Raw genomic sequence first — 72,089 nt, forward strand, 5'->3', positions numbered from 1 at the left:
CTTTCTCACACCATTCACAAAAATAAACTCAAAATGGATAAAGGACCTAAATGTGAGACAGGAAACCATCAAAACCTTAGAGGAGAAAGCAGGAAAAGACCTCTCTGACCTCAGCTGTAGCAATCTCTTACTCGACACATCCCCAAAGGCAAGGGAATTAAAAGCAAAAGTGAATTACTGGGACCTTATGAAGATAAAAAGCTTCTACACAGCAAAGGAAACAACCAACAAAACTAAAAGGCAACCAACGGAATGGGAAAAAATATTTGCAAATGACATATCGGACAAAGGGCTAGTATCCAAAATCTATAAAGAGCTCACCAAACTCCACACCCGAAAAACAAATAACCCAGTGAAGAAATGGGCAGAAAACATGAATAGACACTTCTCTAAAGAAGACATCCGGATGGCCAACAGGCACATGAAAAGATGTTCAGCGTCGTTCCTTATCAGGGAAATACAAATCAAAACCACACTCAGGTATCACCTCACGCCAGTCAGAGTGGCCAAAATGAACAAATCAGGAGACTATAGATGCTGGAGAGGATGTGGAGAAACGGGAACCCTCTTGCACTGTTGGTGGGAATGCAAATTGGTGCAGCCGCTCTGGAAAGCAGTATGGAGGTTCCTCAGAAAATTAAAAATAGACCTACCCTATGACCCAGCAATAGCACTGCTAGGAATTTATCCAAGGGATACAGGAGTACTGATGCATAGGGCCACTTGTACCCCAATGTTCATAGCAGCACTCTCAACAATAGCCAAATTATGGAAAGAGCCTAAATGTCCATCAACTGATGAATGGATAAAGAAATTGTGGTTTATATACACAATGGAATATTACGTGGCAATGAGAAAAAATGAAATATGGCCTTTTGTAGCAACGTGGATGGAACTGGAGAGTGTGATGCTAAGTGAAATAAGCCATACAGAGAAAGACAGATACCATATGGTTTCACTCTTATGTGGATCCTGAGAAACTTAACAGGAACCCATGGGGGAGGGGAAGGAAAAAAAAAAAAAAAGAGGTTAGAATGGGAGAGAGCCAAAGCATAGAGGTTGTTAAAAACTGAGAACAAACTGAGGGTTGATGGGGGGTGGGAGGGAGGAGAGGGTGGGTGATGGGTATTGAGGAGGGCACCTTTTGGGATGAGCACTGGGTGTTGTATGGAAACCAATTTGTGAATAAATTTCATAAAAAAAAAAATAAAAAAAAATAAACTCACTAGATTAAAAACCAAAAAAAAAATACAGATTATCAGTAGCAGTCAAGATTAAAACAATGCTGATTAATTATTAATCAATTATCTATTCTATTAATTTATTAAAAAAGGTAACAATGCTGTTTAGCATAACTTAATTTTTTAAAAAGTTATTTATTGTTTAATTTACACCCAAGTTAGCATATGGTGCAACAGTGATTTCAGGAGTAGACTCCTTAATGCCCCTTACCCTTTTAGCCCATCCCCCCTCCCACAACCCCTCCAGCAACCCTTTGTTTGCTCTTTATATCTTTTATGTTTTGTCCCTATCCATGTTCTTATATATATTTTTGCTTCCCTTACCTTATGTTCATCTGTTTTGTATCTTAAATTCCTCATATGAGTGAAGTCATTCGATATTTATCTTTCTCTGACCGACTAATTTCGCTTAGCATAATACCCTCCAGTTCCATCCATGTAGTTGCAAATGGCAAGATTTCATTCTTTTTCCTTGCTAAGTAATACTCTAGTGTGTGTGTGTGTGTGTGTGTGTGTGTACATATATACCACATTGTCTTTATCCATTCATTCATTCATTCATTCATTCATCAATGGACATTTGGGCTCTTTCCATACTTTGGCTATTGTCGATAGTGTTGCTATAAACATTGGGGTGCATGTGCCCCTTCAAAACAGCACACCTGTATCCCTTGGATAGATACCTAGTAGTGCAATTGCTGGGTCATAGGGTAGTTCCGGTTTTACTTTTCTGAGGAAACTCCATACTGTTTTCCAGAATGGCTGTACCAGTTTGCATTCCCAAGCATCTCTTAATTTGTAATAATGAAATGTTATATGTAGCCATAAGTGTGTAGGCAAGCATGCATTGAACTCTAGTGTTTGGCTTAAATAAAAATTAAACAAGTTTTTTTTATTATTAAACAAAAATTACTTTTAAAACATCAGAAAATTAACTCATTAATTTTTTTAGGCTACATGACAAGCTTTGCCTTGATCTTAGCCCTAGTGTATAATTTTTGTTTTTTTGTTACTAAAAGACAGAACATATTGAACATTCTATCTAATCATATAAAAGTCAGACTTTATGATTGGAATAAATATTTCATGATCTTGTTTGACCACATAGGTTTGATTTCCTTCTTGAATGATACATTGAATCTGAAATAAAGCACATAAAATATTTATTTGCCTGTCTTTCATATCTTGAAAAAATTGCTAGTCTTGGAAATACATTCTATTTACAGCAAAACAACATTAACATGCATTGCTTCTAGCGTTTGGAGAGACTTTCATTTCTTGACAGTGGTATCTCTATTAATGCACTTGGAGGAAAGAACAAAAGATATTTTTAAGAATCTGACAATCTCTTTGCTCTCACAGGACCCTTGTTCAGGAACTATACATCCTTTGACAATAATGGGGTGGGAGATGAATTAGCCAAAAGGGGTGACGTCACTCCCTCTTCTGCACTATAGAAACACTGATTTCAGAACATCCCAACAAAGACCACAGTCTCAGCTTATAGGGACAGCGTCACCAGTGACAGCCCTGTGCATAAGAGCAGGAAAACAGAGCCTTACGCAAACTTAAGATTTTATCAGCTAATGAAGGATGATATTTAGAAGGGTGTCTTGGTGTGGTAGTCTTTAATACTCTTATCCAGCTGGTCATGGGTGAGGAACAGACCCTGCTTTTGTTATTTGGGGGAGGCATTATAGAAAGAGATCCTATGTAAACCAGCTGCAGAGGCTCAGGCACTGGGACTTGAGGAAGAATTTACTGAATTTATATAACTTGCAGAATTGTACCTAATAACTTTATACCAATATTCTCCCTGGAAAAGCAATACTTACCCTCAGGATTAGTTTAAAGGCTTCTGAGAAGAGGGAGAAAAGAGCTGATGCAGTTGAAGCAGGTGCTTATAACCCACATAGCCTCACCCCTGAGACCAGGCCCTTGTTTGAAATTCTTGGCACCCACCCTAAACCTACTGCTTCAGTTCCATGAGAAGTCAGGTCCTTTGCTGGCTGCTGAGCAGATTTCTTATTGGTGGAGTATTTTAGGGGTCATGGGGGTGAGTGGTAAGTTTCATCCAAGAAAGTCTAACAAAAAACAAGGGAAATCTTGTATATACTTACTTAATATTTATGAATAGAAATTGAGCAAAGAACATAAGAGATGAAATACAGTCTCTTAATAAATATGAAGAAACTTGTACCTCTCAAATATAAAAATGCAAAGAATAAAAATAGTATTTTTGCCTATTGTCAAAGATTGAAGGAAAACAGTGAGATAATTGCTATTATTAGCAAGGGTTGCAGGAAAGATTAAATAGTAGCTTTATATTCTACTGGTGTGACTATATGTCATTAAAGGATTGTATTTGTGGAGAGCAATTTTGCAAAATGGATCCAGAATGATTCAAATACTTACTCTTTCAAGTCATATTTTACTTCTAAGCATTTTGTCTACAAAAATATGCACAACTCAGTTTTCTCTATAAGGATGTTAATTTTAGGAGTATTTATTTATGATAAAATTTGCTCATAGCAGACCTATTAATTAAAGGGAAATACTTTGATTTATTAAGAAATTCACCAGATGAATATTATGCCTCAATTTCCAATCTAGTCTCAAAGAAAATTCTTCTTTAAAAATGTTTATTTATTTATTTTGAGACGGAGAGAAAGTGAGTGCACCAGCAAGCAAGAGAGGGGCAGAGAGAGAGAGAGAGGGAGAGAGAGAATCCTAAGCAAGCTCTGTGCTGTCAATGCAGAGCCTCATGAGGGGCTCGATCACATGAACCGTGAGATCATGACCTGAGCTGAAATCAAGAGTCAGATGCTTAACCAACTGAGTCACCCAGGCTCCCCAATGAAAATTCTTTTAAATTTAAGTATAGTTGACATATGTTATATTAATTTCAGGTGTGCAACATAGTAATTCGACAATTCTATACATTATGCAATAATCACTGTGATAAGTGGAGTTACCATCTGTCACCATACAAAGTTATTACAATATCTTTGTTGACTATACTCTCTATGCTGTACTTTATATTCCTGTAAGCTATTTATTTTGTAATTGGAAATGTGTACTTCTTGATCCCCTCTATCTATTTTGCCCATGCCCTCCCTCCCCTTCCTTCTGGTAACCACCAATTTGTTCTCTGTATTTATGAGTGTTTCTGTTTTTTGTGTCTTTAACTTTTTAGATTCCGCATATCACTGAAATCTTATTGTATTTGTCCTTTTTTGCCTGACTTATTTTATTAGCATAATATCCTGTAAGTCCATCCATGTTGTTGTAAGATCTCATTCTTTTTTATGGTTGAGTAATATTCGAGTGTGTGTGTGTGTGTGTGTGTGTGTGTGTATGGATGTGTGTGTGGGTACCACATCTTCTTTATCCATTCATCTATCAAAAGACATAAGTTCTTTCCATGTTTTGGCTATTGTAAATAATGCTGCAATAAACAGAGTGGTGCATATATTTTTTTGAATTAGTGTTTTTGTCTTCTTTAAGTAAATGCCCGGGATTGAAATTACTGGAGTGCATGGTATTTCTATTTTTAATTTCCTGGGGGAAACTTTATACTGTTTTCCATGGTGGCTGTACCAATTTACGTTCCCACCGATGCATGAAGGTTCCCTTTGAGAGAAAATTAAATAAGTTTTTAATGTTTATTTATTTTTGAGAGAGGGAGAGACAAGAGTGTGAGGGGGGAGGGGCAGAGAGAGAGGGAGACAGAGAATCTGAAGCAGGCTCCAGGCTCTGAGCTGTCAGCACAAAGCCCAATGTGGGATTCAAACCCAGGAACCACAAGATCATGGCCTGAGCTAAAGTCAGATGCTTACCTGACCGAGCCACCCAGGCACCCTATCCCTTTGAGAGAAAATTTAGTAACATGGCAGAAAGGCTGACAATATATTACATGCAAAGAGCAGATACAAAACCTTACATACAACATATACTTCATGGAGAGAAGAATCAAGACCTTGAGTTTCTTTTGACTTTTACCTTTCCCCAATCCTCCTACTACATGATGACTGAGCACTTTACACATTAACTGAACAGCATTTTGAGCATTTTGAGCATTTTGAGCACCCTACTAGCATGCCAAAAAGTTAGCTTTGGCAACGTTTAGGCAATTATTTGAATGTATCTTATTACATTTTGTTCTTATTATTTTATAAAATAGAGAGGAAAATGGAGCCATGAAAGGGCTGTGGCAAGAGACGCTCTTACAAGCATAATGAAATCAACGTGAATCTGGAAATCCGAAGGGATCATCACCCACAATCATACCTGCTTTGACTTAGAGTTTATACTCAATTGATTAGGAAAATTTCAAAATTAATGATGGTGCTCATAATGCCAAAAATAAACATTGAAGATTGTGTCTGGATGGAAATATTTGATTAAGAATTTGTAATTTCTTTGAATTATGTTTTAAAGTAGGAATCTGTATGCAAAAAAAATCTTAGAAGGCAATATAGCAGAATAGTAAAATATTAAAAATGGTTATTACTGGATGGTGGGTTTACTCTTAGCTGTATTTTATAAATGTCCTCAAAAGAGTATGAGTACTGTTAGAATATGATAAAACAGTAAATGTTATTCTTAAGGGTGAAAGAAGAAAACTTACCCCATTAACTTGGCAAATATGACTGAATATATTAATGCTGCTTACAACAAGATGGTGCTCTTCTTTGAGACTATCCCAGCTTGACAAAATTCCTTTTGAAATGTGGCCTTCAGAACCTATCACAACTCCTGGTGCAAATGATCACCTGGGAGGACATGAGGAGATTGGACAGAATCAGAAAATCTCAGAATCATTTAGATTGATGGCTCTCCTGACACTTGAACCTCCGGTACCATTTACCCATTAGTACTCATTTGCTTCTCTAAGAGAAGAACTTCAGTTGTATGAAGGCAGCTTTCCTGCCTCTCACCTTTATTTTTTCCTAAAATTTACTGATATTTATGATGCACCAGCCACTCTGATATGCCAGAGGCTCTTTCACATTATTTAGTGCTATTTTTTTTTCTTTTTCGTAATTCCAACTGGTTCTTTTAGTCATTCCCCTATGATGTAGTGCTGGGTGCCATCATGATCTTGGACACTCTTTTGTCTCTAAGTTATGATTTGTTGATGCCCTTTGACATGTGACGACCAAAATGAACACAAAAGTGGCCTTACCATGCAGAGTACAAAGGGAGAGAGGACTCTGTTTCATCACTGTAGTTGACATGACTGCCATGACTTTGTTGTGAGATTACACATGTGCAGGCTGCTACACGGAGAGGGTTTGCTAAGGTATGTGCTCAGCCCACAGATATAATCTGAGCCTGTCATCTGCAGACAGATGTCCCTCTGTCTCCAGTCTTTCCCCTCCTTCCCATCCTGAGATGGCGATCAGAACTCTCTTTCTTAAACACCTCCAAAGATTTCCCCCTCTGTTCCCCTGAAGGGTCTTCTCACTTTTACTGTTGTGTCCTTTGGGGACTTTGCCATTGGGGACATTCGTCCTAGTTAATGGCTTAGCCCCAACCAACCTCCCTGCCTTACTTTCCTGCCAGTCATTCCTGCTTCATGGCACAGTCATGGGGCAGCAGTTCTCAATGCAGGTGGGTGGGTGGTGGTTTTACCCTGACAGAACATTTGATAAAGTGTGGAGGAAGCCCTGGTTGTCATGACTTGGGGAGGAGACCCTACTGGCAACTAGTGAGTAGGGCCAGGCATGCAGATAAACATCCTACAACAAAGAATTATCCAGCCTAAAGTGTTGATTCTGTTGGAATTGAGAAACTTTGCCCTAAAGGAACAAAGAGTGAAAAATTAATAGATGTAAAGTGCTCAAGAGACCTCTGGGTTACCAGTGAACCCTCAGTAAATTCTAGCTATTATGAGGATGGTTTCACATCTAAGGCACTGCACAGAGGCATGCAAACCTCATGTGGACATCGATCTCTCACACCAGTAGAGTCCCTGGTGCTCAGGCAGCACTCACATATGAGGATGGCACAGTGGGAAGAACATGGTGACGACCCATTGCTGGGGGACTAACACCCCCAAGTTCTTGAATTCTAAGGCTAAGTAGGAAGAAAAGAGGCTGTTAGAGTGCATTTATTTATTTATTTATTTGATACAGAGAGAGAGAGGGAGGGAGGGAGAGAGACAGTTCCAAGCAGGCTCCACACCTTGTGCAGAGCCTGACATGGGACTTGATCACAGTACTGTGAAATCATGACCTGCACTGAAATAAAGTATCCAAGGCTCAAATGACTAAGCCATGCAGGCTCCCCTAGAGTGCATTTATGATTAATTTTACAAACTTAAAATTCCTGCATATATGAATTTGAATTAGGCAATAGAAAAAGTAGGCAATGACCTTATTCTATAACAGAAGTACACATTCTCTTGTCTTTTGCTTGTATAAAGTTGGCTATAATCTACAGAGGTGTGAAGATACCATTTCCACACAAATAGCTCAGACCTTCTCAGTGAGCTTGAAACCACTTAAAATCTTGGGCGCCTGGGTGGCTCAGTTGACTACACACCCAACTCTTGATTTTGGCTCAGGTCATGATCTCATGGTTTGTGGAATTGAACCCCCTGTTGGGCTCTTTGCTGACAGCATGGAGCCTGCTTGGGATTCTCTCTCTCTGCTTCTCCCCGGCTCTCTCTCTCTCTTTCTCTCAAAACCAGCTATTTCTCTATAATGCTCCCCTAGCCCCTTCCTGCAGGCAGGCTGGCTGTCTTTTGAAGGTCTTTGCCTGTTGTAAACTGTTGTCTTAAAAAGTAATAAAGCTATTGTTCCTCTTTATCCCAAATTCTGTCTTCAAATTCTATTTTGGCTCTGAAGCTCAGAGGTCAGTTTTTGACAAGAAGCTCAGAATGTGGGAGCAGAGAGAAAAGCCTAATGAAATGAGTTCTTATCCCACACCTGTGCCTTCTCAGGGCTTCTGTGGAAGTGTATGATCCCTAACAGTTTCTCAGGGGTTCCCCCTGCCCCTCAAGGGCACAGTCAGCACATGTCTTTTGCATCATGAATGTAGCTTTCTCTTGGGAACCTGGGAAGTACTAACCTAAGCAAGAATGGACGATTCATGGAGAAGGTTAAATATTGGCCAAAACTTTAAATGACCAAAATAGCTTTCTTTGAAAGTTCTCAGAGTATTTGGGGCTTTGGGAAATTTTAGTTCTTAAAATAATACTACAGTTGCTCATTTGGTCTTCAAAGTAGCTGCATGTTGTAGAGATGAAGGGTGGAGAATGAATGCCTAAAATCTCTGTTCCAACGCTAAAATCCACTGAAGGCTAGGGTTGTGCTTTGTGGTTTATGGGTTGCCAAAACGGAAACGTGCTCCACTCCAGAGGAATGTGTTGAAAGTCCTTCATAGAACCCTCTTGTTTCCCTGTCTGAAAGGTGGATTGTCCTGGTGTATGGTGAGTTGTCACATACGTGAGGTACTAGCTGTCCTGTTCTCAAGCTGTAGCAAAGCACAGAGCTATAAAGTCTGTGCATGGTACACAGCAATGTGCTGGACAGGTTTCTGGGCGCCTCTGGTGGGCTGTTTCTCAGGCTAATACATCCCAGAACTGACCTGGAGGAAGTGCTCTCATGGAACTTATTGTTACCTTCCCCTTCTGATTCAGCTCTCTCCTTTGGGCACACCTTTCAAGAATAACTAAATCCCACCTGATTTCAGAGACAGGACAGTAGTTCATATGTTTGAGCAACTTCTCAGGTGGTATTAAAACCTACTGATGTTAACATTCCCTGAAAAATGATTCATATTTGATAGCAATATACCCATTCAAGAAAGCAGTTGAGGTGATGGCCCATTCTGTCTATGTGCCTCATCCGTTTGGCTCTAGTGGGCTGGGTGGTATCTGTCCCCTCACTCTCTCCCCACTGACAGCTCCTCAGGGCCCATAATCCCTTTTACTCTGGGTTTCCACAAATGCCACAAAGGGTGAACACAGTGTTCATAGCGAGCGTCATAATTAGGTAGAGAATCTGGCCTCAACTCTGTATTTCATATATTGTATTTTACCTGTGGCTACACGAGAACATAATAACATAACTGCTCCATGTGCTCACTGCCCATGCAGCCTGCTAGCATCTGTGGACACTGCTGCCTCTGGTCACCCTGTCTCAGGCCCTAGCCTCTGAGGCTGCCCTGCCCTAGACCTTCTCTCCTTCAGCTAAATGCATTCCTCACAAGCCATCTACCACTCATAAAACTCAGCATTGCCACCTGCCCTGCTTCTCTCTGGAACAACCTTCAATGCTCTTTTTGGAATTTGATATTCTCTTTGATATTCCAGTTGATCCAGCTTGCACACACACTCGATGGCTTTTGTACATTATGCTTATTAGCCTGAGCTGGTTGGTGTCTGCTGTCTACCCATCTTCTAGGCCCTGGGTAGTCCTACAGACTACTGAGATTTGTGGAAGGCTTCCGACAGGTGGGGCATGATTTGAAGGCTAAGAGGCATTGCGCTATCTTCAGTGTTGAGCACATGGTAGCGTGTGTGAGTAAACTGGGATTTTTCTTTGCCCCCCTCCCCTCCCACCTCGCCACCTCAGGAAGGCAAAACATGCAGAGGTAGGGAGTGTGCCATAGACAACAGTGCCATCTAGTGGTGCACTCGCAGCCGGCAGCGAAGATTATGCGACAGGGAGGTTTGTTGGAAACGTCAAATTGAGGCTGCAGTAACATCTTGGCTTCAGCGTATGTGCAACTCTTCTGGGGCAAACGCGGGATAAAAATGGCTTAACCCCAAAACACTCCTTTGCTTTTCATTCGTATTCCTTTCCTCGACTTTAAATAAACATGTAATTTTTATTGTATATCTGTCCCTAATTTAGGCATTTTCCAAAGCAGCTAACATTGCTAAAATAAAATCGCCCTCCAATCTATTTTCTGCCTAGATGGTAGCCTTTGTCAAATCCTTTTTTTCTATTTTTATTGGGAAATCTCATAATGAAAAATCTCTTCTTCCAGATTTGTATTTGATAGAAAGGTGGTCTAAGAAGTGAGCATGCTGTGTCCAAACCTAATAGTCAATCAAACACTTGAGACATTTAAGAAGAGCAAGGCTGAAGTATAGGCTTATTGGCTATCACAGAATCAGAAGGTTCCCCAGAAATGAAGGAGCACTGTGTGCATGGAAAGTCCTGAGGATGAGGATGTCCCTGAAAGTCCATGTATCACAAAGGGAGGGAAAGACAGAGCCAGCAGCAAGACAGAGAACAAAGCCTGGAGTTTTATTATTTTTTAAATATTTATTTATTTATTTATTTATTTAATTTATTTAAAAAGTTTATTTATTTTGAGAGAGAGTGTGAGCAGGGGAGGGACAGAAAGAGGGAGAGAGAATCCCAAGCAGACTCTGCGCTGTCAGCAAAGAGCCTGACACTGGGCTCCAGCTCAGAAACCATGAGATCATGACCTGAGCCAGAACCAAGAGTCAGGCACAACTGACTAAGCCGCCTAGGTGCCCCCAAAGCCTAAACTTTTAAAACATGGGCCTACTTCTTTTAATTTTATTGAAGAGACAAAATGTACAGCCAGCCCACTGTGAGTTCATCTTCACCCCTGCATTTTTTAGCCACTTAATTTGTAAAGAAAATTCTAACATTGATGTGGAAAATGAATTAAATTTTACACAGTGTATTTGGTAGGTTAAGCACAAAGATGTTCTAATTAAGTTTATTTCTATTACACCCTCAGTTAAAGAATTATTCTTATTCAGGGGGGCCTGGGTGGCTCAGTTGGACTGAGCATCTGACTTCGGATCAGGTCATGATCTCGCAGTTCGTGAGTTCGAGCCCCTCATCTGGCTCTGTGCTGATAACTCAGAGGCTGGAGCCTGCTTCAGATTCTGGGTCTCCCTCTCTCTGCCCCTCCCTCAACTGCACTCTGTCTCTCTCTCTGTCTCAAAAATAAAAATAAAAACATTTAAAAAATTAAAAAAAATTATTCTTATCCAAAGCCAACATTGATAGTGGGAGGAAGCATTTACAAAGTGAGGATAAGTCTGTCCTGGCTCTGGGAATTTTTTAAGAGTCCAGGAAAACAGCTGGCGGGTTTGCTAGCCTGATGATTCGACCTAAGATCTTAAAGAATGTTCACTGGCAATCTAAATATACAACTCATGTGCGTCATAATTCCATTTCCCTGAAAACCTGTGACTTTCCTATGAACAATTTTTCTTCATAAAAATTAATTTAACTTGACATCCTCCAAATAAGAGCAACACAATGTTCTGTGCCAGTATGAGGAGCGTTCATGAAGTTTATGGTCTAATAGAGGTATGACAAGGAAGAGTTGTCATTTGGACACTCATAAATCAAGCAAATATAGTGCTACAGAAGGCTGAGCTTTGATCATTCATGCAAAAAGAAAAAAAAACCACATCTCCTAATTTCCCCTATTTTGTTTATATTTGATGTATTATGGCCTCATGGTACCAAGGTATATGTATTTTAGTCCAGCGAATTTATTGGGAAATGTATTTTAGTGATAAATGCAGAGTTTTATAGAGATTGAGAATAATATGTCAAATTGGCCTGGAAATTAATATAGTTTAGCAATTCAACAATATAAACGTCCAGAGTTTGTCTTTTACAGAGCTTTAATCCCCTAAGGAGTTTCAGTATCTCATCTTTCATTTTTATTTGAGAAAATAAAATCCTTGTTATTTGAAGTGGCTTGGATCCAGAAAGGTCAGACAGATCCATCCCAATGCTTCTATCAGTCAGCCCTTCCTCACCCAGGACCCACGCATGAGCCAGCCTCACCTTTCCTAGTCCTGGGCAGAGGTCTTGGGCTGCCTCCGCATACACTCAGCAGTGTTCGTAGACTAAGTCAGCATCTGTCTTCCATTTACATCCACTATTTCCTAAGTGTCTACAGATCTCATCAAGACTCATAAAATATGAAATAATCTAAAAATATCACTGAGTTATGGTTTTTTTTATGTGCGATCTTTCAAATTAATGCTACTAAAAATGCAACCTTGATGCTTGCTCTACTTTCTGAACAATTTCACTGGAAATGTCCTGGCATCTGAGCTTAAACACAAACCCTATCTATAACATGACTTTTTGAATAATTCTTACAGGTTTTTTTTTTCCTGTACATCATGATCATGTGCTACTTTTGCTAGTGATTTTATGACAAGTGAATTATGATAACTCATGGAATTCAGTTCCTGGTTATAAAGAACTTAGAGCTTAGTGGGCATCGTGGCAGTACTGCATGGCTTGAACGTGGCCCCAGTCCTTAGAAGACATCAGAGGCTGTAGCCTGCAGCATCTTTAGAATCCAGCTGTATTGTTTCATGTATATCTATGGTTCATATGAGGTTTTTCCCTATGCTGTTGGTATCTCTGAGTTCCTTGAGGAGAGTTATCAGAGGATTCTTAACTGTTTGCATGGGGACGTGGGGGCAAATCTGGACCTGGATGGAGTATTGTCTTCACCTGACATAGATGTTGGAGCCAGGCAAAGCTCCAACACCTCCTAACTTTATGTGGAGAGGATAACCTATTTGGTTTTGTTGGAATTTTAGAATTTTATAATCCTTGGGTGACATTAGTGGTTACAACATCAAGCCTGACCAGTTTTGATAGAAGAACCTCCTCAGAATGGGAGTTTTTTCTGAGATGTGACTTGGCTGGTATGATGGTTAATTTTAATTTTATGCAAGTTGACTGGGCTAAGGTGTGTCCAGATAGCTGGCAAAACATTATTTCTGGCTGTGTCTGGGAGGGTATCTCTTGAAGAGATTAACATTTGAATTGGCACACTGAGTAAAGGAAATTGCCCTCAGGAATGCAGGTGGGTATATATAATCCAATCCTTTGTGGGCCCAGATAGAACAAAAAGGCAGAGGAAGGAGAAATGTGTTCTCTGCCTAACCTGGGACATGGGTCTTCTCTTGCTCTCAGAAATTAGTGCTCCTGGTTTTTGGGCTTCAGTCTTGCCTGGAACCGCATCACCAGCTTTCCTGGGCCTCCAGCTTGTGGAGAGCAGACTGTGGGACTTCTTTGCCTCCATATTCACATGAGCCAATCCCTCATACTAAATCTCTTTCTCTGTGTCTATATATATCTTATTGGCTCTGTTTCTCCAGAGAACCCTGACTAATATAGATGAAGTCTCCGTAAAACACCAGGAGGGTGTTGGAAACAGAGAAGACTGTGTCTGAAGAAACTTGAATCCGAGCTGAAACCAATGTATGAAAGAAAGAAGGAAAGAAAGGAAAGTCAGTAATGAGGCTTCCTGTGGGTGCCTCAGCCGGGTGGGAGGGGTTTGGGGGAGGCTGTGGGGCCCTTTCCTCCACCTCCTGCCTGGCTGTCCCCAACCTTCCTCCAAAGAAGCAGTTTTCCGCAGACACCCTGACCCACTTTCTGTCCACTTTCATTTGGGTTTCAAGTTATTTCTGTAGTGCTAATATTTTTGGAGGGGGTAGGCAGGCCGGTATTCTAATATACTGAGCTACTTTAAAATATTGAGGCATTGCTATTTTTGTTGGTGTAAAACTGCCTTTTTCAGTGTTTACTCTGAAACATTTCGTATTTAGGGTTATAAACCCCATTAGAATTTTATATCTAAAAGATGCCAACCCATTTAGAAATTGTTCTGATCACTTCTTTCTCTGTTTATAACACTTCTGAGTTCTCTTACTGGGTTTTTAATTGCCAGCTCTCAGCTTATGAGTAGGTCCAGCAGCTTTATCTCTTTTTGATTTTCCCTAGGAGAGGTTCCTAAAGGCTGCTTCTTACAGATGTGGTGGTGGTAGTGGTGGGTGAGGGGTTGGAGGGCAGAACAGAAGGTGCCACAGTATGCAAAAGGCTGGGGCCTTTGGGAAAAGGATCCCAGTGATAAGGTGGGAAGATGGGCAAGAACTGTTTCTCTGGTCAGTTTAGAGATAAGGAACACAGATAAGCAATAACCATCTAAAGCCATATGGTATGTGTTAGACAGAGAACAGGAACCCACGTCTTGTTTTGACATCTTTTCTGCATTTCAGAGTGAGAGCATCGTAATGTGGCATGGAAGAATGGTGTCACTGGAGAGTTTTACACTCCCTGAAGCATGTCCCACTGAGTTCTGGGGTGGAGCAAGGTCAATACAGGAGCTGGGAAGGAAAACATTTTGGTTAGTGAGGATGATAGAAATAGAGGTGAGTTGTTGTGAAGCTTTCTGAAATTCCAGTTGCTTTTTGGAAAAGACATGGACAGAGGGTCCAGGTGCAGGACCCATGGGACATCCCAAGTAGGGCCCTCCAGGGTCCACCAGTGGAGCAGAAACCATTTAATTAACTTTGGAAGGACATCTGAGCTTCACCAGCTGGTCAGAAGCTGTTATTGGGCCACTGTGTGGGCTGGCAGGCCCCGGTGTTTACAGGTTTGATGATTCCCCTTTAATTACAGTATTGAGTAGTTACTTTAAACTACAGATGCTGCACATTGCATTTCTATTCCAGCCGCCTGCTGTGACCTTGTCCTTAGTTTATACTTCCTGTTACTGACTATAGCATCATAGCATAAGTTTTATATATGCACATACACATACATACTTATATATGTATATTTATATTAACAATTATATATTAGTTATTTATTTAAAAATAATTATATATTAATTATATTTATTATACATACATACATACACAGATGTTTAAAAGTGATTAAACCTCTTCTTGTCTGTGATAAGCTATTTCTTTTGCATGTTTTTGATCCTGGCCACACAAAATGGGGCCAGCAACCAGCATCATCACTATAACCTGAGAGCTTTAAAAAAAGTAGAACCTGGGATGCCTGGGTAGCTCAGTTGGTTGAGCATCTGACTCTTGATTTTGGCTCAGATCATGATCCCAGGGTCATGGGATTGAGCTCTACATCGGGCTCTGCACTGAGCATGGAGCCTGCCAAACATTCTCTCTCCCTCCCTCCCTCTCTCTCTCTCTCTCTCTCTGCATCTGGGTGGATCAGTTGGTTAAATGTGACTTCAGCTCAAGTTGTGATCTTGCGGTTCACCAGTTGGAGCCCCACATAGAGATCTCTGCTGTCAGTGCAGAGCCTGCTTCAGATCTTCTGCCCCCCTTCTGTTTCCCCTCCCCCACTCACTTTCTCTGTCTTTCTCAAAATAAATAAATAAAGTTAAAAGAAAGATTATCTCTCTCAAAAAATATATAAATGTATAAAAAATAAATATGTAAAAATATACATACATATATATGGTAGAGCCTCAGGCCCTGTCCACAGGCCGTTTTATTTTTTTTTAATGTTTATTTATTTAAAAAGTTTAAAAAAATATTCGTTTATTTTTGAGAGAAAGAGAGAGAGAGAGAGGGAGTGCAAGCAAGCACGAGTGGGGGAGGGGCAGAGAGAGAAGGAGACACAGAATCTGAAGCAGACTCCAGGCTCTGAGCTGTCAGCATAGCACCAGAGTTGGGGCTCAAACCCATGAACTGCAAGATCATGACCTGAGCCAGAGTCAGGCACTCATCCAGCTGAGTCACCCAGGTGCCCCCAGAACCTGCATTTTCACAAATCCCCCAGGTGTTTTGTGTTCAAATAAGGACCAACACTCCTGGAGAAGAGTCAGTACTGCAGGCACTATTCTAAGGGCTTTATGGGAACAACATGCTTACTCCTCACTGCATCCTGATGAGGACTAAATGGAATCCTGAGAAGCAGTGACTCATGGGGCACATTGTATGGCCCTGTCCCCACTCTCATCTGGCTTCAGAGCATGGGGCCTTCATCCCATACTTCAGGCCTGGCCCCTTTGTGCACCAACACCTGATTCATGAAAGATCCAATAGGCCTTGAGATGCTATTTGTGGGAACTGTTCAGTTTAGTAGACTGTGAAATTACTTATACATGGACTTGTTATATTATAATTCCTACAGTATATGATGATGATGATAATGATGATGGTGATGATGATGATGATGATGACATTTACTCCAAATTTAGTTTTCTAGCTCTTTGAAGAGCAGGGCTTTGTGATTTGGGCAGTGCCCTACTTTTAGAAATACTAGAAACTCTGACTAAGTCTTATTATTCCTTGTCTATTTGGTAGAGAAACTATTTCTTCAAGCCCTAGATGTAGTACTCTTTCCCGCAGTTTTCAGGATGGATGGCATCAAAACCAAAGGCACATTCTTTGTTTTCCTCTTTGCATTATTACATGGAAATAACCAAGGCCCATTCTGAGAGTGGGACCATAGCTTCAGAAAGAACTAAAAAAAATTGCTTTCCTCTCCTTAGACTCAAGTTCATGTATTTTCCCTTCTTCAAGGAAAATAGGAGTATCATTATTTAAAATTTTTTAATGTTTATTTTTGAGAGAGAGAGAGAGACATAGTGCGAGCAGGGGAGGGGCCAATAGAGAGGGAGATACAGACAGATTCCCAAGCAGGCACTAGGCTCTGAGCTGTCAGCACAGAGCCCAACGTGGGGCTCGAACCCACAGACCATGAGATCATGACCTGAGGTGAAGTCGGACGCTTAACCGACTGAGCCACCCAGGTGCCCCATGGGAGTATCATTTATTTATATTTGTGTCAGGGATGATTAGAGAAGTTCATTTCCCCCATTAAAGGCGCTAGATTTACATCCTATCGCTCAAGGCAATTCTCTGTATCAGATATATAAAACTTCCATTCCTGATGCTATTGGTAACACATGTCTTATTACTGGTGTAGAAAAAGGAAGGGTTGTATAAGTTTCTCAGTTCTTCAGGTTGTGGGTGTGGTTAATTTATCATTGTGAAATCAATTGTGTCCTAAACAGCATTAAAAAAAAGGAAGACATGGAACAGATAGAAAAAATCGAAGTATATCATGTATTCGTTTGCTAGGGTTGCCATAACAAAGTACCACAGAATGGGTGGCTTAACAACAGTAATTTATGATCTTATAGTTTTGGTAACTACAAGTCTGGGATCAAGGTGTTGGTAAGGTTTTCTGTAAAACTTTGCCTTTAAATATTCGTGGGTATGTGTGTTTCAGTGTTTCATATGGGTTTTGTGTTAAATATATTTCCTATTGTGTAGGTCTAGGTAAAACATATCGGAAAAACATGGGCTTGCTGATTTGCTGGTAGATGCTGCCTTACATTTTCCTTCTTGGGACGGAACAGAGATTGCAGGATCTGGAAGACAGTGAAGAAATGCATGAATGAATCATGAGATAGATTGTTCTTGCACTTTTTGTCCTCTTTCATACGACAGTTTGTTTGATTTTGGTTTTTAGTAGCATCCAGATTTTTGCTACCTTCCTGAGCTTCTAGGACTGAGGTTCCATTTCCTTGCTGGTCATCAGCATGGGACACATTTAACTCCTACAAGCTGCTTTTGGGTCCTTGCCATAGGGCCCCTACATCTCAGCAACCCAGAACCTTTTCTCATAAATCCCCTACTCTTATTTCCCTTCTGCCACTAGCTAGAGAAAAATCTCTGCCTTTAAGATAGCACATGATTAGTTGAGGCCCACCTGGGCAGTCTTCCTTTTGATGAACTCAGAGTCAACTAATTATTAACCTCAATTACATGTGCACAATCCCTTTTGCCATGTGAGGTAACATAACCACATGCTATTTCATCATATTTGTTGTACTGGGGATTACAGTGAGAAGTTCTGGGGCCATTTTAGTTTCCCCCACATAGGCCCAGGTCCTGCAAGGTTACCAGTAAACTTATATTTGGCCAGTATAGATGCAAACCTTTGTGTCCGTTGGAGAAGATCATACAAAAGTCTTTAGTGTTTTTCTTTTTTTTAACTTTGCCCCATTAGGACATTTGTCTCTAACTTGGCAGACTTATTTCCATGGCTTTTTCCTTCTTTCTTCTTGACTGATGCTCTAGACCTCATCCAATGAACTCTCTTTGAACCAGTTTTGCTGTTCTGCTGGAGCTGTCACTGTTGGGTAGATAAATCTTTAACACATGTCCATTCTATATTTGTATGGAGTCATGGGTTTAGCTTTTTGACAAAGACAATTCAATTTTCAGGGAGACCTGGCCTTGTAGTTTCTGAGTCTTTCTATTTTCCTTTTTTTTTTTCTTGTCATAAATCTCTTACTGACTGAGTTCACCCATAGCTTTTCCTTTGAATGAAAAGGTATAAAAATTCACCCCATGCATGGCTTTCTATCATTAAAAGTTTGCATGGTGACTGGCATCTTAAAAAGGGACTTTGATGGAAAGCACTTTGCCACATGTGGGATTTTTTATAGCAGACAGTGATGGAAAAGTTGAGCAAAGGGAAAAAAACTGACACAAATCACACAACTGTGGCTTAAGCATCTTTTCCTCTGGACTAGTCTGGTGAACAGAGATGGCAGGGCTGGGCCAAGGCCTGGACTGACTGACTGTAGACCTATCTGACTGTGGACGTCTCGGAGACAGAGCTTTCCTTACCTGCAAAGCCAGGGGAATGTCACCTGCTGCCCTACGTTGGCAGGCAGCCCATCTCAGGTCCAAAGCAGACCCTGTGAGGTAGCAGGTAAATCAATCTTGCTCTGGGATATGGTGACCCAAGAAAACCCCCCAGCCCACCCCTAGGGTGGCCTGTCACCAACTAGGCCAGACATCCAGAGTGCCCAGGATGAGTCTGGGATTCCCATTGTCCTTTGAGACCTACCTTACTTGACCCTGCTGTGAGGGTCCACTCTGGCATGGCCCTAGTACCCCAGCTCTGCCTGACATTCAGGTGGAATCTACAGTTTTGATCACCAATCTGATGTGGTGCAGGGAGTTTCCCCATACTACTGAACAATTTTCCGACACTAGCTGGCTGTCCTACAATTTAACCCAAATTCAGATACTATCTACCTGGGATAGCAACAGATCTCACAAGTTAAAGGCTCAGTGCCATAAGACTGCCCCACCTCAGATGTCAATTTGTCAATTTCAAGTCCAGATTATCACCTGTGCCTCTGACTGATCCATTAAAAATCAGAGGTTCCCATGGCCCCTTCCTTAGGTTTGATTAATTTGCTAAGGTGGCTCACAGAACTTTGAGAAACATTTTACTTACTAGATTACTGTTTATTATAAAAGGATATAATTCAAGAACAGACAGGCAGAAGAGATGCATAAGGCAATGTATGGGGAAGGGTCACGGAGCTTACATGTTCTCTCTGGGAGTGCCACTCTACCAGCACCTCCATATGTTCACCAACCCAGAAGCTCCTGAACACCATTCTTTTGGGTTCTTATGGAGGCTTTATTAGATATGCACAACTGATTAAATTATTTTCAATTGGCTATTAATTTATTATTTCTATTTTGTAAAGATTTTATTTTTAAAGTAATCTCTACATTCAACATGAAGCTTGAACTCACAACCCCAAGATCAAATGTCACATGCGCTACCTACTGAGCCAGCCAGGTGCCCCGGCTATTTAAATTAAATAATTAATTAATTTATCTCATCACTCTCCTCTACCCTGAGGTTGGAAAGGTGGTACTAAAAGTTCCAACCCCCTAATCACTTGGTTGGTTCCTCTGGTGACCAGTCCCCATCCTTAGGGAACTTAGGGATGCTTCAAAAGTCATTTTATTAACATAACAAAATATACCTTTATAGTGCTTAACTCTTGAAAGTTCCAGGTGTTTTAGGAGCTTTGTTCTAAGAACAGAACAAAAAATGTATATATATTTCTTTTTTTCTTTTATTTATTTATTTTGGGAGAGAGAGAGCAAGCACAGAGGGTCAGAGAGAGAGAGGGAGCGAGAGAATCCCAAGGAGGCTTCTTGCTGTCAGTGCAGAGCCTGATGCAGGGCTTGAACTCACGAACTGTGAGATCATGACTTTAGCTGAAATCAAGATTCAGACGCTTAAGCAACTGAACCACCCAGGCATCCCCATACATGTATTTGTTAATATAAATCATAACATCTCACTTATCTTCTGGCAACTTCCCCAAACCACTCGAGACTCTGAGGCATAGACCACATACAGAGAGAAGGAAATTCACTCATTTCTCATTTGACGGAACCTACCTTTTGTGTTCTCATCCTCAGTGTGTGTCTTTCCGTGGACCATGGAACCCATGAACACAGGCTAGGTGCAGGAATTAGTTGGAAACAGGACTGGTAAAAGGAATATGGAGGAGGGTCTTAGATGTCAAGATAAAGTGATTAGATTTTGTTCTGTGCCCATAGGGGATCCACAGATGGCTTTTTAAGGGCAGTGACTTAGTGATTCATAGGAAGGAGCCAAGTTGAGACATTGGACAAAAATTATCTACTGGACTTAAAACTCACTCTCTCTCCCTGCCGGTCTTCCCCCCAGGTTTTCCTGTCTCCCCACTGTGGGAGGAGAGAGATTGAAAGGAATGCTGGGGCATGGTGCTTACGAGTAGAAGAACAGTGATAGACTATGAATAAGGAAGTTGAAAGAAGAAAAAAAAATTTGGAGACCAGGTAATAAGACAAATAAAAACAATAGAATTGGTAACACTAGTTAACATACCTAGGCATTTGGGTTCTAGAAGTCCTGGGAGGTTAAATGTCCTGGCTCTAGCTGCCCTTTTGATTTGGGTGGAGCTCTTAAAAAAACCCATGCTCACTGTATTCCTCTTCAGGCTGTTTTAATCAACTCAGTCTTCCGAATGCCTACTTCCCTGCCTGGATTGCTGATCAAGTCTTCCCACTCTTCATGCTGGTGGCCTCCAGGATAGCAAGCTCTTCTTGAGCTCCCCAACTCTCTCTGACTGTGCCCTTTCTTACTCTCTCTAAACACAAACTCTCCCTACCCTGCTGCTTATTCTAAGCTTTTTCCTGGAGAGGTTCTAGTCATTTTCAGGGTTTGAGAGACTGTCAACATGGCAGTGGTGCCCAAATAGAAACCTCCAGATCATCCTCTTCCCTCCTGGTTTGTGTTGAAAATTTCCATCATCAGTTTAATGCCATACTCTCACCTCAAATGGGACATGCTCCCAAAGGTATTTGTTATCTTTATCCACTAAACTCACCTTTCCCTCAGTGTGACAGTCTCCTACTTTCACTTTCAATTGGCCTCAAACATTACTCTGGGTGATGCTGCTATCCACCCATGCTCTGACCTGTCCCAGATCTCTCAGGATGCTACCACAGACCTCTGCCAAGACTCCCTGCCCCAGTCTCAGGCAAATGCAACCTTGTCATTCCTTTCAGAAAACACTGGAATGGCTCTCTTTTACCTAGAATAGTAGTCTTCAACTAGGGATGATTCCCTCCCTCCCCTCCCCAAGAGGATACTTGGCAGTGTCTGGAGACATTTTGGGGGGCTAAGTTGCTGTAAGCATCTTGCGGGTAGAACCCAGAGGTGCTGTTAAACATCCTACAATGCACAAGATAGTCCCCACAACAATCCAGCCCTGATCTAGATCTAGATCTCAGATCTAGAATAAAGCCCACATGGTGCCCAAGATAATTGCTCTCTGTGAACTGGTTCACACCTTTGCCTTTTATGTCAGTGACATGGATTTGCTTGTAGTTTCCACAAATGGGTACCTGCTGGGTCTTCTCTCATGCCTGTGCCCTGCAGGCTCTTCTGCTTGTGTTTTCCTTTCTTTTCCCTCTCTCATGTCTTACCTTTGTGTTTTGCAGGAACAAATGCCTCCTACAGTCTTTGCAATTCATTTCAGGCCATGCTCTGGCATTTTGGTCACCTGGTACCCATGTTAGGCTCAGGGTCCCTCTCTGTGCTATTTATGTACCTGTCTTCCAACTAAACTGTGAGATTCTTTGTGATGGGATTATGCCTTTTACAAATATGGTTTTGTCAAATATAAATGGGCATTCAAAATGTTGATTAGATTTATTGATTTCAGTTCAATGATGAACAAGTGAATAAATGAATGAATAGATGAAGTGAATGAAGTCCCATATTGCAACATCTATGTCCAGAAGATTTTCTGTTTTGTGGGACTGATGCCCCAACAGTGGACAACTTTCATTAAATAAGTAAACAATAGAAGTTTAATTTGGAAACAAGTACTTTATTATGAAAATATATGATGCTTGGCAAGCTGCAGGACATTTTGCTAAATATTATCATACTTTATTAAATTGCCAAGCACCTGGAAACTGTCAGAAGGAAGAAAGTACATGTGACCAACTTGGACATGTCAAATGATTATTACATATTGTTGTAAATCATTATAGCTCTTTGAGAAACTATAAAATGTCAAGATACTTGCAGGGTACAGGCTCCGTTCTGCCAACAGCCAGCTGGTGATCCTGCACAAAGCCCTTCATCCTTCTACTCTTCATTGTTCTCATTTGCAAAGTAAGGCCTTTATAATATCGAAGGCTCCCACTATTTTTTATTTTATTAAATCCAATGGATCTTATTAAACATGTTGCTTTTTTATATCTAAGTCTGATTGTGAAAGAGGCTTTTATGTGATTACCCATCACTATTATGTATAGAGACAGCAAGGATGTTCAATTTAATCAAATTACACAAGCATAACTAAGTGGGTGTAAGTAGCATACCATAGACAAGGAAAATTAAGTTGTGTTACTTTGTTGGAGCCACCAAGGAGGCGATACATAATGCAAGTAACCAGAAAAAAAACCCCATCCTACTCACAAATGGAAAAACCAGTGGTGTCCGTATACATGACTGGCTGGATTGAATACACAAATGAAGAAAGTCAGACAAACTTCTAATCAGTTTTGAGACACTCAGTGGCAGTACCTTGTTTCCATTTTATCTTCTGGAATAAAGTTGGCTTGCCTGGAGAGAGAGCAAGCAGCAGTGAGCAATGGGGTTCAGGGGTTTTTGGACTCCATGTCTGTGTTGAATATGACTATGTGTTACCTCCCGATGTCTGTTGCATAGAAAACTTAGTAGTGTGAGATGCTCAGCGAAAAATAAAATCCTGGGGTTGAATAAATATGAGAGATGTTTCATGTTCCATTTTTCTCTTGCAGATTTCCAATGTTTGGTAATATGTTAAAGACTGAGAATTCCTCAGCAAAGGGACCTACTAAGGTATTCACAAAGCAGTTTGTTTTTTATAAAAGTTTATTTGTTTATTTTAAGAGAGAGGGAGAGAGCGAACAGGGGAGAGGCAGAGAGAGAGAGAGAGAGGGAGAGAGAATCTCAAGCAGGCTCTGTGTTGTTAGTGCAGAGCCCAACCGGGGGGCTCCATACACGGCACAAACCCACCAACCCTGAATCATGACCTGAGCTGAAATAAAGAGTCGGTTGTTCAATTGACCAAGCCACCCAGGCACCTCCTCCAAAGCAGTGTATTTAGACCAGTTTCAAAAACCCATTTATCAAGTTCTACTCAAAGTCTGGTAACTGTTATTTCCAAGTGAAGATATAAGCATAGAAATGGAATATATATATTTAGAAATTTTTATGGAAACGTGACACTATGTTTCCCAACAACCCTATGTGTATTCAGGGGATTGTCTCAGTGAGTAGGTATTGACCAGTTCAGGAGTTGGGGATAAGTTTCTTACAGTGTGAGCTTCAGACTAGCCATGTACATAGGGATCACATTACAGTGTGCGAACTTTAAGGGTGATTTCTCAACTACAATGCATGCTCATGCATCTGAGAAAATGGAAACATTTTGTCCATAACATTTGGTTTTTTTTACTGTCATTGTAATTTATTTTTTCAAGAAATAGAAAAGCTTTTTATTATGCTTTACATTTACAGTTTATTAACTAATCAACATCAACATGCAAAAATAAGTGCTAAATACAAACCTCTACCGTATGGTTTTTTGTAAACTACAGTAGATCATTTGATTTGAAAAGTCACAGGTGTTTACTTCAATTGAACTACAAGTTACTGTAAGGATCAGCATTAGATCTACAGTGAGGGAACCATAGGCAGGAAAGTTCTCTGCAGAACTCGGCCCAGTGGATTTCCATGTGAACACATTCTCAAGGAGGAGATAAGGCGGCACGAATGACCTGACATTGAACCTGGCACACCCAAAGCCAGGTCCCAAGGACGCAACTCTGCTGGATGCCTCTACAGGGCATGCTCGTTGGGCATGGCTGCCACCCTTCCTGGCATGTTGGTTGGTGATGGGAAGGAGGGGCCGACAGAAGGAGGACACAAGGGTCAGGGGTGCAGGAAATAACTGACTTTTGTTTCTGAAGTGGTGGAAGCTCCAGGCAGGAAAGTCTCTCTCTGAAAGGGAAGGCATCAAGTAGCTCACGAGTCCTTCAGAATTCTACCAGTGGAAACATATCTCCAAGCACAGATGTGCTCTTGATCTGACTCCTCTCTTTCTAGGAGTAGTTACCATCGCTCACTGATCTTGGGTCACAAGAAACAGAAACACAGGTAGGCAGACCAGGCTGGAGTGCGAAGGCACGGGGCACGCAGGTTTGTGTGGGGTGCCTACATGATGTACACTTTCTTGGATTGTGAGAAGTGCAACACTTCTTTGGTTCTTGGTGGACAGACAGCAAAGGGTTGTAGCTATAGTCGTTGGGCAGCCTCGGGGGCCGGTTGTTCTCCATCATTGAGATGTCTGAGGTCTGCAGAGCAGGTGGGAGTTGGCGCAGTGGGCCAGGGGCAGGGGCTATGCCTGCTCGTTCAGAGAGTGGCTGCACATGGGCCAGTGGGGGCTCTTGAAGCTGCCGTCCCCCTTGGAATATTGTGGTGTCCTTATGGCTGAGAGGTTGGTGTGATGGTGAACACAGAATTGTTCCCCATCTGGTGCAGGTGGTAGTTGTACTGGAACTTCTGGCTCAGCATCAGCCACCTTGGCTGGGTCCAACCAGCTCTATATGCCACTCTGGTGTGCTAATTCACTGAGATGTAGCCGCAGCAAAACAGGTGCCCCGCCATTGTATGGTCCATGTGCTTTCTCTTCCTCATGCTGGCTGCCAGGGGCTGGTTGCTGCTATGCTCCGTAAGGTGCTAGATTCTGTGCTTGCACAGCTTGGTACTCTCCTCCCTCACTTGGATGGACTCCACCACCTGCTTTGGGGATGCTCAGCTTTTCTACTGTGCCATCCAGAAGGCTGACCACAGATTCCTCACCTGGGCAGCTGCTTAAGATCTTCTCCAGCTCAGCCACAACCATGGTGACATGGCTTGTGTCTCAGTCAGTGTTTTTTGGAGAAGTCTGAAGGCATTCATTTAGTGCTGCATGGGACACCTTGAAGGTCAGGTACTCCTTCCTGCATCTTCAGGGTCACGGAGACCTGAGCAGCTGATACCTATACTTCCCTCTTGAATCTGCCAAAACATTAACCACAATCATTGTAATTTAAAATCAAGCTAGTGTTAACATAACTAAGTGAAATTCATATTACTTATTTTTAATCCTAATTTACTGAAAGTGGAAAAAATTTTATTGGATTATTTCTTAAGAAAAGACACACATTGTGGGTGCCTGCGTGGCTCAGTCAGTTAAGCGTCCGACTTTGGCTCAGGTCATGATCTCACGGTTTCAAGCCCCATGTCTGGCTCTATGCTGACAGCTCAAGAGTCTGGAGCCTGCTTCGGATTCTGCATCTCCCTCAGTCTCTCTCTCTCTCTCTGCCCCTCCCTGACTCACACTCTTTCTCTCTCTCTCAAAAACAAACATTAAAGTTTTTTTTTTAAATAAAAAAAAGAAAAGACACACATTGTAAACCAACTGGTGACAATGGCAGTGATCTGAGAAAATGAAGACCAAATAGGTTTGCCCTCAAATTACTCAGAAGTACTATTTATCTTGTACTGAATTTGTGATTTTTTAAAAGTTTTTTTTAAAAAAATTGAGGTGAAATTCACCTAACATAAAAGTAACCATTTTACAGAGTACAATTCACTTCATAATGTTGTGCAATCTGAATTTGCTTTTATGGCTGTGGTTGAAAGTGAGAGAGGAAACCCCTGATGTCTTATTTGTAGAGATACACTGACTAGTGAAGCTAAGACACACTCAAAATGTAAGTGGTTTCTATCCCATTTATAATTGCACCAAGAACCATAAGATACCTAAGAATAAACCTAACCAGAGATGTAAAAGATCTGTATTATGAAAACTATAGGAAACTTATGGAAGAAATTGAAGAAGACACAAAGAAATGGAAAAAAATTCCATGTTCATGGATTGGAAGAATAAATATTGTAAAAATGCCAATACTACCCAAAGCAATCTACATGCAATCCTAATAAAAACTGCACTGATATTCTTCTCAGAGATAGAACAAACAACCCTGAAATTTGTATGGAAACACAAAAGATCCCAAATAGCCAAAGTAATGTTGAAAAAGAAAACCAAAACAGGAGGCATCACAGTCCTAAAGTAGAGGACTTTAGCCTTTACTAAAAAGTTGTAATCACCAAGAAAGTATGGTTTTGGCACAAGGACAGACACATAGACCAGTGGAATAGAATACAGAACCCAGAATTGGACCCACAAATGTATGGCCAACTAATCTTTGACAAAGCAGGAGAGAGTATCCAATGGAAAAAATTCACTCTCTTTAGCAAATGGTGCTGGGAGAATTGGACAGCAGCATGCAGAAGAATGAAACTAGACCACTTTATTACACCATACACAAAAATAAACTCAAAATGATGAAAAACCTAAATGTGAGACAGGAAACCATCAAAAGCCTAGAGGAAAAAACAGGCAACAACCTCTTTGACCACAGCAGCAACAATTTCTTGCTCGACACATCTCTGAAGGCAAGGGAAATAAAAGTAAAAATGAACTATTGGGACCTCATCAAGATAAAAAGCTTCTGAACTGAAAAAGAAACAATCAAGAAAACCAAAAGGTAATGTACAATGGGAGAAGATATTTGCAAATGACATATTGGATAAAGGGTTAGTATCCAAAATCTATAAAGAACTCACCAAACTCCACACCCAAAAAACAAATAATCCAGTGAGGAAATGGGCAGAAGACATGAATAGACATTTTTCCAAAGAAGATATCTAGATGGCCAACAGGCACATGAAATGATGCTCAACATCACTCATCATCAGGGAAATACAAATAAAAACCACATTGTGATACCACCTCACACCAGTGAGAATGGCTAAAATTAACAACTTAGGAAACATCAGATGTTGACTAGCATGTGGAGAAACAGGGACCCTCTTTCAGTGTTGGTAAGAATGCAAACTTGTGCAGCCACTCTGGAAACCATTGCGGAGTTTCCTCAAAAAAACTAAAAATAGAATTACCCGACAACTCAGCAATAGCATTACTAGGGATTTATCCAAAGGATACAGGAGTGCTGATTCATAGGTGCACATGTACCCCAATGTTCATAGCAGCACTTTCAACAAGAGCCAAATTATGGAAAGAGCCCAATGTCCATCAACAGATGAATGAATAAAGAAGATGTGGTTTATATAAACAATGGAATACTACTTGGCAATGAGAAAGAATGAAATCTTGCCATTTGCAGCAACATGGATGAAACTGGAGGGTATTATGCTAAGTGAAATAAGCCAGTCAGAGAAAGATAGATATCATATGTTTCACTCATATGTGTAATTTGAGAAACTTAACAGCAGACCATGGGGGAATGGAAGGGGAAAAATAGTTTCAAACATGGAGAGAAACCATAAGATGTTCTTAAATACAAAGAACAAACTGAGGGTTGATGGGCGGGAGGGCGGGGGAGAAGGGAAATGGGTGATGGGCATTGAGTAGGGCACTTGTTGGGATGAGCACTGGGTGTTGTATGTAAGTAATGAATCATGGAAATCTACTGAAGCCAAGAGCACACTGTATACACTGTATGTTGACTAACTTGACAATAAATTACATTGAAATTTTGAGGAGAAAAAATAAACAAAAAATAAACAAAAAGAAAATGTGTAAATATGAAAAAAACACATTTAGGTGGTTTCACACAGGAAATGAAGAATTTTTCAAACAACAAAAAAATTAGAGAAAATATGGAATTTAAAGACAATAGTATCAGATGTTTAATATTACACATCTAAACATTAGTACTTTGCTGTCTTCTAATAAAGCTGAACTTTAGGAGGTTAGACTACAAGGTGATACTTGTGAAAAATAGTATTGATATAGTCCTGGGAAATGCTGGGTGAATATGAAGCAAGAAGTATACTGAAGTACCACCAATATGACAAGTACAGCTAGTGACATAGTTCTCAATTTTTCCTGATGAAAGCACAGATAATGTAAACATAATAGTAGCCCTTTTGGTAAATGTTCAACTGAATATGGTGGTGGTGTGAAGGAAGAAGTTTATCTTTCAGCTATATTATCAATAAACACAACAAGCTCTGAATTGCATGAAGCCATGAAGGATAACCTACTTAACAAAGGTGGTTTAGAACTTTTTAGTTTTGCATAAGAGGTTGTTCAGATGTTGATGTGACAGTGACAGGTAACTATTCTGGACCAGGTACCAGAATAAGAAACTTGTGGCAGGATATAAGTCAATCCATGGTTTTTTTTCACTGAGAAAGCTCTTTTCTCCCCCATAAAATGTCTGCATGTTCATCATTGTATTTAAAGATGGGGAGATTGATTAGAAATATAAATCCAGTTCTCTAGACCTTCCATTATCCATGTCTTTTGCAGCTCTTCCCAGCAGAAAATTAAATCCATTTTCCCCTCTGTCTGGTTTTTACATGTGTTGGCTAATAGAATGCAGAAGAAAAGGTAGTTTTGACTCTATGCCTCACAGAGCCTTGCCTGAGTCTCTCTTGGACCCCTGCCAATTCTGAGCTAGTCTAATGGGTGACAGGAGACAGAAGTCTCCATTACTTCCACTCTGCCAACAGCCTACTTGCTCCCAGACAAGTGACACTTCCTAGCACAACCACTCCCTCACTGAACAGCCTGCTGATAGCAGCTGCCCAGAGAAGTGCAGCCAAGCTTGACTGAGTCTGGCCTGGGTACCAGAACTGACCAGATGACACAAAGACATAAGAGCAGTCATCAACAATTATTCTAAGTCTTAGCACTTTGGGATAATGTAGTAAAAATTGTGCATTATGTAAAGGTTGAGATGTTAGCATTTGAGATGATTCATTTTATGATATACCATGAGAGCAGATCAGAAAAAACCTGGTATTGTATATCTGTGTGTGTGATGGTTATTCAAAAGAAAAGTTCTGCCAAGAATGTTTAAACTTCTGAACAAACTTGAGTGTTAAGATGAGAAGACAGTTTGGTTCCAACTTTTCTATGATATAAATGGTAAAACCAGATGTGCCCCCTTGTCTGTTATCTTCAGTATTTTCTGTGATCCTAATACTTCTCTTCAAGCAGGAAAGGCAACATGGATTTCAATGACAGATAAAATTGAAGGGCAGAAGTAAAAGTAAGAAATGTGGAAGAATTATGTCTACTGATTATATATAGTAGGCGTATCAGAGTTTGCAAAACAAACAAATACAAGATGTCCAGTAAATTTGAATTAATATTAATAAAAAACAAGTGATTTTTAGTGTATGTCTCAAATATTGCATAGGGCATACTTACACTAATATATACATATTAGTTATTACACTAATATATATAGTTATATATATAATATAGATATAAATAGTTGATATACAAGTGTATATATGTGTGTGTGTGTGTGTGTGTGTAGTTGATCTGAAAGTTAAATTTAACTGGGCCTGTTGTATTTAATGTAGTGATCTTATTACATAATTTAAATTACATTTGTAATTCATCATTCATCATCTATGATTCTGGTTGTCCTTGCATTATTGTCATAACTTCCATGGACAGTACTGGCAAAAGCTAGGGGTGTCTATTTCAGGACAGTGATGTCTGCTGAGTGATACATTGTGCACATGCTCACTGTTGACTCAAATAGAAATTGGGGTCTAGAATGATGATGGGGGAAAAGAAGTGAGCAAGAAACAAATGAAATTTGTTTTATGTAACAAAAGCTAGAATTTAACAGGGGTTCCATAAAGAAACACTATTTTTCATCAGGGAAAAATTGAAACACACACACAGACACATATACAGACACACAGACTTTAATAGGCATGTAAATGTAATGCATAGACTTCTTTTTCTGGGCTTAAACATATAAAAAAATTCTTGTGCTGAATGTAAGATCATCAGTTTTCATTCTCTATGTTGAGATTGCGCTGAAAAAACATCTGAGTTCTTAAAAATAATATATACATTTCTGAGGCAAAGTACTCCATAAAAAAATCTTATCTTCAGCTTATATTTCAGTTAATGATTCTAGAAACTTGAATCTGAACCCCATTGACTAAAAGAGAGGCCGGGTACCCACGAAAAATGACCCTATGTCACCATGGGAAGGATATGTGATAATGACATGCCTGGTCCTTCCCCAAAGAGACCCATCACCATTTACTCAGATTAAAAAAAAAAAACACTGGGGAATTGACATGTCTAGATCATACCTGCTCCCTGGAAGCCACTTGCACCCAGTGACTCGTCCATAGGTGAATACAAAGCCCCAGCTCTCTTGCCTCAAAGATGAGCTGGACTGAGGTATCATGGTGCACTCACTCCCTCTGCCCTTTCTTGCTTTCCTCCCTCTCACAATGTGGTTCCTGAGAGCACTCCCAATGAACCTCCTGCACACAGTTCTCAGAGTCTGTTTCCCAGGAAACCTAACCCTTAGGAGCACGTAATTCTATAATCATTAAATGATTCTCACTTGGACCAATCAAAAATGGGAGGTTTAGTTTTATTTTCTCAGCAACTGGTAATTGGAATGGAATTGTTTAAGGATTTTTTTTGTCATGCTGTTGACTCAGAGGAGTCCTTGTGGGGTCTATCTCCATGATAAGCTGAAATCATCAAACATCCTGCCTTGCCTGCTGATTTCTTCACAACCAGTGTCTAACCATCCTTGAGATAGAGCCCTGGCTAATAGGAGCTGCAAACACATCTGTAAACACTGGTTTACTTAATCCATAAAGGGATTTCTGGGGCAGGAATAAAAGGAGAAATAGTGAAAAATTCTTCCCCCTCTCTCCTTCCCAGATGGTGACAGACAGTTCTCTGCTGCTCAAATTTAACATTGGCTGACTCTGGATACTAACACACTGGATCCCCTTCTGTGGGCAGAAAGAATGGAGTGGGGCTGGCTCTTGGTGGTGGGGACATGTTGGGGGTGAGATTGTGGTGCTAAATATCTTCTTCTGATATTTAAGCAAGGTCCAACATTTAGTACTGCCTAGAGTTCCCAACTTCTTTGTGTGTTAAATTTCAATGGGACACTTAAAACCGGCTATAATGCAGATTTTCCAAACTCAACATATTCGTAAATAAACTCAATCCCTTTGCTCCTTATTGCCATCCTTGCTCACCTTGTATTCCCTGTATTGGTTGTTAGTAACTGTGCTCATCCTGTCCCCCAAATTGGAAATCTGGAAATTATTATTGACCCTATCCTCTTCCTATCCTTCTGCCTACCTCCATGTAATCAGTGGTCCAGTTCTGTTGAGTCTCTCTCCTAAATATCTCTGAAATACATACCCTCTAAGTTATCCTCAGAGCGATTGTGAATTTCAGGACCCCATTGTCTCATGCTCTGACTATTGAAAGAATCTCTTATTAGGTCAATTTACCTATAGTGACCCCCTTCTCACTCTTCTAGTGGAGGAGGATCTCCTCCACTAGATCCTGATCCTGTTTTCTCTTGAGAGGTGACATAGCCCCTCAAGCCTGGCTACTTATTCAGATGATTTTAAAATGTGATCTATGGAGTCTGGAATAAGTCTGCTTTCATCAGTTTTAGATCCTGACATTGAATAAAGGTATTCTCAGCTTGGGAGGATTTGGAAACTATTGTGATGCAGTACTGACTATTTGTATTTCCTCCAAGTTGCTTGACAAGTATTTTCTCTTGTCCATGGATCTTCTCTGTTTGGAACAGTCTTCATTGTTTTTACAACTTGGTAGATCACTGATTATATTTCAAAATGAAGCTTGAAGGTCGCCTCATCTTCGAAGCCTCCATAAACTGAGGGACAGAACTCTTAAGAGGCCATTCAGTTTTATCTTTTACCATTTGGAATGGAGAAAAAGTTCCCACTTCCAACTCTGCAAATTCATGACTTTTTAGGCTCTATTTTCTTTTATTCCTACTGCCATTTCATTTCTGCACTCATTTTATTTTTTCATAAAAATGTACTAACTGCAACCTGTCACAACTAGTGTAGACTAGTTCCATTTTCCAACCTCTTCCCCTTGAGCTATAAGTTCATTAGGCTTATGATCTGACTCCTGAGTCATTACAAATAATGGCTTTACTAGATATTTTGCTACTGTATTACATAGATTATGGTTCTTTTGGCCTTCAATAACAATTTTCTTACAAGTATGCTGCCTGGTACCTAAGTTAATGTTACATATTCTAAATTTTTCATGATGCCCCCAATCCTGATACTAATTTTTTTGTGTGTGTGATAGATTAGGTTTTGCTGTGGTAATAACTCCAAAATGTCTTGGTTTAAAGAAGTAGAGATTTTTTTCTTCTTCATGGTACATGTCTACAATTGGTTAGGTTTCTACATTGTGGTCATTTTGGTCCCCAGACTGTCAGGAATGTGCCATCTGGAGTGTGGATGGTTTCTGTGGCAGGGAGCAAGAGCCCATTGTAATCCCACCTCAATCCTTAAAGCTTCTGCCCAGCAATGATACACATCACTTCTGCTCACACTTTGGTGGTCAAAGAATTCTGTGTGGCCACATCTCACTGCAAGGAGGTGGGAATAAAGTCCTATCTCTGGAATGGGGAATATTTGATGCACTGAACTCATGGCCACCATGTTTCAGTTCATTGATACTTGGAAATATGCAAGAATTTAGTAATTTTATACTTTTCTTTCTTTTTAAAAAATATTTTATTTTTAAGTAATCTCTATGCCCAACATGGGACTCAAACTCATATCCCAAGGTCAAGAGTTGCATGCTGTACTCACTGAGCCAGCTGGGCACCTCTTGTATATTTTCTTTTCCTTTTTTAAATTTACTATTATTATTTTCTAAATGTTTATTTTTGAGGGAGAGAGAGAAAGAGAGCAAGTAGGGGAGGGGAGAGAGATAGAGGGAGACACAGAATCTGAAGCAGGCTCCAGGCTCTGAAATGTCAGCACAGAGCCTGATGTGGAGCCTGAACCCACGAACTGTGAGATCATGACCTGAGCCGAAGTTGGTCACTCAACCAACTGAGCCACCCAGATGCCCCTATTTTCTTTTTAAAGATCTTTAATTGTTAGATTTTTCTTTGTTCACTTTAAATTATGATTTGGAACTCATTTATCCTGTGTCTAGTTTGTCTAGCTTTGTCATTAATCTTTTAGCAAACATGTTTACACATATTTTTCTATCAACGTTAAGAAGTATTGAGAACTCTCATACATTGCCAGAGGGAATGTTTAGCTGCTTTAGAAAACATTTTGGCAATTTCTCAAAATGATAAGCAGAGTTACCACATGACCCAGCAATTCCACTCCTAGGTATTTGACTAAGATTTGAATACATATGTCCATAAAAAATGTGCATACCAATATTTACAGCAGCATTATTAATAATGCCCAAAAAGTGGAAACTGTATGAATGTCCATGAAATGATGGAAGAATAAACAAAATGTGGTGTATCTATACAATGGAATATTACTCAGCTTTAGAAAGAAAGGAATGAAATACTGATATGTGCTACAATATGCTGAACTTCAAAGCCTTAACCACAAATAATGAACATATTGAAATATATTGAACATAATGAAATAACCAGTCATGAGGGGACCACATTTTTATATGATTCCATTTATAATAAATGTCTAGAGTAGGCAGGCTGCCTGGGTGGCTCAGTGGGTTAAGTGTCCAACTCTGGATTTTGGCTCAGGTGGTGATCTAACAGTTTGTGGGATCAAGACCCATGTCTCACTCTTCACAGATGGTGTGGAGCCTGCTTGGGATTCTCTCTCTCCCTCCCTCTCTATCTGTAGGATTTGAAGTCTTCTCCATAGCCAATGATACCCACAAGTTTCAAGATATTGTTCATGAGAACATATCAAGAAACCAAAACAAAAATGATAATTGTATAATAATTTCTGTGACTATATTCCCTAAAGCCAGGATTCACTTGGGCAAATGCCAAACTTTAACCTTGTAGTTGTGTACACATATTACAAAAGAGGAAAAACATCATCCTCTGTGATTCTCAACAGAGTCGAGGGGAAATATGGATAGAAGATTTTGTTTTTTGAAAAATCATATTTCTACTTACTATTGCTTTCATTTGTTTCGAGTCATAGTATTCATTTAGATGTCCCAGATAAATTAAAGGAGGGTATGGGTTATTTCTGTTTGTCCAAAGAGCTCATGGATCAAACTGAATTTAACAATTGCATTTGATACATTGTGTGTGTACCTACAAGTGCATATAACATGTAAATGTTCTGCACTCATGCTAGATCACAGCTCCCATGAACAAGGGGTCATGTCTTCTGTGTCTTCCACATGGAGTCCAGGAAAGCATAGTATATATTTATGACACAGCCTTGGTTTCTTCAATTGTAAATGCTGGATCATGGCTATTTCTCTCCCAATGACTGTCAATGTGGGTAAATTTAAGTAATAATATTCAAGAGGATGTATACAAAAACTGAGTTTAGCTCTGATATTTTCAGTGGTGAATCTTCACTGAGAAGAAAACAAGTGAGGAGGAGAGATTGGGGATTTGGATGTGGGGGCTCCTGCTATGAGCCATTCACTGCATGGAGCTCCTGGAGGTGTGACAAGGCCTACAGGCTTATGGAGGAACAGAGGTCACTGAGCAAGTGAGTAGCCAGGTCCATGATGAGCGGTAACATCTCCATATCCCTCACAGTTTGGCTGGCTGAGTAACATGAGCTCAGCCCTCTGCTGTGGTGACAGTCACATACATTATGGCCATGTGGTCCCTGAGTGCTGTGGGTCTTACTCCTTATCCTGGGATTCTCTGCATTTCCCCATCTTTAATTTTTTTTAATTTACATTTATTTATTTTTGAGAGACAGAGATAGACAGAGTTCTAGCAGGGGAGGGGCAGAAAGATAATGAGACACAGAATCAGAAGCACGGGGTTTGAACTCACAAACCTGAAATCATGACCTAAGCCAAAGTCAGACGCTTAACCGACTGAACCACTCAGGAACCTCTGCACTGTCCCATCTTGAGGGAAGCTGTGGCTGGGCCCACTGTAGCCAATTCAGGTAAAAGCTCAGGATTATGAGGATAAAGCTGAATTTGGGCTCATGTTAAGAGCTTTCTTGCTGTTTAGTTCATTGACTATAGGACTGCCTGACAGATTTGTCAATTAAAATATAGCACACCTGTTACTTATGAATTTCAGATAGATGACAAGTAGTGTTTTAGTATAAGTATATCCCAAATATTTCACATTTAGCTTGGAGTCCTGTATTTTATCTGGCAATGCTAAGTTGTGAGATATGTGAGATATTTCAATCTCACATATAGCACAGAATCATAGATTTAAGTGGAAACTTTAGGGTTTACTTATTCACTGCACTGCATTAGTTAAAACATATCTGAACTGCCCTAATCAAGATTAGATCCTACCTTTATTATTTTTTATTATTTTTTAACGTTTATTTATTTTTGAGAAACAGAGAGAGAGAGAACATGAGCAGGGGAGGGACAGAGAGAGAGAGGGAGACACGGAATCTGAAGCAGGCTCCAGGCTCTGAGCTGTTAGCACACAGGCTGACACAGGACTTGAACCCATGAACCATAAGATCATGACCTGAGCTGAAGTCAGACACTTAACTGACTGAGCCACCCAGACACCCCTAGATCCTACCTCTCTTAAAGAACTCCTTTACTTCAAGGAAATTCTAGAATCTATTCTAAATCTATTTTTGAGGCATCTTTAACCCATGTGTATGTGTGGTGAATGTGTGTGTGTGTGTGTTTGTGTGTGTGTGTGCAAGTATATGTGTGTGTATGTGTGTGCTCATGCACCTGTGTGCATATGTATCTGAGGGCATGAATATTAATATGTGTGTTCACATCCATGCAGCAGGTAGAAAGAAAGAGTGTCTGAGCTCCATCCTTCTGTAGAACAAAGAAGTGTGTGCTTGAAGACCTGGATTAGGTCCTGTGTCAGACTTGTCTTCTGTCATTTGTGAGCACTGGAATTCTTGGTGAGTCATAGGGCCTGGCAGAATAGGACACTTTGTAACAGTCTCAGAAAATAGAAGATGATCTTAACAAAGACCTATTTATTCCACACTCTAGGCAAGATCTCTTTAAAAAAATGAAAGGCAGGATGAATAAAATATGCCAAATGATACTTTTAAAGGCAGGAGAATCGTGTTTCTTGTACCTTAGCATATAATTTACAAAATTGAGATGTCAGTCATTATAAATGCATGTGATCACTTTTTTTTGAGGTGTATAAACTTTCTAAAATGAGAAGTGAAGGAAGCACTCAACAACTCATGTCAGGAGTCTGTTTATAAAGAAATTTTTTACATGTTGGAAGTATGGCTAGTAGCAAATTTGATGTTATTCCTACATATGGAGAAAGAAATGCATATTTTGACCTTTAAAGGAGAAAAAGGCACTTTGTGGCCTTATCCAATTTCACAGCAGACATCTATGTAAATTATGCAACTTGCTCTTGAGAATAGCAAGGTGGTCTCTCAATATTTTCTTTTTCTTGGTTTAGTTTCAAGATTAAGAAGTTGATGCAGCTGAATGGAATTAACTTTTTCGTTATTACCTTCTTCAAATTTTTATCCATGTAAATTGTTTTCCCCAAAGAATAGAAAAGAATGATATAAATCATTGGCGGGTTGCCATCAACTCTGCAACTATTTTTAAAACTTTCAGTGCAGTATGAGGTATGCATGTTTATGGATGTGTGTGTCTCCTTCCCCACCACTTCTAGTTAAGTTGTATTTAAAATAAGTGAGGATCTTTCTTCCAATTCAAAGATAATGTTTCTGTAAAAGCAATTCCTCATTCTCCTTGCGCAGAATCCAGCGTCAGTGATTGATCTCCTCCAGTGTAGCCCCTGGCTGGCATTCTGGAGCCCCTTTCCTAAGCTGGACACCATGCTTCAAATGCCAGCAGAAAGGAAGAGGGTACTTGGTTGTGTTAAATAACAAAAATTCAACTGAGTAAATTTAAAGATCTAATTGGTTTTATTCAACACTTTATGAATCAGGCAGCATCCCATCTAGTAATAGAAGGGAGATTTCAAAGGCTATACAAATGGTAGGGGGGTTATTAAAATTTTTTTAATGTTTATTTATTTTTGAGAGAGACAGAGACAGAGTGTGAGCAGGGAAGGGGCAAAATGAGAGAGAGACCCAGAATCTGAAGCACAGGCTCCTGGCTCTGAGCTGTCAGCACAGAGCTCAACGTGGGACTCGAGATCATGACCAGAGCCAGAGTTGGATGCTTAACCAACTGAGCCACTCAAGTGCCTCAATGGCAGTTTTTCTAAAGGCAGAAAGGAGGCTGGAAAAATAAATTATTAGAAGAGAATACATTGTCTCAGGCAAGGTCACCCTTCTAAGGAAAGTGGAAAGGGTCCACTGAGCAGATTATTTCACTAGTGCTACCCAGGTAATTCTATGTTGGCTGGCTAAAAGTTATATTCTGGGAAGGTGAAACTGTAGTTAGGTTCTGTATAAGTCTTGGTTTGCTGATGTGAGGCTTATCACAAGTAATACCATTTTTATCCTGTTTTCTATTTTTTAACAGCTATCCCCTAATTCTCTTTATTTCAGTATTTAATAATCTTTTATTCTACAAATATTTGTTCAAGACCAGACATCCCACTAAGCTCTGAGATATAATAGTGAGAGGATAAAACAAAGACCTGACTTTGCCTTCATAGAACTTACAGTCATGCAGAAATAGACATGAATCCAGTAATCACACAAACATTTTTTGTTCTTTAGCAGGTGAACCTCCCTCAAAGGTACATGATAGACATTAGGGAGCACAGAGACAGCTTCCCTGAGAAAAGTATAATTAGCTGGGAGTCAATTTAGTTTGGCAAAGGCAGGTTGGGGTGGGAGAACAGTACAGACAGTTTCAAAGTGTATGCAAAGACCATCTAGTGGGAGAGAACAGTGCATTGCTCAAGAAATCAGAAGAAACAGCATAACCAGAGCAAAGAATGAAAGGAGCATGGGACAAGGTGAGGCTGGAGCCATTAGTTGGGGCCAAGTTATGCAGGATTCTGGGGCACATAAAGGATTTTGATTTGGGTTGAGGATTGGTTTATAAGCTCAGTTTGTTTTTGAGAACCACATTAGGTAGATTGCTGTAGTCTTCTAGCTGCCTGTACATCTTGGTCACCTATGACATCAGAATAGACGGCCTAATATGGTTTGTCTTTATCTGTGGTGATAATCCAACCTTCATAATTGCCTGAGTGGAGTCAAGAGAAAGCACAGGGAGACCAGTTAGAAAGACGTTTTCAGATAAAAGATAACAATGACTTCACTATTCCAGCAAGCTTCCCATTTTTCCTGTAATTGAATTCTTCTCTGGTATCATTTCCTTTCAGCTCAAATAACCTCTTTAATAATTCTTGAAGTAGTGACAGTTTTGCTGCACTTTTGTTTGTTTAAAAATGTCTCCCTTTGGGCGCCTGGGTGGCTCAGTCGGTTAAGCGTCCGACTTCAGCCCAGATCACGATCTCGCGGTCCGTGAGTTCGAGCCCCACATCGGGCTCTGGGCTGATGGCTCAGAGCCTGGAGCCTGCTTCCGATTCTGTGTCTCCCTCTCTCTCTGACCCTCCCCCGTTCATGCTCTCTCTCTCTCTCTCTCTCTCTGTTAAAAAAAATTAAAAAAAATGTCTCCCTTTGTTTTAAAAACTTATTTTTGAAGTTTATTTATTTACTTTGAGGGAAACAGAGGCAGAGAAAGTGAGGGAGGGGCAGAGTGAGAGGAGAGAAGAGAGAGAATATCAAGCAGGCTTCATGCTGCCAGCGCAGAGCCTGATGCAGGACTCAAACTCACAAAACACAAGATCATGACCTGAACCAAAACCAAGAGTTGGATGCTTAACTGACTGAGCCATCCAGGAATCCATTAAAAAAACTTATTTTTGAAGAGTATTTTCTCTAGACATAAAATTCTGGGTTGACAGTTTTTTCTTTTAGCACTTTAAAGATATCATTACATCGTCTTCTGGACCATATTGTTTCTGATAAGATGTCATTAGTGATTGCCACTGCTTATCCTTTGTAGGTAATGTGTCTTTGTTCTGTTTCTTATATTCTACATATGAGTGAATCATATGGTATTTGTCTTTTTATGACTTATTTCACTTAATATTGTACCCTCTAGGGGCACCTGGGTGGCTCAGTCAGTTAAGCATCTGACTTTGGCTCAGGTCATGATCTCACATTCGTGGGTTCAAGCTCCATATCAGTCTCTGTGCTGACAGCCCAAGAGCCTGGAGACTGCTTCAGATTCTGTGCTCCCTCTCTTTCTGCCCCACCCCTTCTCACTCTCTCTCTCTCTCTCTCTCAAAAATAAATAAACATTAAAAAAATAAAAACAAAGCATTGTACCCTCTAGATACATCTATGTTGTTGCAAATGGCAAGTTTTTTTTTTCTTTTTTAAGGCTGAATAATATTCCATTGTACATATATACCACATCTTCTTTATTCATCTATGCATGGACCTTAAATTGCTTTCATATCTTGTATGTTATAAATAATGCCACAATATGGGGCACCTGGGTGGCTCAGTCAGTTAAGTGTCCGACTTCGGCTCAGGTCATGATCTCACGGTTCGTGAGTTCAAGCCCTGCGTCAGGCTCTGTGCTGATGCCTCAGAGCCTGGAGCCTGTTTCAGATTCTGTGTCTCCCTCTCTCTCTGACCTTCCCCCCATTCATGCTCTGTCTCTCTCTGTCTCAAAAATAAATAAAAATTTAAAAAACAATAAATAAATAATGGCACAATAATCATAAGTACATATATTTTTTTTAAATTCATGTTTTTATTTTTTCAGGGGTGAGCACTAAGTAGTGGAATTATTGGTAATTCTATATATTACCAATTCCATAAATTACTGATTCCAGTAATGGAATTGTATGGTAATTCTATTTGTATTTTTATTTTTTAAATTATATTCTTTTTTATTTTAGAGAGAGAGAAAAAGAGCGTGAGCATGGAAAGGGGGCAGAAAGAGAGAGAGAGAATCCTAATCAGGCTTCATGCTCAGTGCAGAGCCTGGCATGGGGCTTGAGCTCATAACCCTCGGATCATGACCTGAGCTGAAATCAAGAATCAGATGCTCAACCGACTGAGCACCAGGTGACCCAGTAACTCTATTTTTAGTTTTTTGAGAAACTTCCACACTGTTTTCCAGAGTGGCTGCACCAATTTACTTTTCCCCCAACAGTGTACAAAGGTTCCTTTTTCTCTATGTTTTTGCTAACACTTGTTATTTCTTGTGTTTTTAATTTTAGCCAGTCCGACAGGTATGAAGTAATATCTCATTGTGGTTTTGATTTGCCTTTCCCTGATGATTAGTGATATTGAGCATCTCTTCATGCACCATCTGCATGTCTTCCTTAGAAAAATGTCTATTGGGGCGCCTGGGTGGCGCAGTCGGTTAAGCAACCGACTTCAGCCAGGTCTCGATCTCGCGGTCTGTGAGTTCGAGCCCCGCGTCAGGCTCTGGGCTGATGGCTCAGAGCCTGGAGCCTGTTTCCGATTCTGTGTCTCCCTCTCTCTCTGCCCCTCCCCCGTTCATGCTCTGTCTCTCTCTGTCCCAAAAATAAATAAACGTTGAAAAAAAAATTAAAAAAAAAAAAAGAAAGAAAAATGTCTATTAATGTCCACCCATTTTTTAGTTGAATTTTTTGTGGTTTTGGGTGTGTTGAGTTGTATAAGCTCTTTATATATTTTGGATATTAACCCCTTATTGGACACATCATTTGTAAATATCTTCTCCCATTCAGTAAGTTGTCTTTTTTTTGTTATTGTTGATGGTTTCTTTCCTTTTTATTTTGATGTAGTCTCAATAGTTAACTTTTGCTTTTGTTTCCCTTGCCTCAGAAGACATATCTAGAAAAATGTAACCAATGTCAGAGAAATTACTACCTGTGTTATTTTCTAGAATTTTTATGGTTTCAGGTCTCACATTTATGACTTTAATCCACTTTGAGTCTATTTTTATGTATGGTGTAAGAAAGTGGTCCCGTTTCATTATTTTGAATGTAGCTGTCCAATATTACCAACACCATTTGTTGAAGAGACTGTCTTTTTCTCATTGTATAGTCTTGCATCTTTGTCATAGATTAATTGACCATAAAAGCATGGGTTTATTTCTGGATTCTGTTCTATTTCACTGATCTATGTGTCTATGTTTGGACCAGTACTGTACTGTTTTGATTCAGTGCTTTTTTTTTCTGCATGCTTTAATTAGGATAACTTTTATTCACTTGTCTTCAAGTTCACTAAAATTTTCTTAAAATTTTTTTTTTAAATGTTTATTTTTGAGGGGGGTGCAGAGAGAGAGAGAGAGGGAGACAGAGAATCCCAATCAGGCTCTGTACTTACAGCACAGTGCTGTAAGTACAGAGCTTGATGCAGGGCTCAAACTCAGGAACTGTGAGACCATACATGACCTGAGCTGAAATCAAGGGTCAGATGCTTAACCGACTGAGCCACCCAGGCTCCCAAGTTCACTAAAATTTTCTTATGCAGTGTTCAATCTTCTTTTAAGCCCAGATGGTTAATTTTTATTTCTGACATTGAATTTTTCCATTCTAGACTTTCCAACTTTAGTTTTATAAATTTCCAATTTATACTTTCCATTTCTTTGCTGAGATAGCCCATCTGTTTACTTATTCTGTCCACCTTTTCCTCTACATTCTTGAGCATATTTTTAACATGTGTCTGAAAATCTTTATTTGCAAAACTCAATATCCATCATCTTTGGGTCTATTTATATTGACTACTTCCCCATATTTCTGGTTTTGGATGATATTTTATTGCTTCTTTGTATGTCTAATTATTTTTTACTCTATGTGTACCCTCTCTTGTGAGTCTGAATTATCCTGATTTACTTTAAAAAATATTGAGTTTTGTTCTAACAGGCAGTTAATTTAGTAGTGGTTAGGCAGCAGCCATTGAGGTTTGTTATTGAGCTTTTTTGGGGTAGGTCAAGAGTATCACTTACTAGCAGGCCTGGAATAGCAGGACTAGATCAGTGTTTCTCAACAGCAGCACTATTGAATTGTAGACTAGATGATTCTTTGCTGAGGAAGGGTGAGGGATATCTTGTGTATTATAGGATGTTTAACAACATCCCTAGCCTTTATGTAGTAGATATAAATAGCATCCTTACAGGTGTGACAACCAAAATAGCTCTCAACATTGCTAAATGTCCCCTGGGGAATAAAATTACTCCAAATTTAGAACCATTAGGCTAGAATAACACTACACCATTCTAGCCATTACTTCTTGGTAGGTTTTTTGGAATCTCAGTGGAATGCTTGGGATATGTAGCAGGGTCTCACTACTCTGGATGTTTGGAACTTTGAAATTTCCATTCAGCTTACAACCCCCAGCAGTTGTTCTCTGAGAGGACTTATGGAACCTCATTATATGCATGAGTAGATTAAAAATTGGCCAAAAAGTCAAGGGACTCTATGTAGATACACAGAGCTTTCTTTCTGTGATGCTCCCTTGTCCTCTGTATCCTGCTTTGCAAATTCCATCCTACTTAGTGGCTTAGAACTCAGTTTTCCTTTTGAGTTCTCTTTTTGTTTTTGAAAAAAAAATAATATAATCTATTGTCAAATTGGCTAACATACAGTGTGTACAGGGTGCTCTTGGTTTTGGGTGTAGATTCCTGTGGTTCATCACTTATTCTTGTTTTTGAAATTTGAAAAGTATTTCCAAGCAGAAATTTGAGATAAATACAGAGTTCACCATGTGGATTTCTTAAAGATTACTGCTCTATGTTGTCTGCTTTTCAGTGCCCCAAAACATTGAGAGATATTCTGTCATGGCAGTAACTTGGCTATATTTTCACTCTAATGCCATATTTTTCAATTGATTATATATATATATATATATATATATATATATATATATAATTATAATTATTATTATATTTTTAATTAGTCTTCACACCCATCATGGAGCCCAACATGGGTGGGGCTTGAACTCATGACACAGAGATCAAGACCTGAGCTGAGATCAAGAGTCAGACACTTAACCTACTGAGCCACCCAGGTGACCCTGATTATTAATTATTTAAATGGAAACAATTACTATCATACATGAAGAGGAAAATATGTTAGTAGTACAAAGCAAAATAACACTAACCCAGCAATAAAATAATCCTATATTTCATATGTGTGGGGCACTTTCAATGAACAATTCTGACATTTAAACCTCTTTAGATTTCATTTGACTAATTCAGAAACTGGAATGCATGGTGCTATATTAGAATAATATGATTGTTATTTGTATGCCCTGGAATTAATATTTCTATTCAGTTGTTTGTCAGATGCTTGTCACTATAAGAAAACAGCTCACTGGATAATTCAAACTTCTTTAAATGAATAAATTGCAGCCAAATGAAGGCAAATGATTTGTTCAGCACCACACAGATAGTGAATCTTAGAGTTATATCTTGAAGTCAAGTTTCTTTTTCATCTGTTCCTTTTCTAAGTTTACCATGCTCAAACTCTGGACCTAGAAGCTCTTCCTTTCTGTACTAACAAATACACTCTGGATATAAAAAGTTAGGGATGAGCCTGGTGTCTCCTCTTGTTACCTATCATAACCACTAACTCAGGAAACAAATGGGTAAGCCCTGGCTTGCTGCCTTGGCCAACTGCTCTGTCCCAGGGAATCATGAGGAGACTGGAAAGATTGAAAGTATAGCTCCTGTCTGGGTTTGCCAACACAGTTGCCAAACAAACTTGAATAAACTAATTGCTAGAGAAGCCAATAAATGAAGAGACAAGGGTTTGAAAGAGAAAGGGAGAAATTTATATTGGGTGCCAGGCAGGCAGGGGAGGTGGCAGGCTCAAGCCTTAACAACCAACCTCTCTGCCTACAAGATGAACACCTAGAGTATTATATGGAGAAGTCCAGGGGGTATCTGTAAGACAGTAGGCAGAGAGCATGTGATAACCAGTGGGGGTCCGTAGTGTTTAGCACGTGATCATACGCAAGGGATATGATGGGTAGGATGTGGTCTTTTAGGCATTCTTTCACTACTAGGGCTTTCTGGTCTGGTCATTGGAATGTTCCAGTCATTGTAAAACATCTTCATCAATGCCTCAACAAAGTGCAATAACAAGAACAATGGGTTTGAGTTAGAGCATGAGTTAGAGCATGAATTAAGTGGTCTTATCTACTTCTGGTTTTAACTATTGGGATATATAGTTGAACAAAAGGGCTTGTTAACACTCTCTGTTCATTTTTAGTTTCTTTCAATAAACTTCCTGTAATAAACAGATAATTTGCTATAATGGAAAGAATTTTGGCTTGGAAGATAATGATATGGATTCTACTCTTAGTAAAATCATTGATGGTTCCATGATCTAACAAGTGATTGATTCACTGTTCTGAATTTGTTTCCTCACATTTAAATTATATCATTTCTTTCTTTTTTTTTTTTTAAATTTTTTTTTCAACGTTTATTTATTTTTGGGACAGAGAGAGACAGAGCATGAACGGGGGAGGGGCAGAGAGAGAGGGAGACACAGAATCGGAAACAGGCTCCAGGCTCCGAGCCATCAGCCCAGAGCCTGACGTGGGGCTCGAACTCCCGGACTGCGAGATCGTGACCTGGCTGAAGTCAGGACGCTTAACCGACTGCGCCACCCAGGCACCCCTCATTTCTTTTTTTTTAATGTTTATTTATTTTTGAAAGAGACAGAGACAGAGTGTGAGCGGGAGAGGAACAGAGATTGAGGGAGACACAGAATCTGAAGCAGGTTCCAGGCTCTGAGCTGACAGCACAGAGCCTGACATAGGGCTTGAACTCACAAACCACGGGATTATGACCTGAGTGAAAGTTGGAGACTTAACCAACTGAGCCATGCAGGCATGCCTAAATTATATCATTTCTAATGTTCCTACCAGTTATAACATTCAACAGAATATTGGGACATGGCATATGCTTACCTCTCTGAAGAAAGTAGTAAAAATGGAAAGGAATCAGCATTGTGTTTCTTATAGGGTTTGGGACCCAATTTCAATGTTGAGGGATGGGGAACCAAACAATTCCTAGACACCAGCAGGGTGATTGAGAATTCAACTCAATTCTGACCATATTTACCTAGATATCTGACAATATCTACCTATCTATCTATCTGACCCTTACCTCCCACTTCAGATACCAAAGGTCCCAGGTTCCAATAACATCTTCCTTTGGTTCCATTAATTTACTAGAATGACTCACAGAACTCAGGGAAACACTTACCGTTATTAATTCATTAGTTGATATGGTAAAGGATACCAATTAACAGCTAGATGAAGTGATAGAAGATGGAGTCCTGAACAAAGGAGCTTCTGTCCTTGTGGAGGTTGGGTCCAGCTTTGGGGCACACAGAAGCATTCTGGTTCTTCAAATGTGGAAGTTCTTCAAAAAAAGGACCAAAAACCTGTCCTCTTGGGTTTTTATGGTTTTATGTAGTTATGATTAACTAAGTCATTGGCCATTGTGATTAAAATTCCAGATCCCCTTTCTTTCTTCTCCCTACAAGTGGAGGTAATGGGGGTTGTTGGGAATGAAAATTCCAACCCTCTAATCACCTGGTTGATCCCCCTGGCAATTGGCCTCAGTCTTAGTGGGGTCTAAAAATCATCTCATTAAAATAACAAAAGACATGTTACCACTCTGAACACTTAGGAAGTTCCTAGGGTTATGAGATCTGTGAGCCAGGAACCATAGATGAAGAGCAAATATATTTGAGATATATATTTTAGTTATCTGAATGAGCAAATACATATTTCTTATAAATCACAATATCACAGTGTTTTATCCCTGTGAGTGAGTATGTGATTATGGGAGAATTGTCTGTTACTGGTGTTTGTGTGTGCATCTATGTGTATTTGGGGAGAAAAAGCAGCATTGTGGAATTTTAAAGAGTAGTTCGAGATGTGTGTAAGAAAGATGACAATATATAATGTTTAATGAGATTATTAGGATAGTAAATCAACATGACCACTGTGCTATTTTCCAATTTCAAATCTTTACAATTTACTAAAGTGTTTTTGTGTTAAAACTATGGCCTTCGGTATTTTCCTTCTTTTCAGGAAGGAAACACATTTTAAAATTTTAAGTTCTTATGGAAGTGAACTGTGTAGTGGTATATAGGGTTTAAAAATACACTTAAAGCCCTTTTAGTCACCATCTTCTTTTTCTTTTTTTCTTTTTGCTTTATGGGTTACTTTTGCCATAAAAATGGTAGATCATGTTGACAATAATTTATACGTGCTATGAGTGAGGTCGGAGGAAAAAGCAGAAGCAGTGCAACTGGAATAGAACACTGGAAGATAAAATATAAAAGAAATGTTCCCTTGGTATCTTAGTATTTCATTTATGAGTTATTTCCCCAAGTACTTCACTAGATGCATCTCTCTGTAACTTTCATATGCAGCCTAGCAGTTAATATAAGCTTATCTTCTTCAGTGTATAGGGATAGATTTATTGAGCTGATAATATTTGCTCACTCTTTTTTTCAGTGATGATTTATTTAAATTCTGCAACTAATTTAAATTTAATAAGAAAGGGACTTTGCACATTGCTTTATTGAAACTAGATTCATCATCTCTAAAAACACTGCAGTATTCAAGATTAGTGCAAAAGTGGCAATGACTGTTACTGGATTTAATTAAAAACAACAAATCATTTGGTCAGTGGTAATGGATGCTCCACACAACCAATTGGATACATGGCTGTTTAAGGAGCCAATATTTTAATCTTAAAACATTTGATTAGACAAGATCATTGAGCTGATGGATATTTGATAAAACAATGGCTTTCCTTTGATGTGGAGACCATAAGGGCTGACTGGCCAGGGGAAAGTTCCAGTTGTTTTATGCTGCCCTTTAATTTGCAGTGTTAGAGAAAAAAATAAATAAATAACCAGGATACATTTTCTGGATGAAGGTCAATAACATAGAAGGGATTTTCTGGGGAAGCCATTTACTGCTAATTATAGAATGTACCTAAAGCTCTGTAGTGCTATGAGGTTTTTACTCAGCTCTTTCATTCAGGGCAAGCAATGGACTAAAAAGTGTTGAGATTTATGTGTAGCTATTCATAGCATGGTCATCATTCATCTCTTGCTTGGAATTTTCAGAAGGCATTCTTCTCTTTCCCTTTTCTCTCTCCTCCCAGTCGGCTTAGGAGCAGTTTATGACCTGATTATCTCAAGAATTAGCAGGAGAAGGGCATGGTGAATGAGGGTGCTTGCTCATCCACACAAAAAGGCCATAAAGGGCACATTTTCTTTGAAATAAACAAATGAGATATTTAGACTATTTGAATTAATAGGTGTTTCTATAAATCTGCAAGAAAAATTATATAACATCCACAGAAATGTCTTAGAAATATGTGCATTATCTATCTCTATGTATTAGACATGAAGGTAAACTGGTTATTTTACTTAAATTGGATCTTACAGAGATGTTTTGGTAATGAAGCTCAGACAAACCAGCCAATGCACATGGATAAGATCATTCTTTGCAGCAACCTTTGGCAAGGTCCATCTAGGGTATGTACTTCTGACAAGATGTCTTAGAAGAGCTGGTTTAGAAGAACATAGGCGATACTTGTCTCTAATATCCCAGACACCCTTTGTTGATGCCATCTTTCATGTGACCTCCTTCCCTTCAAATGTCCTGTGACAATCTGTTTTTTCCTGTTTCCATCTTTTATTTTTTATTTTTATTTATTTATTTTTTTAAAAGTTTATTTATTTTGATAGCTACAGAGAAACAAGTGGGGAAGGGGTACAAAGAGAGGGAGACAGAGAATCCAAGCACTGACAGTACGGAGCCTGATGTGGGGCTTGAACTCATGAAACCATGAGATCATGACCTGAACCAAAACCAAGAGTCAGACGCTTAACCAGCTGAGCCACCCAGGCAACCCCATCTCTTTTTTAATGTTTCTTTATTTATTTTAAGAGAGAAATAGAGAGAGGGAAAGGGAGAGAGAGAGAGAATCCCAAGCTGACTCCACACTGTCAGTGTGAAGCCTGATGCGGGGTTGCATCTTACAAACCTAAGATCATGACCTGAGCTGAAATCAGGAGTCAAGTACTCAACCAACTGAGCCACCCAGGCACACCTCTTATTTCCATATTTTTGACAAAAGCTTATTTATTAATGTTTTTGCATCCATTGGCTTGTAACCTCTCTTAGGGATATTCACTTTATTTTTATTTTTATTTTTTTGGATATTCACTTTTAGACTGATATATAATTGTAGAATCAATGGTGCCATGTCTTTAAGATACTGCAGGCATTTTCCTTCAATTAGAGACATGGTAGGAGAGTAGGAAGAACAGAAATCAGTTTCTCATGAGCCAGAGAGTATGTGTCTCCTCCCAGATCAAAGCTGATTTCAAAATCGAAATTTCTTTCTAAGACATAAACTGGAGGTGTTTGTACCTCAAGTGTTTGTTTTTCTTTATACAAAGATATATATCTTTGTGAGTGAGCATCACTTACCTATAAAAGCTAATGACTGAAATGTATGATTTTTGCTGGCCTACCTATTTGCTCTATGAGGGTGACAATAGACCACTTAATATTAGGACACAAATATCAGTGTTAATCTGAAAGAAAAATGGGGGCTTGGCTTTTGCAAGAAGCTTTTTGTTAATGGTGAGAGTTTATAAGAAAAGCACAGTTCTCTTTTTGCTCAGGCTGTATAATTAGAGGAAGGGAATTACAGCAGATTTCCTGAGCAAGACTAAAATTTATGATGGGGATTCAGAGGGCAGCATTTGAGATTCACAGGTTTCTAAATGTGCAGACTGCATTCAGCATCTCATATTGCTCAAAACCAGTATGTTTTATTATCTTTTGTACCTCATGGTCTGTAATTTTGTTTATACCTTTTGCCAAATGTGATATTACAAGAGTAGAACATCACATGTTCAATGTTTGGAAAGGCCAAAGAGTATGAACATGAATATGAACTCTTGATAACACTAGAATGAAAGAAATACAGGGCATCAGAAAAATTGCCTTCATTGTGAAGGATGGGCCTTGGACAGTAAGCCGAGTTTTGCTCATCTCCATCTGCCTCAGAAGGAATTGTTTCTTTTTAATCTGTGAAAGCTGGCAGTCTGGAGAGCTGCATGTAAAGTGGCTGTGAGTGGAAGAGCAGAGGCGAGCACAAAGCTCCTGGGCCTGGGTAAGGGAAGGAGAGGCTCTGGGCTGGAGGAGCCCCTGTTTGCATTCACTGAGGGTCTTTCGGGCTCTGAGAGGTTGTTAGGCTTATTGACACTCATCAGAATCCTTCATGTGTAAAAGCTAAGGTGCTTAGATAATAGGCTTCTCTGCTTGGTCCCCTACTTTTTCCTCCTTTGCAAAATTCAGGGAGGGTTTGCCCATCTTGGACAGAAGGCATTTCACACATTTCATTCAATTGGTGAGATGGGCAGCTGGCATGTGGGTATGAGAAAAGTCCTTAGAGGTCAAAAAGGTCACCTCAAAATACCAAAGGTAGTAAAAATTCAGTGTGTTTGTGTAGTGGAGTGGGGGTCTCACCCTCCACCTCATATGCCTGCCTCTCAGCACTGTGCCAAGCGGTGCCCTTGGCATCTGCTCCAGTTCAACAGACCCGTAACTGGGAGCTCATGACTTCCCACAGTGACTGTGGCAATATAGACACAGATGCCACAGAGCATCTTAAGAACAAATAGATTCAAATATATGTGAAAAAAGTGAAAAGACAGAAAATCTATCAAGGACCAGGATTGAATGGATGCTATTTTAAAAGACATTTTGCAGATGACATGATATTATACATGGAAAACCTGACAGACTCCACCAAAAGTCTGCTAGAACTGATACATGAATTCAGCAAAGTCGCAGGATACAAAATCAATGTACAGAAATCAGTTGCATTCTTGTACACTAATAATGAAGTAACAGAAAGACAAAGAAACTGACCCCATTCAAAACTGCACCAAGAATCATGAAGTACCTAGGAATAAGCCTAACCAAAGATGTAAAAGATCTGTATGCTGAAAACCACAGAAAGCTTATGAAGGAAATTGAAGAAGATACAAAGAAATGGAAAAACATTCCGTGCTCATGGATTGGAAGAATAAATATTGTTAAAATGGCAATACTACCCAAAGTAATCTACACATTCAATGCAATCCCAATCAAAATTGCACGAGTATTCTTCTAGAAGCTAGAACAAGCGATCCTAAAATTTGTATGGAACCACAAAAGAACCTGAATAGTCAAAATAACATTGGAGAAGAAGACCAAAGCAGGAGGCACCACAATCTCAGACTTTAGCCTCTACTACAAAGCTGTGATTATCAAGACAGCATGGTATGGCACAAAAACAGACACATAGACCAATGGAATAGAATAGAGACTCCAGAATTGGACCCACAAAAGTATGGCCAACTAATCTATGACAAAGCAGGAAAGAATATCCAATGGAAAAAAGGCAGTCTTTGTAACAAATGGTGCTGGGAGAACTGGACAGCAACATGCAGAAGGATGAAACTAGACCACTTTCTCACACCATCACAAAAACAAACTCAAAATGGATGAAGGATCTGAATGTGAGACAGGAAACAATCAAAACCCTAGAGGAAAAAACCTCTGTGACCTCAGCTGCAGCAATTTCTTACATGACGCATCTCCAAAGGCAAAGAAATTAAGAGCAAAAATGAACTATTGGGACCTCATGAAGATAAAAAGCTTCTGCACTGCAAAGGAAACAATCAAAAAAAACTAAAAGGCAACTGATGCAATGAGAAAAGATATTTGCAAATGACATATCAGACAAACGGCTAGTATCCAAAATCTATAAAGAACTCACCAAACTCCAGACCTGAAAAACAAATAATCCAGTGAAGAAATGGGCAGAAAACATGAATAGACTCTTCTCTAAAGAAGACATCCAGATGGCCAACAGGCACATGAAAAGATGCTCAACATCACTCCTCATCAGGGAAATACAAATCAAAACCACACTGAGATATTACCTCACACCAGTCAGAGTGGCTAAAATGAAGAAATCAGGAGACTATAGATGCTGGAGAGGATGTGGAGAAACAGGAACCCTCTTGCACTGTTGGTGGGAATGCAAACTGGTGCAGCCACTGTGGAAGACAGTGTGGAGGTTCCTCAAAAAATTAAAAATAGAACTACCCTATGACCCAGCAATACACTGCTAGGAATTTACCCAAGGGATACAGGAGTGCTGAGGCATAGGGGCACTTGTACCCCAATGTCTATAGCAGCACTTTCAACAATAGCCAAATTATGGAAAGAGCCTAAATGTCCATCAACTGATGAATGGATAAAGAAATTGTGGTTTATATGCACAATAGAATACTATTTGGCAATGAGAAAGAATGAAATATGGCCTTTTGTAGCAACGTGGATGGAACTGGAGAGTATTATGCTAAGTGAAATAAATCATACAGAGAAAGACATGCCATATGTTTTCACTCTCATGTGGATCCTGGGAAACCTAACAGAAGACCATGGGGGAGGGGAAGGAAAAAAAAAGTTCTAGAAGGAGGGAGCCAAACCATAAGAGACTCTTAAAAACAGAATAAACTGAGGGTTGATGGGGGGTGGGAGAGAGGGGATGGTGGGTGATGGGCATTGAGGAGGGCACCTGTTGGGATGAGCACTGGGTGTTGCATGGAAACCAATTTGACAATAAATTTCATATTAAAAAAAGAAAAAAGACATTTTGTTTTCTTTTGTAACATTTTCATTAATTTTTTTTTCTTATTTCCTTTTCCTCTTCATCCTTTTCCTCCTGCACTCTCTCTACTCTTTCCTTCCATAATTCCCCCATCTCCTGGAGATTAGAGTCACAGGTAATTAACTAGGAAAATTTAGAGAGGCTAAGCACATGGACCAAGATTGAAAGTTTGTAAACGTCCAAATATTGAAATAAAATGTCATTTTCCTGGAGGTGTGGTGAGTTTGAGGACCCAGCCTGCTTGATGAGGAACAGCTTTCTCTTCCTTCCTCTTTCTCTCTTCCCCTCCTCTCCCTCTATTACTCCCTTTGCACCTTTTGTTTATTTACTCAACAATCAGTTCTGGAGCATCTGTTATCTGTCATAGGTAAACACAATGTGCTGGAATACAAGAGAGGGTTTACAAACCCATTTCACCACAAGGGAAACTAAAGCATCTATGAGTTTAGTCAGTCAGTATTTTCTGACTATCTGCTATGCGAAAGTGCCATGTGGAGATTAAAAAAAAAGAAGAAAATGCAAGTGATAAAGATTCCTACAGTGACATCAAGCTCTCATGTTCCTTTTTAGCTCTAGGAGAAGATGCATGCAGATGTCAAGAGGTCATGGCAAAGTCTGAGACTGAAGACAGTATGGGTTAAGGTGGTTTCACAAGAATACTACCAGGGGAAGTAAACTAAAAATTGAGTTAATCTAAAACACATCTTTCCCAGTGATTTGCAAATATGCTGAGCAATGTATTTACTTTTAATTGCCTTTCACTGTCCTGCATCCCCGAAGTCCTGTTGGACCCTAAAAATAGAAGCACTGAAGTGCAAATAAGACCTTCTTCTAAACAACCCATTTGAAGCCACATAAAAATATTCTTTTAGGACATATCTAGCCTGATTTCTTTTCATGAATGAGATGAAGAATTCAAAGTTATTGTCTTCTAGAAAAATCTTCTTGGTATATGCTGTATCAACAGAAATGACAGCTGTGGCATCTCAGGGTGGTGCTGGTGGTTGTGCTCAGCAGATTTGGTCATCTTGGGAAAGTCTCTTAATGGGAATAGTCTTAAAGGTAAAGATATCTGTCCCAATTAGTGACTGAACATTTGATACCATTTACCCAGATTTTTCTGCTTTCAACGCACAAAGATAAGTCAGTTGAATACTTTCCCTGTATAAGAGTATACTGTGAGGAGTCTCAGTCCTGTTTTGGTTTTTAAATAGCTCTGACAGAAAGATCCAAAGTAATTAAGCTTATCACTGAAAGTGTTAGTTTGTGACGTGCAAAAATATGAGCCCATGTTTTGAAGAAATAAGGAAATACTTGATAAATACAACATAGAAACTAGAAATCTGTCCCATCATTTTTTAACCTCCAAAGCAGTAACTGATGGGCTAACTTATTCAAGCTCAAAAGAAGAGAAAGTAAAGATAAGTGTTCTGAGAAAAACAAAATAAAACAAAACAAAATCTTAGCTTCAGGTTTTAATTACAATTGTGATAAATCTGCTTTGTCAAGATTTGAGAACTTTGGGGAAATATTGGATGCCAGTTCCAACATATAATTTAATCTATTTAAGTTTCCAAACTTAATTTCAGTTTATATTGGGGAGTTACTTATATCTTTGATACAAAGTTAGATTTGTCTGTGATTTCATTAATGTACAGATTTGAGATTTTTTTTAAACTGAAAATTAAAATAAAATGCAAAAGTATGGATGGGTGTGAGGGGAAAAATAGTTCCTTATTTAGGATCGATCAAGTTGAAATTTATTTAATTTCAAATGGCCCATAGCTCCTATGAAAAGCATAAAGATTCTATTACTTCATACCAAAACCAAAAATTCTGCATCAAAATGTATTGCCACAATAATGCTGTATAACAAATTACTACAAAAATCTTAGTAGTGCATAATAATATGTATCTGTACCTGCTGTGCCTGAGATTAACTTTTCATGTTGGCAAGGTGGTTTCACTGTCTTGGTTGGATTTATTAACAATTGAGGAGTCAGCCGATGATTGGTAAATCTAGGCTTGCCTTGGCTGGTCAACTGAAGTAACTAAGCTCATTCCTCATGACTCTGACACTTCATCAGACTAGGTTGGGTGTGTTTTTATGGAAATGCTATTGGCAAAAGAGAGTAAGTGGAAACATGCAAAGATTCTTGAGTACTAAGATCAAAACTGAGATATCACCACTTTCTTTCTATAGACTAAACACTTCTCAAAGCTAGCACAGATTCAAGGAACAGCCCTTGCTTCCTTAGTAAGAGGAGCTGCAAAGTCACATGACAGAATGTGAATGAAAAGAGAAATGAATAATTGCCATTAATGCAATTGATTGACACAGCCTGTTATTAAAGAGTTAGGGTCAGCTCTGTGATCTGAGGGTGGACTCCCTCCATTGTGAGGCACTGGAGGGAGCAAGATGGCAGTGGAGAAAAGGGACATCTTTTGTCAGGGCCCTAAGCTCATGGTGGGCTTAAAAAATGACATGGTATTTATTTGGTATTAGAACAGTTTCCTCATTGATTCATATCAATTTTGATGTTGGGTAAAAAATAGATTACTCAGGGATAAACTTTTCCTCAATAGCTTTTGCGTTTCTAGAGGGAAAAAAGTCCACAATGGCAGTTGTTTGCTGCTTTATTTTGTTTCCACACATTTTAATTTTGGTATCATGGTTAGTGGTTTTAATACCTGACAGTGATCTGGGCCCTTCAGGCCCTCTAAATGTGCCTGACTAAGGCAGACCTGTAGAGAACCAATGGATCCTATTGATACAGCCTGTGCTAAACGGGAAGCATGTACAATGACAAGCATGATCATTGCTTGGCACAGATTTCTGCATTAGCAAAAATGAACCATGGGGGACAGGCATATTGGGAGCCAGGATAACTTGACTATTAAAGAAAGCCTCTTCTGGAGTCAGAATGCCTTCTTTGAAAGGCTCTAATACTTAACTAGCTGGGGTGATCTTGGCTAAGTTATTGAATCTCTTTGCCTCAGTTTCCTCATCTTTCAAATAAAAACAGCTTTTACCTTATAAGATTGGTTGGAAATTAATGCAGTAATAATAGTAAATCATTCAACTTAAGCTTGGTGCATAACAAGCAAGGCTTTCATTATGTATTGGTTGTTCTTTAGGGAGGAGCCTGTGGGCTGTCTAAGCAGTGGGTATAAATGCAGAAGCACTGTACACAGTATAGGTGGGTGGAAGGCATGTTCTGATGAGAAGCAGAAGGCAGGGAAGATAAACTCTGCCAACCATTAACACCTCCCAGGGTTGTCCCTGTTTGTACATGACCACTGCTTCATAGCAAAATTGTGTCCTCTTCTTTTTCTAGTAATTATTTTAAATTGAAAACCAGACCTTCCCATAAATAAGAGTTCGAGCAATCATAGAAACTATATTAAATAAAGAACAAATAACCAATTTACAAGTATTCCTCAGACAGTAATTAGTTGCAACCATTTGCCATAATGTAAAATGTATTACTTTTCAAGAGAACCAAAATTAATTGTATTCCAAATTAGTTTATATCTTAGGTTGTCAATTCACTTTTCTTCCTACAAATCTTTTGTGGCTAAAGACGTCTTAATGCTGTTAGGAAATAGCAGGAGCACCATTCCATTATTCTTACATTAATAATCATAATTTTTAATTACTTAGATTCTCTCCCTAAGGAAGAGACTGATTGTTCTCAAATTATGAATGCCTACAATAATAATTTCCCCCATGCACAAGTCTGTTACAGAGAAGCATTTTCCACTCAATTCTTGAATACAAATTTATCCCAAGGGCAATAGCAGAGATGAACTGTGATGAGAACCAAATAATTTTTAGAAAAGTGGGTTTAAAGGCTAAGCAAGATGGGATGGATTTTTGTTTTTCAAATTTCATAATGCTAGGTAAAGCAAGTGGGAAATGATTCCTTCTCACTTTTGCCACCATCAGGTACATTTGGGTATGTGGAGAAATGCATTAACTGTATTAACCATGTTTGTAGCTTCTGTAAACTTTATGCTTTAACATTTGCTCTACCTGGAGATGCTGAACTTGCCTTGTTTGTTCTGGACACATGATGACATGCCTGAATCTCCTGATCTTGGCCTCCTGCCTCCCTCATTACCCCTCACTCTTATATTTGGAAAGATTCTTCCTCCTAAGAGTTCATTTTTCAAAAACATACCAACTGATTGGAATTCTACACCCCTACCACCTCCTCCTTGGGCTTTCACACTCCAGGCCACTATCCTCTGCCTTAACTTCCCCAGGACTAGGAACAAGCCCTATGCCCCACAGCTCACTGAAATTATTCAAACTAGCCAATTCTGCCTTGCCTGTTTCTTCACATGGGAATCACAATAAAATCTCTTGCTTATTATTATTTGTCCCCCTTGCTCTCTCTGCCTCCTGACCAAACCCAGTATTTCTTTTTGTAAATTTCCATGGTGAGGTGTATTTCTTGGGATCTCGAGCTTAATAACTATCTTTTGTTTTAATTTTTAAATGTTTACTTATTAATTTTGAGACACAGAGAGAGAGAGAGAGAATCCTAAGCAGGCTCAATGCTGTCAGTGCAGAGCTCAATGTGGGGCTTGAGCTCATGAACCATGAGATCAAGACCTGATTGGAAATCAGGAGCTGGATACTTAACCCTGAGACACTCAGGTGCCCCAACAACTATCTTTTTAATGTCAGTCGTACCCTGATCTGCTGGACTTGCCATACTTAAATAATAAGACAACTAAGTTAAAAAAAAAAAAAGAGTAAATTTTGTGAGTGCCCTGGAGCCTCGGGGAGAATGGGTTGGCAAGAGTGACCTGCTTTGTAGATTACCCACAGGCCACATTGTAAATTCTAGAAATTGTCCTAAAACATCAGAAGATGGAGCAAGTGACAAAATCTCTGTGTGTCCTGGGAAAGTGATAGTAGGGCCTAAGACTCCATATATACCAAGACACTTATTTGATTATATGTTTTCCTGTCATCTAGGTTTATATTTTGTAGATATGTTTAAAATTATTTATGGACATTTGGTGTCACTTCTAACATGTAAAGAGCTTGGAAGTCATCACTCTCATTCTCACAAAAAGAAAAAAGCTGAAGAAACTGAAATCAAAGACTTTTCTTAGACCCATCAGAGGATTGAGACTGATGAGGTAGCATAAGTCATGTTGAGGGGAAAAGCACAAGCTAGCATTACCACCTCTCTCACCCCAGGTGGGATATGTGTGACATTCCTCAGGCACTCCTGGCTACCCAGGAACAAAGGAAAGGACAGAAAACAAATGGTTAAACTGATAGAATCTCCATCAGTTTACAAATATATTGGTACAATTATAAGAAAAGGACAATCTTATTAAAAGCCTAATGTCCAGAAACTCTCCACTGTTTAATGTTAGTGCTTTGTTAGAGGGAAAAACAATCTTAGCTTGACAATAGCTAGGCTCCAGTAATCTGTTAGTCGCTAGCATATGGAAAATCCTTTTAAGAAACTTCCTTTTGACTTTACCTCCCCCAGTCCTGTGGTATATAAACAGTCAATTTTCACAACCCCAATATAGCTCCTTCTGCCCACAGGTTCTGTCCCCATGCTTTAATAAAATCATCTTATTGTCCCAAAGACATCTTTAAGAATTCTTTTTGGCCATCAGGTCTGAACTCCCCCATCATCCTAAAACCTCATCAAGAGTATAGGGCAAACTGCCATCCCCCAAGCTGGAAAGATGGACAGATATAGAGCATTGCAACTGTGTTCATCTAACCTGGAGCAGAAGTCACTGGAGCAAATAACTGGTAGAAATTGACAAATTGCTGAAGGATGAATGTAGACCAGGTTGAAAGTTAAAAACTTCTTGGGGACCCCCACAGTTTCATCAGTTTTACCCACAGGAGCTTCAGCAGATTTTCACAGAGAAAACCAGAGAAAAATGCCCTCATGCTTCAGGCAAGGGCAGGGAAAAAGTAGCCATTTGAAAGAAACACTGAGCATTTTCCATAACAAAGGAATGCTCTCAAGGGAAACTACTTTGCCAGAGCCTTATCTTATCTGAGGGAAGGAGAATTAGGTAAGAAGCATCTGTGGTCCTGTCTCACCTAAAGGAATGGGGCAGGAGGGGGGTGGGGGGTGAGATTGAGAAATGTTTCTGGAGGTCAGAGCCCAGGGACCAGGACCACTAAAAACGTGAAATTCAATCATGTATTGAAAAATGTCTCCCCTAACCAACACCTTACCATCACATCAACAGGGCTCCAGGATAACAGCAAATCACAACTAAGAGAGTGCAAGATAAAACTAAGAAAGAATTCTTGGGAAAACCAAGAACAAGATGGGAAGAAAAAGAAAAAAAGCACCAAGGAAACCAGGGGAAACTAAAATCTCTGGTATCACCAGCTACAACAAACCTTAAACAACCCAATTCCTAACTAAATTACCATGAAACTTCACAATGAAACCTGATTACTTCAGATCCTATTACCAGTTACATCATGTCAGCTTTCAACAACAGCAAAAGAAAAACTACAAGGTATGCTAACAGGCAAAAGTAAACACAGTCTGGGGTGTCTGGATGACTCAGTCCGTTAAGCATCTGACTCTTGACTTTGGCTTAGGTGGTGATCTCATGGTTAAGAGATTGAGCCCTGCATTGTGCTCCACTCTCAGCTTGGGACTCTCTCTTTCTTTCTATTTCTGCCCCTCCCCCACTAGTGCTGAAGACACAAAGCATTCATGAAAACCAGACCATATACCATGTATGACAGCAATTTGGGGATTATCAGATAGGGAATTTTTTTTAATTTTTTTTAAGTTTATTTATTTTTGAGACAGAGAGAGACAGAGCATGAACAGGGGAGAGGCGGAGAGAGAGGGAGACACAGAATCGGAAGCAGGCTCCAGGCTCTGAGCCATCAGCCCAGAGCCCGACGTGGGGCTCGAACTCACGGACCGCCAGATTGTGACCTGAGCTGTAGTTGGACGCCCAACCGACTGAGCCACCCAGGCGCCCCAGATAGGGAATTTTAAATAAATATGATTAACATATTAAGGGTGTAAACTGGAAAAGTAGATGGAGAAAGACATAATGGTAAAATCAATCAAAAGAAAGCTGGAGTATCTTTATTAATTTCAGACAAAGCAGACTTTAGAACGAGACAAAATAGCAAAGATAAAGAGGGGCATTGTATAATGGTAAAAAAATCAACTCTCCAAGAAGACATAACAATTTTTAACATATATCCACATAAAGACAGAGCACCAAAGTACTTGAAACAAAAACTAATAGAACTGCAAGGGAAAATAGACAAATCCCTTTTTATAGTTGGAGACACAACTCCCTTCTATTAGTAATTGACAGAACTGGTGGATAGAAAATCAGCAAGCATATAGTTGAAATAAATGAACAGCATCATAATTTAACTGGATTTAATTGATACTTATATAATATTTTATCAAGAAAATAGAAGAATACATATTGTCTTAAATTCACAAAAAATTTTCACTGACATAGACCACATTCCGGCTTGTAAAACACACCTTATCAAATTTCAAAGAATAAAAATCATACAAAGTATGCTTCCAATCCACAATAAAATTAAACTAAATCAATAACAAAAGGATAGCTGGAAAATTCTAAAATTCTAATCTGGAGATTAAACAGCACATACCTATATGTGACATGGATCAAAGAAGAAGCCTGCAAAGAATTTTTACCTCAAAAAAGTAAGAAAGCTGAGCAATATAAACCTAAATCAAGTAGAAGAATAGAAATCATAAAAACAGGAAAACAAAGAGTAAGGAAAAGTTAACAAAAGTGAACAAAAGTAAATGCTGATTCTTTAAAAAGATCAATAACATTTCTAAATTTCTAACACAATAACTAAGAAAAAAGTAGAGAAGACACAAATTGTTCATATCAGAAAAGGAGAGATGATCAATACTGATTCTATGGACATCGACCCAAGTGAATTTAGTCAATTAATCTTTGACAAAGGAGAAGAGATAATTAAATGGAGAATAGTCTTTTCAAAAAACTCTGCTGGGGGGCACCTGCGTGGCTCAGTTGCTTAAGTGTCTGACTCTTGATCTTAGCTCAGGTCTTGATCTCAGGGTCATGAGTTCAAGCCCTGCATTGGGCTCTGCACTGGGCATGGAGCCTACTTAAAAAAAAAAAAATGCTGCTGGAACAATTGGACATCCATATGCAAAAAAAAAAAAAAAAATAAATAATAATGAAGACAAAGACCTTACATCTTCTGCAAAAAGTAATTTAAATGGATCATAGGCCTAACTATAAAAATGCAAAATTAGAAAAGTTCTTGAAAATAACAGAAAATGTAGACGACCTTGGCTTTGGTGATGGATTTTTAGATACAACACAAAAAGCACAATCTGTGAATGAAAAAAAATATAAAAGTACAAGTATATTAAAATTAAAATCTTCTGGTCTGTAAAAGGCTCTGTTAAGAGAATAATAAGGCAAGGCACAGACTTGGAGAAAATATTTACAAAATACATATCAGATAAAGATCTTATATCAAAAATACACAAAATTATATTAAAAATAGGCAAAAGATCTGAACGGATACCTCACCAAAGCAGGTGAATTATGAATGAGCTGAATTATGTTCCTTAAAATGTGTGTATTTAAGCCCTATCAGTACCTCAGAATATAACCTGATTTGGAGATAAGGTCTTAAAAATTTTTTTATGTTTATTTACTTTTGAGAGAGAGAGAGAGAGGGACAGAGCACGAGTGGGGGAGGGGCAGAGAGAGAGGGAGACACAGAATCCAAAGCAGGTTCCACAATCTGAACTGTCAGCACAGAGCCTGATTCAGGGCTTGAACTCACAAACTGAGATCCTGACCTGTGCTGAAGTTGGAGGCTTAATGACTGAGCCACCCAGGCACCCCTGGAGACAAGGTCTTTAAGAGGTAATTAAGTTAAGTTAACGTTTTTATTTATTTTTTTTAATTTTTTTTTTAACGTTTTTATTTTTGAGACAGAGAGAGACAGAGCATGAATGGGGGAGGGGCAGAGAGAGAGGGAGACACAGAATCGGAAGCAGGCTCCAGGCTCTGAGCCATCAGCCCAGAGCCCTACGCGGGGCTCGAACTCACGGACCGTGTGATCGTGACCTGAGCTGAAGTCGGCCGCTTAACCGACTGAGCCATCCAGGCGCCCCAAGTTAAAGTTTTTAGGGTGAGCCCTAACCAAGGTGACTGGTGTCCTTATAAGAAAAGGAGATTTGGATGTAATGTGTACGTGCACAGAGAAAAGACCATGGGGACACAGTGAGAAGGTGGCCTGCAAGCCAAGGAAAGAGGCCTCAGAAGAAATTAAACCTGCCAATACCTTGATTTCAGACTTGTAAGCCTTTAGAACTGTGGAAAATAATTTCTGTTGTCAAAGCCAACCTGTCTGTGATATTTTGTTATGGCAGCCCTGGCAAAGTAATACAATATACAGATGGTAAATAAGCATATGAAAAAGTGCTCAACATTGTATGTCATTAGGGAATTGCCAATTAAAACATTAAAAGATAAGTTAAAATTAAGAGATACCACTACAAAACCATTAGAATGGTAAAATCCAAAACCCTGATAGAATCTAATGTTGGCAAGGATGCAGAGAAGCAGGAACTGTCATTGCTAGTGGGAATATAAAGTACAACTCAGGAAGACAGTTGGATAGTTTGTCACCAATCAAAACAATCTTATATGATATAGCAATCATGATCCTAAGTATCTACTCAGCTGAGTTGGAAACGTATGTCCACATAAAAACGTGTACAAAAAACGTCTCTAGCAGCTTTACTCATAATTGCCCCAAACTGGAAGAAACTGAAATCTTTCTTTTTTAAATTAATTTTTGTTTTGTTTATTTTTCCAGCTTTTTTGAGGTATAACTGACATATGACATTTTGTAAGTTTAGGGCATACAATGTGATTTGATACATTTATATATTTCAAAATGATTGTCACCATAGAATTAGCTAACACCTTCACCATGTCACGTAGTTACCATTTCTTTTTGTGGTGAGAACAGTTAAGATTTACTTTCAAATTTCAAGCATATAATACAGTATTATTAACTATAGTAACTTTGCATTACATCTTCAGAACTAATTCATCTTATAACTGGAAGTTTGTGCTTTTTGACTAACACCTCCCCACCCTCTTCCCCACCACACGCTCCTTTTCCTCTACACACCCACACAGTTCCTGGTAACCATGACTCTATACCCTCTGTTTTTATGAGTTTGGCTTTTTTAGATTCCACATATAAGTGACATTATGCAGCATTTGTCTTTCTCTGTATGACTTATTTCACTTAGCATAATGCCTTTAAGCTTCATCCATGTTGCCGCAAATGGCAGGATTTCTTTATTTCTCTTGGCTGAATAATGTCCCATTGTATAGAAACGTCTTTAAATAGATGAATGGATTTAAAAAAAACCTGTAGTATATCCATACAATGAAATATTATTCAGCTCTAAGAAGAAACAAGCTATCAAGTCACAAAAAGACATGGGGCAACATTAAATGCATATTGCTAAATGAAACAGGCCAATCTAGATAGAAGCCAACTAGATGATTCCAGATACATGACATTCAAGAAATAGGCAGGACTAAAGATCAGTGATTGCCAGGTCGCAGGAAGGGTGGGGAAGAACAGGTGAATTAGAGATGATTGTGTGTGTGTGTGTGTGTGTGTACACAAGTTATTTATTTATTTATTTATTTATTTATTTATTTATTTAAAAATTTATGTCCAAGTTAGTTACCATATAATGTAATAACAATTTCAGGAATAGAATCCAGTGATTCATCCCCTACATAAACACCCAGTGTTTATCTGAACAAGTGTCCTCCTTAATGCCCCTTGCCCATTTAGCTCATCCCCCTTCCTCAAACCCCTCCAGCAACTCTCAGTTTGTTCTCTATATTTAAGAGTCTCTTGTGTTTTTTCTCCCTCCCTGTTTTTATATTATTTTTGCTTCCCTTCCCCTATGTTTTTATGTTTTGTATCTTAAATTCCACATATGAATGAAGTCATATGATATTTGTCTTTCTCTGACTGACTAAGGTTGAAATCATATGCTATGTGGCTTTTTCAGATTGGCCTATTTCACTTAGTAATATGCCTTTAAGCTTCCTCAATGTCTTTTTGTGACTTCATAACTAATTTCTTTTTAGTCTTGAATAATATTTTACTGCTTAGATATACTATAGCTTATTTACCTCTTCACCTACAAAAGAACATGTTGCTTTAAAGTTTCTGCAGTTATGAATAAAGTTGTTCTAAACATCCATGTGCTGGTTTTTGTGTGAACATAAGGTTCCAACTCATTTGGGTGAAAACCAAGGAGTGTGGTTGTTGGAACACATGGGAAGAGTATGTTTGGTTTTGTAAGAAGCTGCCAAACTGTCTTCTAAAGTAGTTATGCCATTCTGCATTCTCACCAGTGAAGAATGAGAGTTCCTGTGCTCCACATCTTTGCCAGCATTTGGTGTTGTCAGTGTTTTGGATTTTATCCATTTTAATGGGGGTGTAGTGGTATCTTGTTTTAATTTGAAATTCCATACTGACATATGATGTTGAGCATCTTTTCATATGCTTATTTGCCATATGTATATCTTCCTTGGTGTCTGGTCAGATTTTTTGCCCATTTTTAAATCAGGTTGTTCATTTTCTTATTATTGAGTTTTAAATTTTCTTAGTACATTTGAAATAACAATTCTTTATCAGATTTGTGTTTTCCAATTATTTTCTCACAGTCTATGGCTAGCCTTCCCATTCTCTTGTCAGTATCTTCCATAGAGCAGAAGTTTTAAATTTTATTTAAGTACAACTTTTGAATTCTTTTTGTTTTCATGGATTGTACCTTTGGTGTAGTACCTAAAATGTTATCAGCCAAGGTCATCTAAATATTCTCCAATATTATCTTTTAGGAGCTGTATAGTTTTGCATTACATTTAGATATACAATCCATTTTGAAATTAATTTTGTGAAGTGTGTATTGTCAGTGTACCAGCAAGGATAGGTGTGTGAGAGTCATTCATGTGCATGAGATCCTAGGAGGACATATTTTAAAAGATTCAGAGACAAAAGAGACAAAAATCTCATGGCAGGAATTGCCCAGGAAGAGGAGAACAATCCACATTTGAATTTTCATTCAACAACAAGGAAAAACTAGGACACCTAAGGAAACAAGTATATGATACTGAGCTCCACAGTGAAATGAGTTTATTTTTACTTTTTTTTTTGATTAGTTTCTTGGACTAGTAACTACCAGAGTGTATGAAATACACAACTGAACTTTTTGTAAAGTATTTCCAAGTATTCTGTTGACGAAGTTGAGATAAAGGGCAATTGGAAGCTGGGCTAAATGACATGTATTGACCACTAGAAAATGATGATTCCTCAGGCTGCTGGTTACTGGATCAGGATCTGTTTTGGGAGGTCCCACTGGAGGGCTTCAGAGCTCAGTTGTTGGCCTTGTCCTGTTCTACATTTTCATGAATAATTTAGAAACACTCACTTTAAATGCCTCAAATTTGTGAATGATATGATGGAAAAAAGGTTCTACTTCAGCAGATCAAATTATGGACTGACTAGTCTGGGACAGAGATGAGCATAAGTGAACCAAAGGAAACAATGGAGGGAGAAATGACTCTGTGTTAGCAGAGATTTAAAAAATAAATGACAGTAGAATTTGAAAACAAAAAGTATGGATGTTTAAGGATATGTTTTTTCAAGAACAGGTCAGCTGCTAGTGGATAAAAGATCCCCAAAAGCTGCTTTATCAATGAGTCCCCCACATGCAGGGCTTGGCCTCAACCTTGTCAGAGCCAACTGTGTGGAGAAATCTGCTATCAGGAATTAGAGTCATTCAGTCATACTCACAAAGCTCTCCAGAAATGAATACAAAATGTTCAAGATCAATTTCCATTTATTTATTTATTTATTTAAAGCCAGGGAGGCAGAGAAAGAGGGAGAGAGAAATCTGATGCAAGCTCTGTTCTGTCAGTGTGGACCCCAATTCAGGGCTCCATCTAATGAACTATGAGATCATGACCTGAGCCAAAACCAAGAGTCCAATGCTTAACTGACTGAGCCACCTAGGTGCCCCTCAATTTCCTTATTTTAGAAGAGAAATTTAGTCGCAAGGGGAGTGGATGCTTTGTTTCTTCTTGCCAGTGCTTCAAAACTACCTCAGTACCTCAATGGGCAAACTGAAAAAGCTGCTGATGGTCCCACCTAAACCCTTGAGGGGTTCTGTCCAGGTTCTTGACTTCCACATTAAGCAAATTTCATTTGTCTGAGGGCCTCATTGACAATCCATTTTGTCAGTCTCTGGCTCTACCTCATGACTAAGAATCTTCAATGTGATGTTTTAGGAGTTGAGTTGTATGGGCCTTGGGATTTGGAAAGGGCCCTTTTTAAGTCTCTCTTTCTTTCCCAATTCTCTTTCTTAGCTATGTTTCAGAAGAGTAAGTCTCCCTATTCACTCAAGAAGTGGTTAAACAATGTCTGATTCCAGACAAGCACCCAGGAAGCCACACTGTAGAGAAGACTCAGGTATCAGATGGAAGATAAAGTGAGAGGCCTGTAAGTCATGCAGTTCAATGAGTCAGGATCTCTATTTCTGTTAACAAGCTACCTGAAAGGAGAAGGCCATAAAACCTACCACCAATTATCAGGGAATATAGAGGATAGACATAGATGAATAATTGCATGACCTTACAGAGAAACCACTTCTCCAATGGATTGGGGGAAGGGGTGGGTACTTCAGAGACCAGGTTCACCCACAGATCCAAGGAAGGTCTGGAGGAAAAGGGATGCAGGACTCATGTGATAAAAGAATAGTTATATTAAAACAAGCAATAAGTAGATCTATTTACATCCTGATTCAAAACATCCAAACTTCATACAAAGATAAAGGGACATCTTTGAGACAATTGGGAAAATTTAAATATGGACTAGGTGTTAGATGAGGTTAAGGACATACTGTTAATTCTGTTAAATGTAATTATGTCATGGTGGTAATATTAAAAAGAAGTCATTATCAGAGACATATTGAGTTCAGTGAAGTTATGGCATGATATGGCATATCCCTAAAATTCTCTAGCAAGCAATCTAGCACAAAATTAAACAAATAAAAATGAGGGTGGGTGTTGTTGATGAACTGAGATTAACAAAATACTGATAATTGTTGAAGCTGGAACATGGGTTTATGGGAAATTCATTATACTATTCTATGCTTTTGCTTATTTGAAAGAATAAAATTTTAAAATCTGTCTAGAAAGAAAAGGATTGCTACTGTATTCTATTAACAGACTTCTATGTTTTCAATTATTATATAAATGCTGCTTGTATTTCTTATCTGTGGAATTGAATTCCTACACGATTTCATATTAGAATCAGGCTTGAGAGAACAAGTAAGGAAACCAATAAGGACTGATAGTTTGGAAAAGTCTGTGATAGGGAGAGCCAAGAACTAGTATCTCCTCTGAGGATGGAAATGTTCTCTTTCTTTCCAAAGGCACACAATTGGGTGAGGCTATTAATACACTACTGGGTTAAATTTACTTCACAGAGAAATAGGACATTCCAGAATATCCTCAAATAAATACTGAAGGTCTTAATTGCAACAGTGACCAACAGCAAATCATAAGAAGCATATGGCTGAAAGGAAGTCACAAACAGTTAAATGGGTAGGAAAACACATTTGCTTAAATGGCAATGCAATTTGGAGTTATGTCTTAAGTATTGTACTGTGAAATTTCAATTAGGAGCTAAGTGCTGTGAAATGGGCTGTGCTCAAGGACTTTGGCCAGCCATTAGGTATGCACTAAACTACACTTTTCAAAGTATGATATAGACAGACAGAAATCAGGGTGAAAATTGGTATTTTGTCTGGAGTCTAGCATTTTGATGTCTCTTGAAGGTCTGTGTTTTCCATCATGGGGAATGGGATTGGTGCACCTATTTATAAATGTGCTATATGCAATGCACTAGATGCTTTGTAAAGTGTTGGTCTGGGAGTAAAACAAAAAGTAGGAAAGCTCCCAGAGACTGGGTGCACTTGAGTTCCTTTAATGAAAGAAAAGAAAAAAAGACTTCATTATGGTCCCTTCAGGCAGGTTTATCATTTGAAACACACTGGAAGTGCACAGCTAAGGCATGTGGGTAAAGCACACTGTTTTACTGTAGACAGCAGCAGTCCTAAGGGCAGCCATTCCAGAACTGATTATGATTTTAGATATAACACCATTAAATGTGTCTTTGGCTCTATCTCCTGGAGTGCTAGAGGGTAAAGTGGTTTGGTTTCAAAAATGTTCTTAGAGTTGGTGAATTTAGTTAAGATTATGGATCCATGTCTCTATTTTGGGATCCCAGATCTGATTTCAGGAAAGGATCTAACTTTGCCAAATAATGTTAAGACCATCACAGTCATCTTGCTAGAAAAATCATGAAAGGGTTGTCAAATACCTCCAAGACAATTTTCCATCGATATGCTTGAGCATAAATTTGCCCTCAGGTTCCATGCAGACAACAATAGCAGCCAGTATCTTTTGCCAGGCATTAGATAGTGTTGGTAAAACAAAGATTAACATATTTGCAGTCTTGTAAGGAAAGAGCACCATGTAGAGGGAAATGTGGGATTTGGAATCTGTTATTTATTTATTTATTTATTTATTTAATGATGATTTATATACTTGCCCAGAGAGTGATACAGCTTTTTTTTAAATATATGAAATTTATTGTCAAATTGGTTTCCATACAACACCCAGTGCTCATCCCAAAAGATGCCTTCTTCAATACCCATCACCCACCCTCCCCTCCCTCCCACCCTCCATCAGCCCTCAGTTTGTTCTCAGTTTTTAAGAGTCTCTTATGCTTTGGCTCTCTTCCACTGTAACCTCTCTTTATTTTTTCCCTTCCCCTCCCCCATGGGTTCCTGTTAAGTTTCTCAGGATCCACATAAGAGTGAAAACATATGGTATCTGTCTTTCTCTGTATGGCTTATTTCAGTTAGCATAATATTCTCCAGTTCTGTCCACGTTGTTGCAAAGGGCCATATTTCATTCTTTCCCATTACCACATAGTACTCCATTGTATATATAAACCACAATTTCTTTATCCATTCATCAATTGATGGACATTTAGGCTCTTTCCATAATTTGGCTATTGTTGAGAGTGCTGCTACCAACACTGGAATCTGTTATTTAAACTCAGATCCAATTCTGAGGCTCAAGAGCTGTGTGACCTTATGCTGACTTAAATGTGTCAGAGTAGCTTGGGCTGCTATATTAAAATGCCACAGATTAGGTGGTTTAAACAACAGATATTTATTTTCCACAATTCTGGAGGTTGGGAAGTCCGAGATCAAGGTGCTAGCTGATTAGGTTCCTGGTGAAGATTATATTGTTGTATGTATCCTCATTTGGTGGAACGATAAAGGGCTCTGGTCTCTCCCTCTGCTTATAAGGACTCTAATCCATCATGGGGACTCCACTCCCATGACCTCACTACCTCCTAAAGTTTCCACCTCCAAATCTTATCATATTGAGAGGTAGGGTTTCTACATATGAATTTTGGGTGGACACAAACTTTCAGTCCATTTCAGTCACTCTTAACTTCAATTTTTTAATGGGAGAATTAAGAACAACTTTATTACATTTGATGAAAATTAAATTCAATAATAAATACTAGGCTCTTTCTAAGGGAATACTTAATGCTAAGACAGATATTATATCATCAGGAAACCACAATACCATGTACTACATAGTAGAAACTTAAATATGGTACAATGAGAAGGAGGGTAGCAGCAATTTTCTGCTCCAATGGGGATCAAGGCATGGGTAGAGTGAGGCAGTGTGCAGCAGCTCTGTAGGAGTTCATCTGGGGAAGCCAGCTGAAGCTGCATATCTCATCATGCCTGTCAATGAGCAGTGTGGCCTCAGAGAGTGACTTCACTTCTTGGATCTGTAGCTTCCTCATCTGTACCTACTCATACAATATGAATTTAGACTTTAAAAGTGCTTTACTTAATATTTAATAGTAGTTCATTAACATGATTCATGTGTCAAAAATATGGAAAGGGGGTCTGAGAGTCTCCCCTTGGCTGTTCCCATTTCCTCACTCCACTAGTTGTTCCTTTCAGAGATGCTTGTTTTATTTTGTTTTCCTTGTTTGTTCTTGTTTTTGTATTTATAAGCCACGTACTCTTTTTTATTCCTCTTTCTAATTTAAACAAAATGGTTGCATAGAACTTATGCTGTTTTACAACTTGCTTTCTTCACTTAATATGCTTTGTGAGAATATTTTAAATTGTTGAAAGCTGGTCTCAGATCTCCCTCTTTAGAGACTGAATTATGACGTTTTCTAAAAGTTCTGATCATAAGCTGGTTTCATGTCACAAAACCCAGGATGAATCCCATTGTGGCACTCTTCACCGTGCACACTGGCAGTCACCACCTATTTGCTGTGGGTTATCGTTAATATGCCATAGATGGTTCTCTAATGCCCACTGTCTGTCCCTCATCCATCTCTTGTGCTCCAGCCCAGGGAACTTTCACTGCTTCATTGTGGCTTGGGTGTGTCATGCCTGGTGGTTCCCCATGCAACCCCACACTTTGAAGAACACAGTCACATGTGCATGGCATGTACCATGCTGGGGGCTTCTAGTCAGACTATTTGAGAACAACTACCTCCCAGAGTGACTTAAAACAGATCACCACAACAGTGTGTTGATGTTCTCTCAGGTCTCCCCAAACAGAATTCCCCATAGTACTCTGTATTGATCTTTAAGGCAGCATGGCCAGAGGTAGTCATTGTGACTTGTCATAACTACATTTGTAAAGTTCATGTAGGTGATTCTTCCCTATCTTGGCTCTGGGAAGGTGATGACAGTGGGAAGCAAACCCATCTTCCAAAGGTCTTCTTGGGATCAGGTGACATGCTGCCAGAAAACAAGCTCCCAAACTCCTCTGAGGGATGCTCTGCAGAGACAGACCTCAAAGTACTTTTGGCTCCTTGGAGGTCTCATTCAGGACCCTCAGAAGACTCACACAACATAAGGTGTGTGATGATGGCAAAACAACACAAAAATCAGTCAACATCTTCTAACAACAAATACAATATCTTATTGAAATGTGACTAAAGAGATGTAGTAATGTTTAGCCTGCCCTAAATACTGCCTGGTCATGTGAAAGAATCTTCCACTCTTCTGTAATCACTAAGTTAAGGAGATCTTCAATATGGCCAGAGATAGGCCTTATTTTTCATATTTCTGAGTTACTGAATATACTTCTTAGTCATCTATAGGAAAACTTCTGTAGTATAAGCCATTTAAGACTACATTATGTATCCAAACCTATCCCCAGATTTGGATTACTCTTTCTGCAAGAACATATGTGAAACAACACAATGTTGAGTTAATCTTGTGTCCACTTCATGGTCTGTCAGGGGCTTTACACATGCTGGATGCTCAATAATTGCTTTTTGAATGAATTAATGAGTGAATGAATAAATGAACAAATAAGTACCTGTACCCTGTCCACCCTGCCAGTCACCATGGAAGCAGAAGTTTCTAGAGAAAGTGAGGGCAGTCCTTGTCTGATTTGGGCAGTCTCCCAAGATTTCCTCCCATTTACTGCATCCAGGGATTCTACTTCTCAGGGACCCAGCTTAGACTTAAATATCCCAGGGGGAGGGGCAAGGGCTAAAAGGACATTCTTCCTATACCTATTGAACATGAAGAAATGATGCTTTATTTTTCTACAATTTGGTTTTATAAAACAGACAACATTCCTTACTGAAGATGGTGTGCAGTGTTTATAATGTTCTAGGAGATTAATTTGTTTTTACAAAGTGGAAGTCAGACAAAAGAAAGGAAAATCTAACTGCAAGCAAATGCTAAAGATCACACAAAGCATGCTGTAATCTTTGATACAAATAAATAGTAACACAGACCATAAACACATCCCTAGCCTTGAAAATCCATTAGGGAGACATTGCCTATGGCAACCAGAAGACCCTACTCCTTAATAACTGGACCTTTTATCATGTGTTTCTATGGCGACAGAAGCTCTCCCATCTAAACACACCGTTGTTCCCAGGAGGAGCTGATGAACAAAAGCTGCAAGGAGATTATTGGAGGAAAACAAAAGTTCCTTCCTCCTCTTTCCTTCTTTTCTCTCAAACCTCAATTTACTCAGAGTGGAGATGGGAATAAGTTGAAATGGAAACATCCCTTGAATTGCAAATCATAGTTTACTATGATTTTTGTTAATCTTTTAATTTGAAATTCTGTCTTTATAATGTCAGCCATCACAATTTCATGACAGGTTTCTAAGGGAAACAATGGTTGCTTAGGAAAACAAATTTGGGTTTTGCTTGTGGCTATAGGAGGAGGTTCTGAGCAAGGGTGACTGTGCTGGTTCATTCTTTCTGTTCAACCTAGGGCAGGCATGCCACATTATTGCTGAAACCTGCCATTCAGGAGACTGCATTCTGCTTTTGCATCCTGAGGGAAATAAATCCCTGTTTTAATATTACATGGATGTGCTTAAATTGGAACTGAATTTTAAAAAAAAGTTTAATGCTTATTTATTTTTGAGAGACAGAGCATGAGGAGGGGAGGGGCAGAAAGAGAGGGAGACACAGAATCCGAAGCAGGCTCCAGGCTCTGAGCTGTCAGCACAGAGCCTGACGCAAGCTCAAACTCATGGTCCGTGAGATCATTACCTGAGCTGAAGTCAGACGCTTGACCGACTAAGCCACTCAGGCACCCTGGAACTGAATTTTTAAACCATATACTTGTGTGATCAACAAGAAATGTTTTCTGCTTAATAAATAATGATGACTATCAAGGATATTGGCTGGGAGGCAGTGTCTTAGACGTTTACTTACGT

The 72,089-nt window shown here is 39.2% G+C and overlaps 1 pseudogene; it reads right to left on the bottom strand.

The window, feature by feature from the left end:
- Positions 1–24,710: 24,710 nt before the first annotated feature.
- Positions 24,711–32,995, bottom strand: LOC122468000 (annotated as a pseudogene).
- Positions 32,996–72,089: the final 39,094 nt, after the last annotated feature.

Source organism: Prionailurus bengalensis, chromosome B3, assembly GCF_016509475.1.
Source record: "Prionailurus bengalensis isolate Pbe53 chromosome B3, Fcat_Pben_1.1_paternal_pri, whole genome shotgun sequence".
Taxonomy (NCBI): Eukaryota; Metazoa; Chordata; class Mammalia; order Carnivora; family Felidae; genus Prionailurus; species Prionailurus bengalensis.